The sequence below is a fragment of the Heterocephalus glaber genome, unplaced genomic scaffold (assembly GCF_053883595.1).
Source record: "Heterocephalus glaber isolate CG9 unplaced genomic scaffold, H.glaber_assembly_v1.0 deba00000122, whole genome shotgun sequence".
Classification (NCBI taxonomy): Eukaryota; Metazoa; Chordata; class Mammalia; order Rodentia; family Bathyergidae; genus Heterocephalus; species Heterocephalus glaber.
The window spans coordinates 10,580,610-10,652,698 of record NW_028258138.1 but is presented as its reverse complement, the minus strand read 5'-3'; the positions used below and the strand labels follow the sequence as shown (position 1 = coordinate 10,652,698).

Genomic DNA, 72,089 nt, shown 5'->3' with positions numbered 1-72,089 from the left:
TATTTTTAGTGTTGAAAATTTGGAAACAGGCTAATAATAAGTACCACTTGTGCAGACTTTGCAATTCAGAAACAGCTGTCACACACATCAGCTTCTTTGATTTTATGGTAACCCTGGGAGGTAGGTGCTGGTGTCACCTTCTCTTTGTAGATGAAGAGCCTTCTGTTCAGAGTGGTTAACGGACACAGGCCACACTGTTTAGAGGTGTGGCTTTTTGATCCCAAAGGCTGGGCTGTGCCAGTTATAGTATGACTTCCCTTTCCACCTTTGTCCAGTGGCAGGGTAAAAGTTAACTATATGAACTTGATGATATGATTTCTAGCCACAAAAACAATCATTACAAAAGCAACAGAGCAATATTTTAAAGTACTTGGCCAAAAAAACCCAATGTATAAAAAAATCACAAATTGGATGAGATTATTATAGAAAGATAGCTCTAGGAAAGACTGGAAGGAAAAGGAAAAAATGAAAGCCATTGAGGAGATTTCTTTTCTTTTAGTACCATGCTGTGTTTATATTTTCATATTGCTGTCAACTATCTGGGCCCTTTTAGCTCTTGAATGGATCATAACGTTCTTAGGAAAAATAATGCATACAGAAAATAGTTCTACTGGATTGCACTCACTTTGAGAGCACTAAACTGAAAATTCTGTAGACATGAAAGATGGCTTTTCCTGAACTTAGGAATCATTGTCTACAAAGGATGGGCCAGTGCTGATGGCAGAGGCTGGCTGGGCCCATAGTCTCCAGCCCCGAATCTGGCTATTTCATCTTGGTGACACTTGGGAAGCCAACCTTGTGTGCAGCCCCAGGATCTGGGGCCTCCTTGGGAGTCTGACAAAGAGAACAGGGCTTGCCAAGTGGAATCAGGGTTGGCAGGCAGGAGGAGTGGCCATTGTCCTCAGAGCCAGCGATTAAATGCTGGATTAAAGGGGAAACATTCCTTCCTCCCTCCCCAGGCCCCTTAACCTGGCTCATCAGGCCCATTCATAATGCTCCTTCCAAAAATATTGACAGGGGTAGCTTCTATTCATTGCTCTCTCAGCTAACACTGCAAACCACACAAAGGGAGGTTAATGAAAGTCAGGTAGTAGAAGGAACCAAGGAGCAACATTTGAAAAATGCCACAGGGGCTCTGGGGCAGGGGAAAAGACATATGGTGTGAAATCTGCTTCCTCACCACTGCTCCCGTTTCGCCTCTGCCTGTAGTTGGCATGTGGCTATTTTCTTGTGTCTTTAATTCACCAAGCACACTGTGTCTTGCTGTGCATCTTAGTCCAACTAGATTCTGTTTCCCAGACTGGACATTTTGTGTCTGGTAGTGTCATTTACAGCTCTGCTATCAAACCAATATGAATATTTAGTTCTCTTTTGCTAGAAAGGATGTGGCTTCCCGGGAGCATTCACATAGAATCTGCCTGGATGTGTCAGATTAAGCTGGTGTCACAGGCTCAACTTAACAGTCCCTCAGTGTTACATACTGGATCATGGCAGGTTGCACAGAAATATTGGAAGGGTGGGGAGAAAGCTGTATGGAAATAGTACCTGGAAAGTGAATATAAACTTTTCAGACTCATTGCTTAGACCCAGATGTTCTTCAAAGTATTCATGTGCTTCTTAAAGGAAAAATACCATGAAATGCCTTCAAAATAGGAGGCAATCAGTGGATATATGTTGCAGATTGAGTATATGAGCGACTTGGGGATAAGAACATAAACTTCCAGGCCAGATTACCTGGAGTTTGTGGCTTACTGCCTTTGTGACCTTGAACCCTTTATTTAAGCTCAGTTTCCTCATCTGAAAAATGAGGCTGATAATGAAGATAATAATAATACTTGTCTCCTCCTGGGTGTTTTCTGAAGACTAGAAGCATTAACATACACAAAGTTGTTAGATTAACATGTGTCACAGGATACCTTTTATGTAAGTGTGAGCTGCACACTTGCTTCCAGGAACTACATCCTGGAAGTATATTAATAGCATTTCCCTTCCTATAGTGCCAAAGACAATGGAAATGCCAATGTGGAGAGGTATAATTTTGATTATTTCTTCATAGTATATATGCTTAAGTATGATTCTAAAACAAAATGTTAGTGTATAGAGTTTAGGAGTTTATTAAAATGCAAAAAAAACATAGGAAAGCAAGGATGGTTTAATATTATGAAATCTGTTACCATAACTCACTATATTAATGGAATATAGGAGAAAAAACTCATGATTATATTTTTAGTAGACCAAAGAGCTGGCTTTTTTAAATCAAAATTCAACAGCCTTGCTCTTTGTTCATCGACACCACCTAGGAAGCATCATTAGTCTCTCTTCTGACTGCTGTTGTGTCTAAATCAAAGTCTCCTAAGGAGCCCAAACAGCTGCGGGAGCTCTTCATCAGAAGGCTGAGCTTTGAAACAATACATGAGAGTCTGAGAAGCCATTTTGAGCAATGGGGAATGCTCCTGGACTGTGTGTGTGGTAATGAGAGATCCAAACTCCAAGGGTTCCAGGGGCTTTAGTTTGTCACTTAAGCCACTGTGGAAGAGGTAGATGCAGCCATGAATGCAAGACCACACAAGGTGGATGGAAGAGTTGTGGAATCAAAGAGAGCTGTCTCAAGAGAAGATTCTCAAAGACCAGATCCCCACTTAACTGTGAAGAAGATCTTTGTTGGTGGCATTAAAGAAGATACTGAAGAATATCACCTACAAGATTATTTTTAAACAGTATGGAAAAATTGAAGTGATTGAAATCATGAATGGCTGAGGCAGTGGAAAGAAGAGGAGCTTTGCTTTTGTAACCTTTGATAACCATGATTTTGTGGATAAGATTGTCATTCAGAAATACCATGCCATGAATGGCCACAACTATGAAGTGAGGAAAGCCCTGTCGAAGCAGGAGGTGGCTAGTGCTTCATGTAGCCAAAGAGGTCAAAGTGGTTCTGGAAATTTTGGTGGTGGTCATGGAGGTGGTTTTGGTGGCAATGACAATTTTGGGTGCAGAGGAAACTTCAGTGGTTGAGGTGGCTTTTGTGGCAGCCGTGGCAGAGGTGGATATGGTGCCAGTGGGGATGGCTACAATGGATTTGGTAATGATGGAAACAGTTCTGGTGGTGGTGAAGGCTATGATGATTTTGGCAATTACGACAATTAGTCTTCAAATTTTGGGCCCATGAAGGGAGAAAACTTTGGAGGCAGAAGCTCTGGGCCCTATGGTGGTGGAGGCCAATACTTTGCCAAACCACAAAATCAAGGTGGCTATGGCAGTTCCAGCAGCAGCAGTAGCTATGGCAGTGGCAGAAGGTTTTAATACTGAAAGGAAATAAAGCTTAGTGGGAGAGGAGAGCCAGAGAAGTAACAGGGAAACTACAGGTTACAACAGATTTGTGAACTCAGCCAAGCACAGTGGTGGCAGGGCCTCACTGCTACAAAGAAGACATGCTTTAGACAATACTCCTGTGTACGGGCCAAAAAACTCGAGGACTATATTTGTGACTAATTGTATAACAGGCTGTTTTAGTTAACAAAGGGTTTTAATGTAGACTTTTTTTTGAGGAGTAATTATGATAAACATTTTGTCCACATTTTTTCTTTTTGGTACCAGGGATTGAATTTGGGACCTTGTGCTTGCAGGGCAGGTGGCAGAACCACTGAGCTAAATCCCCAGCCCCTAGGCTTTTTTTTGTACCCATGCTGTTGATTGCTAAATGTAATAGTTTGATCATGACACTGAATGTGTCTTTTCAAAAAAATTCAACAACCTTTTATTTTATTTAAAAATTTTAAATTAGGAATAGATACTAGACACAATAAAGTCTCATGTAAACACATACACATCGAAAAACTCTCCTGATGCTTCATGGTAAAATACCAGAAGCATTTTCCCAGTATCAATGATAGAAGGCTACTAACCACCATAGAAAATACTATTTAATATTGTTGTGAGAGTACTATCTATTGCAATTAGACAAGAGAAAAATCTATAAACATAGGAAGAGAATTATTTGCAGATGATACTCATATATATCTCTGAAATTCATAAAAATCAATTGAAAAGCTGTTAGAAACAAAATACCCCAATAAAGAACATGGATACAAGGTTAGTTATGCAAAAATCAATAGCTTTTCTATACATAAACATAATGGGATGGAACTGATCCTTTCTAAGTCTGATAGAGTGGATGCAATTTTTTTTTTTTTTTTTTTTGGCTTCGGCAAGCCAGTCGTCCTCTGCCCCTGATCAGTGGGCTGTGACAGGATGAATTTCTGTTGAGTCAACTGGAGTGGTGGCTTCACACGAGGCAATTCTTCACCAAGACATACCTTTTTGTTGCTTCTGATTACCTGCTGGCAGGAACTAAGCGTGTGTCTGCTCTATGTGTGCCAGGGGTGTCAAGTCAGGGTCTTTGAAGTTGTTCACATCAAGGGGATTAGTCATAGTTCTAGGGACTGCGAAAGACTAAGCCCAGCAGAGCAGAGATCATATGGCTCCGTGCATCTGTTAACCTGGCTTGGACGCATTTCCTTGTCACAGTGTGGGTATTTTACGCACCGCTTACCTTGAAATAGCCACATATTTAATCAGTTCTTTATGGCACCAGATTTCTTGTACCAATAAAGAAATTAGATATTTTATCATTATCTTAATAGCCCATTTAATACAGAGTGGCAGGACAATCCAATCAGAAAGTTATTCCTCAGACCATTAAATTCGTATGTAAACCGCAAACATAGCTTTTATGCTTACTTTCTGATCTTTTGTTATCACATCTGACAAATGTTACTTAAGTATGATTATACAATAGTTTTTTTCTGTACAATGTGTTTTAGGGCAGAAGGCTATATTTGATAGCACTTTGGAAGCAATGTTCATAACAGATATGCTGACAAAACAGGGATGGATGCATACATTTGTAGAAATTTTTAACAAAATGCCAATCATTTAGAAAAGACTTATAAAAATCAGCTTCAAGATTTCTGAGTTATTTACTATTGCTTTTGCAATAGATACTTGATAATTATATAAGAGGCAAGAACAACTATACAACAGCAAATCATTCACTTTTGTGCTCCCAATGTGTGAGCCACCACACACGCACAAAGAAGTGATGCTCAGTTTTACCAGTAAAAATGTCCTTTACTGGAAACAAATCCAACATAAACCCTAAACATTTCAGAAAAATGAATTTGTGGTCATTAGTATCTTTCTAAAAAAAATTCTTTATTTTGTTACTGGAAACACAAAAATGATCCTATTAACTAGTAAAATCTTAGTGTAACTAAAAGCATTTAATTTACAAAAATTAAAATGCATAGATCTATTTAGGAATCTATCCTTTAATTATTTTTCTTAAAAATTTTGAAGTAGATACATCTGTGTTTCCTTTCTACCTTGTTCCCTGTGGGGTTTGGATCCACTTTTAAATAGATTATAAGACAAAAATGTAAAATTATTTACCATTCCTATGTTGAATTTTTAATTCTTCCTAATAAATTTGTATTGAAAACCTACTATGTGTTGATATATGCTCCGGACTTATGATAGTGGACAGCCCTCATAGAGGATTCTGGTAGATAAGGTAAGAAACTGGTGACTTAAAATATTATAAAGTCAGGCTGGGGGTTTAGCTCAGTGGTTCTGCTGCCTGCCTCACAAGCGGAAGGTCCCCAGTACCAAAACACCAAAAAAAACACAACACAAACCCCAAATATTATCAAGTCAATCAGATGTTCTGTTTGCCATGAAAGAAAAGAGGACTCTGGTTCTTGCTAATCTAAATCCTCCTGGTACTAAGCTGGATGCTAATCCCACAATTACCAATCACTTGGGCACTCTTCGAGGATGGTGTTATCTCCTCAATTGCACTGCACCAATGGAAAAAGTAATCTTTTTCCAGTTGCAGATGAGTCATTCGGTGGACTTGGTGGGCACCTGGACTTTACTGGCTGCTTTGTGTCTGAGTAAGGGACATTTAGGGAAGAACATTTGCTTTGGTGTCAGAAGAACCCGGCTTCAAACCTCATTTTTCACTATGGCATTTAGCCACTCACTTGATTTCTCTGAGCCCACTTTCCTATTTATTAAATGGACCCATTAATTCTTCCTTAAAGGAATGTCACTCAGATCAATAAATAGTTGGTTATAGTAACTGGTGGGTGGGGTTACCTTGTCCTAGGTCCCCATCTGGTGGCAGAGGCACTCATGTCACCACGCTCTAGAGTCAGTCCTTTGTCTTGTACTGGGTTAGAGTTTGGTGATCCTTGGTGATGTTACCCACTTGCAATGGGCAACTCATTAAGAAGACAGTGAGCCCTGTATTGTGCTTCCTCTCTGATCCCCTGGGACTCAGTTTCTCCTGCTGTCACATGAGGGATTTGGACAGGAGTCCAGGGTCTCTTTCAATCATGCACTTCTGTGACTCCAGGTAGGGCTACCAAATACCCTGGGATGCAGGGCTTTCATTGCATGTGGGCCTTCCAGTGCTCAAATTGGGAGAGTTGTAGCAATTGGGTTGGCTCTTCACCCCGACTCCTGGCTTCCTGTACGGGCTCCCACTGCCACCTTCCTGATATACCCCCGAGTACAAAGATCAAACACAATCCTGAAAAAAAATCCAAGCATAAGTTAGTAAGCAAAGGAAGCCACAGCCATGTGGTCCACCACCTGTCCCTTCCTCCTGGCTAGAGAGGCAATGACCAGCCAGCTCAGCAGACCAAGGGACAAGACCATCCTCTCTGTAGCTCTCAGTCTCCGTTCACCTCTGTGGGAAGACACCAGTAAAATTTCCATAATCCCACAAGTGGGTGAATATAAATGCAAGTTTCTTCTTCTCCTGCTTCTGTGTGTGTGTGTGTGTGTGTGTGTGTGTGTCTGTGTGTGTCTGTGTGTTACTGGAGGTGGATTAAACCCAGGGCCTTTGTGCTAAGCTACATCCCCGGCACCTTTTAAAATTTTTATTTTTTTATTTTGAGACGGGGTCTTGCTAAGTTGATAAATTGCACAGGCTGGTCTGGAACTTCTCATCCTCCTGCCTTGGCTTCCCAGAGTGCTGCGATTACAGGTGTGTACCACCATGCCCAGTCCTCCTCCTACTCTTTATCTGTTTTTCCCTTCTCACTATTGTTATCATCACTACCAAAAGGCAGTCCTCTCTGTGGGCACAACGACAAAAAGAGGTGCTCGGGGAGTACGATGCTTTGACCCTGAACTGAGGCTTCATGTTTCCCAGCTGCTCCCTGGTGGGGACCTGGCCCTGCCAGCCCCAGCTGAGTTATCACTTACCAGCGCTGGCTCTTCAGGGGCAGGCCCCGTGCAACATGTTTACAAGATGTGTAGCTATTAGCAACATCTTACAGCTTGTGCTAATTAATGCGGAGAGCAGTTGATGAAGCCCGGCCCTAAAGAGGCCCAAATTGCATCAGTGTTTGGGCCTTAAATTGATACCAAAAAATAGCTCACCCCAGGTGTGTTTTGAGTAGCACCTTCCCCCAGCAGGTTGGTTGTTTGCTGTGCTTCAGCTGCCGCGGATCCCAAAGTGGCCCAAATGCCAGGGTTACAAGTTTATTAAGGTCATTTAAATTGGTTAAGCAGGGCCATTATTTTAGCTGCGTGGTAAAGACAGCTCATGTGCACCAGTCTCTAAATCCTACACCAGGAATGACCTGGGCTATGTGGATTTGTACTGTGCTTTAGGCTTGTGCTGGACAAGTTCATTCCCACACTAATACACATAACTTTTCCTTTAAAATACTCCTCTTTTCCAAGCAAGACCTGTGTTTCTCTCTGTTTTCAAATGAAGTCTTTCCATGCTGATATTTCTAGAGCAGTAGATGAATTCCACTGCATTGCTTATAAAATCACCTTTTTATTTTATTCATAGTTTCTCCAGAAAATAACGGTCTTAGCAATTATTTACTCAACTTCAGTTACCTGAAGCCTTAAAGGTTTCATTTGATTGAAGAAAATTGCTTGGAATGTTGAGAGGTCACTTAAACTGCTACTGTCATGGATTTTATTGTCCTGGTTACCTAGTTATGTCTTGCTTTTGCTCCTCAGCAGGAAGATGGTGAGTTTGACCAGGGATTTTTTTCCGAAGGATAAAATGACCTCTGTATGATACCCCATAATCCTAGCAGAGTAAAGGCAGGATTAAAAACCCTCTCTCCCAGCTCTCAGGGGAAAAGGCTGTATTGTTTGTGAGGTGTTCTGACCAGGAGGAAGGTTCAGGGGAGTTTCAGTCTCAGGATTGTCAAAGAGATTCCAGCACCCCCTGGAAGTTGACCAGACACCATTTAAGGCCCCTTTCCTGCAGGATGCATGACTTGCTGGCGAGGGTGGCTATTCCCACTCAGGTAGAAGAGGCAGAGTTGATTGGGGGATGGGGAAGTCAATGCACAAGACTTTCCTTTTGATTTTTATCCCCTTCCATCCATTTTTTAAAAAATGCTAAAAGACCATTTATTCAGGCTGCCATTTATAGGTGCCCTGCTCCCTTGGGTGCATTTGCTCCTGAGCAGAGATAGAAGGGGGACATAGGGCTGCCCCTCTTGGAGTGGTGACAACCATGTGGTCACAGGTCGCAAAGGCCCACTTACAAGCCAGAAGGGGAAAGGCCCCCAAGGCTGATCAAGCCCTGTTATTTTGGGGGGCACTTTGAAGAGAGGTTGAGAGTTGCAGTTGGACAACAGGAAGAGGCTAAGGGGATCTGCCGCTTGGGACACCGCTGCACACGGAGCTTGAGCTGGCTGTGAGGGCTGCTCTTTGCTAATTACCTGCTGGCGAGCCTCATATTCCTTGGAGGAAAGGCCAGCCACATCAATGCAAAACAGCAACCAAACACCGCTCCTCATACTGCCTAATGACTTCTCTTGAAATTCAATCTTGGGCCAGTCTTGCCTTCCAAGGGCACAGACACTAGGCATCATCAACCAGGAAGCTGACCAAGTTGCCCTTAGCCTAGTTCCTTCACAAAGGGTTCACTTCTTTCTCTCCTGACTGTCAGAGAAAACACTTCTTTGCAGCAGATCTTTTAATCACGTGTAATTTTTCCTGCCTGATCCCTAAACCTGTCCTCAGTCTGCTTTTGCCTAGTCGAGAGGAGAAAAATCATTTTCTCAGTGTTCAGTGTCTTTCCAGGTGGGAGGAGGGAAGGCAGGTATCCATCCCTCCACCACGACTGCTGCCCCCAGGAAGAAGATCAGGCAAAGGGGACTCAGATTTCCTCCCTCCCATCACGGTTCTATCCATTCTCCTTCACATCACACGTCCTGTCTTGCTTCTGACAAGCCTGAAATGAAAAGAAACCACTTTATGAGACATTGTTTTGCAAAAGCAAATACCCTCAATGCATTGATTTCGAAGGTTTCAAGGGAGCCCCAAGGAGGCCGGTTGGGCAATGCCAGGCTAACTACTCCTGAAAGAGGACCATATGCTGCCTTTACAACATCCCTTTGGTGTTTAATTTGATGAAACAATGTGCCATAATCAGCCGTGAGGACAGCAGCCTTAATTGATGGAGGGGAACTCACGTGGTAGAGCTCTGATTTCAATATCACCACACTAATCCCATTATTCACTTGAGTTGGCTTGTTTTGGGCTACCTTAAAAAAGTTATTTCTTTATTGGTCAAATTGTCGTGAGGGCTGGAAGATTTAATGTATCATAAAACTCGTTAAATAACCAGCCTGGCAACCCACACTGCTGGGTAGTGTGCTGGCTTATGGGGGATCCTAGCTGAAGATGCCAAAGTTCATTCAGTCGCCACCCAGCCAGGGCCTCAAGGGACAAATCCAGAGTGTAGAGGGAAGTGTGTTGAAAGCCAGCATCCTTAAAATTTAATGGGCACATGAATCATTGGGAGGCCTTATTAAAATGTGGCTTCTGGTTCAGCAGGGCTGGGGAGGGGCCTGAGACTGACAAGGTGATGCTGATGTCGCTGGTCCCAGTGCTGCATGTGGAATAGCCAGGTGCTAGAGGATCCTGAGAGTCCCTAATAACAGCAGCTAACATTTATCAACCACAGGACTCTGTTATTTGTACTGTACATGTGTGATATATGTGTTCATCTATTTCATCTTTATTTCCGACCTCATGGAGGACGTATTGTGACTGTTCATCTCCATCTTATAGATGAAGATAGCTACCATTGCAAAAGCTAAATAAATAACAACCAAGGCCAGACAGCTTCTGAGTAGTCAATAGCTGGGCATAGTGTCACATACCCATAATCCCAGCACTGTAAGGCTGAGGCAGGAGGATCACAAGTTTAAGATCAGTCTGGGCTACGTCATGAGTTTAAGACTGGCTTGGACTACATAGTGAGATCTTGCCTCAAAAAAAATGTAGCCAAAATAAAATTCAAAGTGATGTCACCTGACTGTTTAGCTATTTGTTTTGTTGTTTTCAGCTCTTCTACTCTACTCCTTTCTGCATAGGCTAAAGCCTTGGCTCATCTTAAAGAGGGATGGCTCATACAGATCTGCCATGGGTTTGTACTGGACAGAAGTTTGCAGTCCCTCTAAAGGGATTTAGCCTTCTCTTCCAGAGTCATTTGTCTAAAAGATAACCTCTGGCAAACTGGGTTTGAAAGGAGTTTGAAGGAGTCAGTAGAAAAAGCAAGATGTGGCCTAAGCAGTGAGTTACCTCAGCCTAACCTAAGCCCAGCGTAGTGGTATCTTAGCCCTTTTGGTCCTTCATGTTGAATAGTGCTTGGGATAAAACTTCCCTGGCCATCTTCCCAGAAAAGGGAATGGCACAGAGGAAAACAAATACCTTCTAGAGGTTTCTGGGGGACCTTAAAATGTCCTGTTTCCAAGATGAGCAAAGGCAAGGGCATCTTGCTTCCTGGGAAGGCAAAACATGTGCATTTCTCCTAAAACCTATTTGAGCTGGCCTTTCTGCTCCCTGCTCCTTTTACTCTCAGGCATACTTTTTTGGGCATACTTTTCTCAAATTGATACTTTCTTTGGGTGAAAGATGTATTTTTTGAGAGACGTGTTTTGATGTAATATTTTGAAAAGATTTAAAATAGCAACCATGTTGTTTTGCTTTTGCTTATCTGACTTCACAAGTAACAAAACAACAATAACCACCACATCAGCATCTAACTGGGAAAAAGTGGACAGTGTAACTCATTTCCAAGTAAAGTTCATAGATCCATAAACATACCAAAAAGGCAAAAAGTGTCTCATGATGTCAACTCAGGAAATTCATTCGGTGTCAACTCATCCAAATATCTCATTCTATACAACGAAATGAGAATTATATATTATTAAAATGATAAACCTGGTTTAACAGCATTAATGTTACTGTGTTAAAAAGTTTTCCTTTAAAATGTGTTGAAGAGAAAGAGCATATTAGGCTGGAGATCAGGAGGCCTGAGTTGTGATTCCATGTGAATTGAACCACAGTTTCTCCATGTTATAAGAGGGAGAAAACCTAGCCCTGGATATACCAAGTCCTTCCTGGAGTAGTTAGACCACAGTGAGGTTATTTATTAAGCTACGACCATTAGCCTTGGCTTTCCATTGGGCCGTTTGGATGCCTCATAAAACTCCACTAGTTTTCTGTTTGGGCCAGCTGAGATTTCTCAGAAATTTCCTATGACTATATACAGTTGTCCCCAGTACCTGCTAGGGATTGGTTCCAGGATCCCTTATGGGTACCAAACCCCACAGACGCCCAAGTCCCTTTTATGAAATGAGGTAGTGTTTCATATCACCGACACATATCCTCCTGTAACTTACACATATCCTCCTGTAACTTGCAGTCATCACTAGATTACTTGTAATACCTAATACAATGCAAATCTTTGTTCTGTTGTATTGTGTGAGGAATAATGACAAGAAAATATGTGTACATGTTGAGTACCCATGAAATTTTTTTCTGACTATTTCCCATCTGAAGTTGGTTGAATTCTGCAGATGCAAAACTCACAGATATGGAAAGTTGTTTGTATCTATCTGTCTATATGCATGTATTTGCATCTATATGCATATATATGTACATGGACATATAAATATATACAGACATACTCTTTTTATAAGAAACATGTATACTGATATTTGATTGCTGGACCAGGACTATGCTATATATAAATTAATTATTCATCATAACAGTAAGAGATTCTATCCTCCCCATTTTACAGATGTGTTGGGGAGCTTTTAGAGAGGCTGAGACCTACCCAAGGTTGCTGAGGCTTCAGGACCACAGAGGACAATGTATGTAAGAGAATGGCTTTTCAGTCCACAGTGACCTGCAGGCCACGCCTGTCCTTCCTGTTACAGATGTGGTTTGCATTCCTTAGCCTCACCTCCTCTTTGGGGCAGGAAGGCTTTGCGTTTTAGCCTACAGCTTGCTGTGAAATAATGCTTTCCATCAGCAGCTTGTTTCTCACAGGAATAGCCAATAAGCGGCACTCAGTACCATCCATTCCTCTTCACCTGAATTGCATCCGATTCAGTCTTCACTCACTCCTGTGCTCTTTGTCATCTTAGTGGACTGTAAGGAGAAGTGTGCTCTGGACAGGTGACTAATTACTGAAGACTGCATCTTTGATGGGCATCCATGGTAAGGGAGCCATTGCATTTATAGAGAAATGCCCTTACTCTAAACATATTTCTCTAACAATATTTCAGGAAACATGCATTTCTTCTCTTCACCTACAGTTCTCATAAGTCACGATCTCTGTCTTTAAAATGCCTGAAATATTGGGATGAGGTAGGGAAAAAAGATCTTAGGTTTGATGTAAAAGGATTGGCTATTACAAGAAAATGTCTGGAAAGTTCTGGGAGCAGAGGAGAAAGATGGGAAATGGAGAGAGACCACTCAGGTCTGTTCTCTGTGAGGTCACAGTGTTTAGTTTGCTGCCGAGTTGTTTGTGACTCTCTCCCACTCCCGTCCCCAGATTTAAATGACTGATTTGGGCACAAGGGCTCACAGGTGCAGTTCATTCTATAGGCCTGGATGGCCTCGTCAAAAACAATTCAGCTATATCTGGGGCAAAGGCTGTCCCACTTTTTCTCTCCAGCAGTCTAATGCTCTTGCTTTATTCAGATTTCCAATAGCTAATTGTCATTGGCTTTGTACATTTAGGAGTTAAGATTGTACTTATTTTTGACACTGTCAATACTGCAGAATACCAGTACAAGATGTAGACATGGGTAAGGGAAAATGAAGGCATGCTTGAGTTAATTCGTAGCTGCTGCTTGAAAAGTTCCCCAAAAGCCTGATTTTAAAAAATTGTCTTTGGAGTACAGGCAAGATGTGAGAAAGCACTTAGGAAGATATAAAAGAGTAGCTCCTAGCCACTGTATCTGATAAGAAAGAAAGTTCTTAATTCAAAACCTTTAGATCAAGCTTGAAATAGAAAAAATTCTTAGTCTGTTATGTTTGTTCCTCTATAAAATAGTAATATATATATAACTCAGGATTTATCAAATCCAATCCAGGTCAAAATTTATCACCACACTGAGAAATCACATACTAAAAATATTCACCTCATTTCTCACAAAGCATTCTCCAGCAACGATTTTGTTTTAGTTCAATTCATTCATGAAACAAACCAACCTAAAAACATAAAATGAGTTCTACCTTACACATAATTGCCTATGTAAGAGTTTTAGAAATCTAAAGAGCCCGTTTTAAATGGCCAAAGCAGTTAAAAGGGAGGGAGGGATTGTAACCAGTTTTAAGCAACAGGTACTGAAGTGAATAGAAATGAAGGTTTTTGGTCTCCCTCCCTCTCTGCTCTCAGTATTCTAAAATCACACATCTTCAATTAATTCCATTAGATTTTTCAGCTGCTTTCTGAGAAGCAGGGTGCTGGAGCAGAACAAAATGTTTCCTGCCAAACAATGGTCCTGCTTAATTTGACGCCTTTAAGCAAAAACCCAACAGTATTCCATGAGACCATTATACACTATTTTATCCTTTTCTTTTCTTTTTTTCATGTTTCACTTGTGGGAGCAGAGAGGGGAGGGGAAAAAGCTAAAACAAACTAATTTTTGGTCATTTTCTTCCTTTCGCAAACAGTTTGAAGACTAACCAATTTGTACTTACAAATCTGGGGCATTATCAGACGGGGACCCTAAATCCGCCTGCACACAAGCAGTAACTGTTTGTATGCCAAGCTGTTTGTAAGCCTGATTTGACAGGAGAGGGCTATTCATTCTTTTGTCAACTGTCAGTCTAAAAACGTTAACCTGCCTGAGTCCTGGGGTATGGGAGCGCTAAATCTTCCGTCCTACAACTGTATAATGAACAGACCGTTTCATTAGTGGGACAATTCACTCGACAAATCCAGCCCAAACAACTTATTTCACAATTTGTGAGCAGAATTAAATTTCAGGGGAGTCGTGCAAGGGGGGTGGGCGGGGAGGAGGGGGAGTAGGTGAGCTGCACACAATATACAGAGGGATCAGTGGTTCGGGATAAGTGTTCCAGGCAATTTTGCCGGCAGTTGTGGGCTGCGACTTGCAGGCCACCGCATGCAGATCAGCGGATTAGGGGGGGCGCAGCATTAGGTCAAGTGTCTCGAGGGGAGCTGATAAACACCCCAAACCTGACAACAGATTTTCCTTTCTCCCTGCACCACTTGTTAAGTGTCAGAGCAAATCTTTTGAATGGCAGTCGAGTTTACTTAGAGGCCCTTTCTTCCGGAAGACACTCTATCCATTTTCTGAAGCCCATTCCAGGCTGCCTCGGGAATAAATTTGCCCTGCGTCTCGCACACACACACAAAAAACCGCCTTTTTCCTCCACATCTTGACTATAAGCCTTTGTCTCAAGGTGTGTGAACCAGTACAAAAATCCACATCGAGAGCCCCTGAGGTTTCAGAGCCTCTGGATTTAGCTTTAATACAAATTAAACACTTTGAAGATTATACAATCAATGACTTTTTTTCTTTCAGGGGTTGCAGAATACTCTCATTTTAAACATTACCAATGTATGGATTCTGTTAAATGGGAAATTTTTAAGCAGCAAATGGCCACAGAATAACTTGGTCTTTGAACAATAGCCTATATATCTGCTGCTATTAATTCAAAGCAAGTAAATAGGCAGCATGCTATATTTCTTCTGATTTAAGAATCCCAACCAGGAGAAGCCATGCTTATTGTATTAGGTTGTATCTCTGTGTTAACTCAAAGTGCATGATAGAAAATCTGTGTTGTAACATCAAACATTCTCTAACTAGGTTCGACTGAGGACACTTGCTTTTCATTTTGAGAGGTCCTAAAATGTGTAAATAGCCTCAAATGTTCGAGGATTCTTTTGTTGCAGCTTGATTTGGGGTTATGGTTTTGCCTTATGACTTCTTCCGGCAGCTTAATATTTAATTTAATAGGGTTTACAAATCTAATGAGAAGTTTTTGAAGGACCACTACTAAATTTATCCAATGGGAAAGTCTTTGGAGAATTAGGATGTCACTTTCACCATCACTTAAATTGAAACTCTTTTTGAACACATTGTTTATTTAGTCAGTATTTTGACTATATGTTTATAATACCTTTTTAAAAAGTTTAGTAATGGAAAATATGTTATTGAAGTTCTGAGCAATGCTTCTTTAACAAGTGAATAGTTTTGATTTCTGCTGTTCTTTCCACCTGTTCTACAAAGAATATTTAATCAGCAAAGCTAGTGATTAGGCCCCAAATGTTCTCATTTCTTTCTCTACCCATGAACATCTTTTGTAGCATTAATACTGTTATACTTCCTAGTAGAGGGTTACTCACGTCTTTGGTTTATGAGAATTTCAAAGCTAAATATCATCCTTCAGTCTACTACTGCTAGGATCCTCTTACAGTGAGAGATGAATCCTTTTGCTGCCCTTTTTATCTTTTTAAAGGAAAGAAACATTTACAGTATCACAGAGTGCTGAATACAGCACCAGTCAAGATGGGTTGCAGCCTGCCCCCCTATGGATCCCCTTAGTTTAGAATGTTCTGTGGAACAGTGGTTCCCCCGCCTCTAAACACCAGCGTTTCTTGAGAAAGTGTGCTTGATGTTTGCTTTCCCCAAACAGGCAGCAAGCTAACCAACAAAACAAAACAAAAAACAAAACAAAACAAAACAAAAACCTGGTTAGCCAGGCTGTTGCAATGGCCCCTGCGTGTGTCTATGATGCCAGGAATTCCCAGAATGACAATGGGAAAGCTGGATCCCCGGCAGCCTTACAGAGCACTCTGCCTAATCGTCTGGAAATTCTGCTTCGTCACAGTCTTTTCTCTTGCCCTAAAACTGCTTTGGCTCTCTCTTTGCTTCCACATCATTTACGCTTTTCTCTCACCCTTCAGCCTATCTCGGTTGCTTGTTATCCTGGGATTTCCCAGGACTCCTTGAAGGCACCATGGGCTCTGCCGTCTAGGGCCAATTGATGCAGCTCACCTCCTCTCATAGATGTCCCAGTTACTCGGGACAGAACAAGCAATGAAGTGAAAGTTGGCTACCCACTGCCTATGCTCTGGAGACCACCCTTCTCGATGTCTCCCTGTGCTTCATCCATCTTGTCAAACACAACTGGTGCCACACAGTTTTTTTAATGCACAAACAGCTTGTTTTTGTCCAACAATATGTTATGAAGAACCTTCCCCACATCATTGGAAAGCAACATCAGAGACCTCCCAATGGAATTAATCCTTTTTAATGCACCATATGGGGGGCGTTCACCTTTTTCATATTAGAGCAAATGCTGCAATGAGCAGCTTTATGTATACACCTTTGGGCCTTACTCTGGTTCGCTCTTCTCAGATAAAGACTTTCAAAAGGAACAATTGGCTCAAAAGATGTATGTGTCCTGTGGAAATTTACCCCACAAAGCTGATCCTGCCAGCTACCTTTGAGGGCAGGAAACATAGGGAGCCAGAAGGGGCACTGATTAGTTTGAGTTGCATCACAGCCTGCTGCTCTCTCAGTTTGTCTTGGGCTCACTCAAGTTCTCATCCGAGCGCTTTCCAGTGTGGCTCTACTGTCCTTGCCTTTTTGTCTCTTTCCTAAGCTAAGAAGCACATGACATTTTCAGGAGCAATTTCCTAATGCTTACAAAGGTCTTGTGGATTATTCCAATACGTTGGTAACGTCAGAGGCAATTTTAACTTGTATGCTCCACGTGCTCTGTGGTTTCACTGGCCTGTGGATCATCTCTCCACTGCTTTTCTGGGCGCTGTCACCTCCCTTTGTCATTTTCTATGAAAGGACCGAGTCCTGGTGCATGCCTCTCACCTGTTGGCATAGCAGAGGTTCTGTCCATATTATTTTTAGTAAACATTTATTGACATTGTAACATGAACATGGCCCAGTTCCATAAAGAGTGAAAATTAGAAAAAAGAAGATACCACCAACACTTCGAGTTATGACAGCATCTTTACAACCATCAGTTACAGACCACACAGATGTTCACCCCAATCCAATAAGTCATCCTCTTGTGGCTAGAACATGGTGTTTCCACTTGAACCAGAGAAATGTGGGACTTATGAAACGGCAAAGAAACATGAGGATTTATATACTTTCAGGGCATTGGCTTCTCAAAATACACAATGTCTTTTATTTATACAACAGGAATTTTTAGGCTTATAAAAAAAAATCACTATTTCTACTGGTGCAATAAATACAAGATTTGGTTTTCTAAAAAAAAAAAAAAAAGAAGAAGAAAAAAGCCAAATGGGAACTCCTGATTTCCTCTTCATGATTTCACTTGTGAGAAAAAACCCGAGGGAAAAAACAGTATTTCAACAAAACATGCAGACACAATGGCTACATCTCCCTAAACACAGGACAAGACTGAAGTAAGACAAAAGATGACTAAAGGGTTTTTCAAGGCTTTACCTATGGGAAAAGAGAGCACCAGGTACTGCCCTGTGTGAAGAATGAGGCAACTGCAGCTAGCTTACATTTCCGGATGTCAGAGATAATTTTCCATACTGGTACAGCAGGCAGGAGACACAGGCCAGAGCCACAGGTGGGATGCTTGGTCTTCCACAGGGGACAAGATCTCCTTCCTCAGCTCCCCAGCTCCAGCGACCACTGTAGCCTGACTTCCATCCACCCTTGGGTTCCCTGTGGAGCTTCACATCTTTGATGTGTGCATGCTGATTCTTACATTTGTGTATTTTGACATTCTTCATTTCCAACAGCTGTGGGCTAAACACTTGCAGGCAGTGAGTGGTTTCACTCTCCAAGCTGCTAGGATGCTTGCCAAGAGTTTAGCATTTTCTTATTCTGTACGTAAAGCCTTTAAAAATGGTTTAAGTTGTCTTTTGTCTGACTTCGGAGAGTTTTCCCTGTTTCAAGAGACATGGCCACTGAATTTGACGTTATGTTGAAATGTTCATGAGGTTTAATTTCTCTCTGTCTTTTAAAACTTGACCATCCAGTGCTCCCACTTTTCTTGGTAGTCAATAGGATCGACTAGTGCAATTCCTACCCTCACCAAATTATGTCAGTAGAGTCAGTAGTGTCTTTCCTTTTAACAGTTCCTGCGAAAGCAACAACCTTGAATGAAAATTAAAGAATTTAAATTAAACTGTATTCCTAGAACACGTGCCCCAAGACAGTAGTGACATTTGTCTGTTGTTCACTGCTGTCTTCTCTCACGACCCCGTATTTACTGGGTACTCAGAACATATTTATGGAAAGAATGAATGAGGAAATCCCAATAGGAAAAATGATAAATTTGATTAGTTCAATGTAGGAAGGATGTAAATCCCTTGTCTTGCTTCCTTATTGCTTAAGTGGATGAAAGCTGGGTGACTTTGTCCAGTGTCTTAAAAAAATCAGCTGAATCACAGTTTCTTTATTCATGAAATAAACCCTTGGTAATCTCTACGGTCCACTGAGGCCTGCCTCATGGGATGTGACAAGGAATCACCTGTCCTGCACACCTGCTGCTGGGCAGGACCACAGTGGAAAAGACAGCCCAGGTGGAAACTTCTCAACACTATCTGGTGCCTGGTGGTACTGAAGGATACATGTATAATCTCTAGTCAATACCACTGAATGGTAATATTAATTTAGAAGCATAATTTCTCCTCCCTCTATCCCTCCTTCTCTTTCTTCATTTCTTTCATCATTTTCATTGCCACATCTCGAATCCTATGATTCATTCATGGGTCCTATGAATAAAACACACTTGAGGAGAAACAAAGAAGAAATAAGGCATTTACTGGGCTTTCCAGACTTAAAGTACAGTACTTTCTTTGTGCTTTCTAGCCTGGGGAAACTTGAGTATAATAGCTTAATGGTGTGACTATAATTTTGTTAGTTGTCACTTTAGTTATAATTACTAATGTGACATTCTACAGAGGGAATTCTAAGACAATTTATTGAGTATCATCACACATTCTAAGTAGCTGAACATGTTCTGGGGTAAATTTTATTTTGTGTATTCTATTTTTTTTTTTTTTGGCACCGGGGATCGAACTCGGGTCCTTGTGCTTGCGAGGCAGGCTGCAAAACCACTGAGCTAAATCCCTGACCTGATTTTTTGATATTTTAATGATTCTCACTGTTAATGGTCTTCTGGTTCCTTGGCTAGTTCCAAGTCATGTCCTTCTCACTGGTTCTTTCTTAATTTGCTTAAAGGAAACTGTGTGAGCAGTGGATCTCTTGATCCCATGACGCAATTTGTTTATAGCCACTTAACCCTAGATGAAATGTCTTAATTTGTCTAGTTAATTTTCTAAAAGTTCTATGCCTCGCTGCAGTGTGTTGGTTGGGTTGGAATCCCTGCTCCTGGATGCAGGGGAGATCGAAAAGAACCAGCCACACAACAGAAATGGACGCATTTTTGAGCCAGGAAAGAGAATGTGGGAAGGGAAAGGCCCGTGGCCTACCATCAAACAATGATGAAAGTATCTTGTCAGCCTGGCCTTGCGCTTGTGTTTGAGTTGAACATGTAAAGATAATTTGAGTTTTAAAGGCTGGCTTTATTTAATAATGTGCTCTATTTTAGGGAGATTAAAAAGGAATAAAGGCATAGGATGAAGGGTATGGTAAAAGAAAGAGAGAAACTGCCAGCAAAGAAACAAGCCATTCTCGTGGAGTGGTGGATGCGCCTGGACCGTCTTGGTGGAAAAGATGCCTTGCAAAATGTTCAGATGCAGGGCCCCTCGATGACCTCCCTCCTTTTCTGCCTTCTTCCCTTTCTCCTTTGTTCTCCCAATTTTGCCCCCTCCCTTCCTTCCTTTTTCTTTCCCTCTCAACTGCCTTTTCCCTTCCCTTCCATGACTATTTCTCCATTCTGGCCTATGGTGCATCTGTCCCTCTGGATACACAGATATAATAACACACACAGAGCTGTTCCTCTCTTTAAGAGGACAGAGATGGAGCAAATAATTACACAGACCAATGGGTGACACATTCTGATAAACGCAGCAATAGAGGTGATGATGGGTGAGTCTAATGGGGGCAACAATATAGTATTTAAGTAGATAGTTGAAGCACTAGGAGAAGTTATCTACGAGTAGGGAGTGTGTGTGTGTGTGTGTGTACGTGTGTGTGTGTGTGTGTGTGTGTGTGTGTGTATTTCTGGATAGGTGGAGAAGGTGCTGAGTCCGGGCAGAATGAACTACCTGGTGCAGTTCAGATGCAAAGGCCCTGAGATGAGAAATTTGAATGTGTTAGACAAGCCGAAAGAAGGCCAGAGTGGCTGAGCATCCAGGGAGCAGGGTTATAATAACAGTGGGCGGAGGGCAGCATAGGTAGCGCCTTATGCCATGCGCTATGCTGGTCATTTGAAGACCATCTAGAGCATCACTGGAGTCCACTGAAGGGCACAGAGTAACAGAATTAAGTCAGAAAGAGAGTTTTAGTTTTAAGAAGACTTTTCTAGCCAGATGTGGTGGGAGGCTGAGGCAGGAGAATTGTAAGTTCCAGCCTAGCCTGGACAACTTAGTGACTTAGTAAGACCCAGTCTCAAAATAAAAAATGGCTGGGAATACAACTTAGTGCAAAGGCCCTGGGTTCAGTTCTTAGAGGAGGAAGAAGAAAGGGAGGAGGAAGGAAGAAGGAAAGAAAAGGAGGAGAAAGAGGAGAAGAAGAAGAAGAAGAGGAGGAGGAGGAGGAAGAGGAGGAGGAGAAAAAGGAGGAGGAGGAGGAGGAGGAGGAGGAGGAGGAGGAGGAGGAAGGGGCGGGGAGAAAAAGGAGACTTTTCTGCCACCCCTCAGCAAATAGATTACAGTTACCTGAACTGAGGAATTTTGCCATGCAACCTGCCAAAGCATAATGGTAGGAGTGAGCTGTTAAGGTTTGAATCTCAGCCCTACATGATACAAGCTGCAGAAAAAATATATTAAATTCTCCATGACTTCATTTCTTCACTGTAAAAGGAGGGTGATAATAGCATCAATGTAGCAAAGCCTGCATGAGGACCGGCTTAGGGTGTCTGCCATATAAGTGTTCAGTAAGCATCAGCCATTATTACGACTCATTCTTCACCATTGCTCTTGTAAGACCCAAGCTTGTAAAAGGGAAAACGAAATACAACTTTGTAAATGGTATGGCATTTTAAATGATTCCTAGGAAAAGGTGCCCTTGGAAAGTTCTTTAATAAAGCCAATTAACAAACAAAAGCACCCTGTTATTTTTCTAGTTCATTTATGAAATGACCTAACGCGCGTCATGCCAACGAAAGAGTCCTTTAAGCACAGGGAAATGGCTTGGTCTTTCTACTTGAATTTAACCCCAGAAATTCTCAGAATATCTCCTACCCATAAAGTTCTGGTATCAGTTAAGGTGGTTTTGACTGCAAGAAACAGAAAACCATTCAATCCACTGACCCCTTGAAGCACTTGATTATTTTACATGACAAGAGATCCAGCTTTGCTTTCAGGCTTCCTTGGGCTCTTCCCTGCTCTGGTGCCAGCTTAATCCTCAGGCTAGTGTCAAAAGGGCTGCTTTCATTCCTCGTGTCTCATCTGGATACACAACATCTCTTGTAAGCAAGCAGACACCACTTCCTTCTGTCTCTTTGTAAGAGCAAGGGAACTTTTCCCAGAAGCTCCTCGGCAAAACTCCTTGATGTCTCATGGACTATAAAGTTGACTCATTATGGACCTGTTCATCGACAATGCTGGAAGTAGGAAAATGGCATCACGTTGACAGACACCTTGGGCTTGCAGCTGCCTCTGAGACACACCGCTCACTGGGGAAGAAGAGGCTCTGGAACACAGTCAGGACTGTGTAAGGAAAAAGGAGAGAAGAAGCACCCAAGGGAAAGGCAGCAAGAGCATCTGTAGGGAGGGCATCCAACCACTGACTTCAAACCCACGCTCCAGGGAGGGGTAGAGAGACACCCATAGAGAATTAGCCCATCAACCTGAATGTAATGACTAAAATAGAGTTTTGATCAATGGATGTGAGATGTGAAGAAAATGATTATTTTTCTGTCAGTTATAAAAAATTACATTAAAACATACATAACATAAAACTTACCATGTTAACTATTTTAACATGTACAGTTCAGTAACGTTAAGTATATTTATGCTGTAGTGTATTTATCTTCGGAAACTTTGTATTGTGTAAAACTGAAACCCTGTACCCGTTAGGCACCTTTACTTCTTGCTCTCTTAAGTCTCTGGCAAATAGCATTCTACTTTCTGTCCCTATGAATTTGACTACTCTAGACATATCATAGAAGTAGAATCATGCAGTATTTGCCCTTCTATGATTGGCTTATTTTACTCAGCACACTGTTCTCAAGTTTCATCCATGTTGTATCACGTATCAGAATTGCATTCTTTTTTCCAGCTGAATAATATTCCAGCCTATACACACAGCTGGCCCTCCATATGTGTGGGTTCCACATCTTGTGGATTTAACCAACCACAGAATCATAAATATTCAGAAAAATATTGTGTCTGTACTGAGCATGTACAGATGTTTTGCTTGTCATTATTCCCTAAACAATAGCAACTATTTACATAGCTTTGACATTGAATTGGGTATAATAGTCAACCTGGAGATGATTTAGTGTATGGAAAATGCACATGGGTTATAAGCAAACACTGGACTGTTTTATGAGACTGGAGCATCATTTGATTTTGATATCCTGGGGACCATTCCCCCTCTGATACTAAGGGGCAGCTGTGTATTCTGGGGTTTTTTTAAAATCCATTCATCCACCCATGACAATTTGGGCTGCTCTCACCTCTTGGCTGCTGTGAATAATGATGCAATGAACACAATGTGTAAATCTCTTTGAAAGCCTGCATTTGGTTCTTTTGGATATATACCCCAGAGTGGAACTGTCAAATTTGATTTTAAAATCTTTCATGGAAAATTGTGCTATTGTAAAAATAGTAGCTGAAGATGCTTTATTACATATGTTTAGACTTTTGCTGCCCAATTGTGGTACCTGGACCAGTGGCTAGATTAGTAGCACCTGAGGAAGGTTAGACCTGTATCCTCTCAGGCCCTGGTCCTGGCCCCTGGATTTAAATGCACAGGAAGATTCGAGAAGCCCTGCACATTGCTCTTCATCTGGGAGTTTGCCACCTGGTGTATCCTGCTGTCTTAGGTTTTACCTTCATTCAAAACTTCCATTTTCTTTCCCTTTGTGCTTGTCATTTGTTTTCAGAGACTTGGATTGGAGTTTTAACATCACGGCTGCAGAGAGAAGTTTTTCTTTCTTTCCTCCACTTACTGTTAAATCTTTAAGAGGCTGGAATTAAACCAGCAGGAATTAGAAAAGAAGACCCATGTTGAGGTGACTGCTAATTAAGTCCCATCTTGAAGATGATTAGTTTAATGCAGCACCAAAACAAACAAACAAAAAGAGCATATTTCCATTTTGGTTGAGAAAGGTTGGCAGAGTAAAACAGAAGTATGTGAAAAGAATTGCTAAGTGACAAATAAATAGGCTTAAGTTATTTAAACTGGCACCCAGCACAACTTAAACAGTATGTTTTGCATCATCTAAATTTCTAAATACCTGGAGTATATTTGTAAACATGGCAATCTAACATGTTATTGAACAGCACATTCACATTCAAATTAGCATAAACCAGGATTTACCAGCTGATTGCACAGTGTGAATGATAGTAACTAATTGTCAAGTCCGAAAGTTGCACAGATAATGGTTGCTAATGCGATTGGCGTGCTGCGATACGACTTACAGTAGCAAATCTGCGACTTTTCAGCTTTCTGCCTTTCCTTGCACAGAAAAGAATGAGTCTGGGATAAGGCAGTGTGGGCCGAATGGGCCACTAGAAAGGAAAAGAAGGGTGAGAAGGAAGAATCGAGCTGGAGCTAGGTTTGAGGGGGGTATGAAACTTTTCTTTCCCCCCCTGCAAGCCTGCACCTCTTTCAGAACAGCCGTCAATGGGGCTCCCTGGCCATTCAGCGCCGTACCTCTTATGGGACGCAATTGTTCGGAGGTGTGGCTCATTTCAGTCATTAATCTCCCCTGAATGGCGGCTTGTTACCCATTCTGTCTTTGCCCGGAGCCTGCAGGCAGCTGGTCAGTGAAAAGTAACAATGACTGCAGGAGGACAACGGGGCGAAGGCTTTGCTGCAGATGCTGCGTCCCCAACATTGACCTTGGTCATTTCCCTCCCAGGGCGGCTCACAGCAGGAGCCTGGCTTTCCCAGTGACTGCCATTGTGGGCGAGGTGGCAGCTACCTGTGAGATGTGTTCCTTCTTGGTAACATTTAGACCCAAAAGGCAATCACGGTGAGGGGTGGAAACTGAGGTCAGTGGCTAAGACAGCAGAAGGCAAACCATGAGCAAACAAACCCCTGGTTTTCAGGGCGGGATTGTAGGAGGCGACTAGGGGCTGCTCCTAGCGGGTTGCGCTGTGATCTTGGTAATCCCTCTGGGGACACAGATTTTCTGTCAGCCTCAGCTTTGCCTCCTTCATTTCCTCCATACCCTGGTCACTGGCCTGAGATAGGTTAGTGAGGACCACCAGGGACACTTTGGCCTAAGGCTTCTCTATATAGTGCTAGCTAGCCATCAACCTATTCATCTGTCTTCTGTATTTATCTCTATCACCTATTTCTTTTTTTCCCATTAAGTTTATTGGTACATTTTAGGTATAAAATACAGTTACATTCATCATTGGGACCTTGTACTATTACATGAGTATCTTGGTTCTTATTTTTTTCCCCTTCCCCTGCCCTCCCTTCACCCCCTCCACCCTTCCCTATTTGCAAAGACTTTGTTTCCATTTTTTTCCTTTTCTCACATTTTTTCCCTTTTTTCCTTTCCCCTACCCCTCCCAATTCCCTTGCTCTTTTAGACCTTTTCTTCCTGTTACACAATATCAATTATACATTTTAAAAATTACAGTATCAAGACCTAGGAGATATTACCACAGATTTTACAGAATTTAAAAGGATATAAAAAGCATATTGCAAAAATCTTTTTTGAAATAAATTTGACAACTTCTAAGAAGTACCTTGGAAGACAAATTAATGAAACTAACTCTGGAGGAAATATAAAATTTGAATAGCACCTATTAAAGAAAGTATATTCCTAGCTATATGACAACAGCAAGCTCATATACATTTTAACTGATAAATTATATCAAACATTTAAAGCAGAAAAAAGAAGGAACACTTCTCACCTCATTTTAGGAAATCAACATTGTGCTAATCCTAAAACTGGATAAAGATAATAGAAGAAAAAAGTATGAACATAGATAGAAATTTGTTTAACAAAACAAACTCTTAGAAGTCAGATCTGGCAGGATGTAGAAAGTGGTTTTGTTAGGGGGATGGCAGTGTTGGTTCAGCATTGGAAGATCCACCCCCAAAAGTCATCATTTTAACAGAGGAAAGGAAAAAGCCATATGATCCTGTCACTAGTTGGAGAAAAAGTATTGGACTAAATTCTACAGCTGTTCATGGTAAAAGCTATCAGGAGACTAGAAGTAGAACAGAACCTTCTCAACAGATTAAAGACATGTACTCCATACTTCCAGTGAGAATGCCTTATATGAATGGAGAAGATTCAATGCTTTCTCCTTAAGGTGAGGAACAAGGGCAGATATGCTTACTCTTTATCTGTCCATTAAACTTTGAGACCTAAGCCCCACCAAAATAGTCTGGCAATAAAATGACACAATTAGGATAGGATTGGCAAGGTAGAAGCAAAAATCTTTATATGTAGATGAAATGATCATCTACAGAGAAAATACTAAGAAATCTCTAGGAGCCCCTAGAACTTGTATTTGAATGTAGCAGGATTAGAAAACACAAGATATATATAAAAATTCAGGTCTGTGTATACTTGCTATAAATGAAGAATTGGATATTGAAATTTAAAAGTTATGTAGGAGTACAAAGGACCTAGAAAAGTTAAAAAAAAGTGTTGGAAGACGTTTAGAACCTAATTTTAAGACTTCTTCTAAAGCTACAGTAATCAAGGCAGTGTTGGTATAAGGAAAGACATATAGATCATTGGAATAAAACAGAGAATCTAGAAATGGAACCACACATATATGGTGCACTGAGTTTTGAAAGATTATTTAACATTAGCATTTTATAGAATACAAACTCAATTCAAGAGCTGAGGAAGAGATAGTGTTTTCAGCAAACGGCACTAGAACACCTGGTATCCATATATAAAAAATTAACCTCAACCCTTTATTTCCATACATGAAAATAACTTGAAGGGATCTATGAACCTAAATATGAAAGACTAAAACTATAAAACTTTAAGAAGTAATTATAAGGGAAAATGTTTATGAATTCAGGGTAGGCAAGAACTACCTGGGATACAAAAAACATGATGTATAAAAGAAAAAAATTGATAAATGAGATTCCATCAAAATTTAGAACTTTAAATGACATCATTAAAATGAAAAGTAGTCCTTAAACAGACCATATTTACAATGTATATAACCTATGACCAGAATATATAAAGAACTCTTACAGCTCATTAATAGGCAACCCAATTACAAAGGAGACATAAGAAGATGATAAATAGCCACTATAGCACAAGGAAAGGTGTGCAACTCTAGAATCAGAAAAATACTAATCAGTCCAGTAACAAGACTGAATTATACACTCATTAGGGAGATGAACTTAAAAGTTTTAAAAGCCTTGTCATGGCTTTTTCTGTTTGTTGGATTCTCCCCCTTTGCATTTAATTTGTCACCCCCAATGGATTCATTCTGCTGGGTTTCCTGGGGTTGTGATCCTCATTGTCTTTTCCTAGGGTATTGTCTAAAATTTTTTGGAGTGCCAGTTTGGTATTCATGAGGTTCCTGAGGTGCTCTTTATCATGAAAGTATCTTATTTCTCCATCCATTTTGAAAGATAGTTTTGCAGGATACATCAGTCTGGGTTGGAGGCTGTTTTCCTTTAGGGCTTGAAATACATCACTCCAAGCTCTTCTTGCCTTGAGGGTTTGCATTGAGAAGTCTGCTGTGATTCTGATGGGTTTTCCTTTGTATGTGATTTGTTTCTTTTCTCTCACTGCCTGTAGAATTTTGTTCTTCTATTGGATTTCTGGAATCCTAACTATTATATGCCTATGTGTAGATTTTTTTTTGATCAAGGCTAGCTGGAGTCCTATATGCCTCACTTATCTGTATGTCAAGTTCTTTCCCCCTCCTTGGGAAGTTTTCTGCCATCACTTCTGTGAACAGTTTTTTTATGTCATCTGCACTCTCTCCTATTTCTTCATTGACTCCAATCAGTCTTATGTTATTCTTCTTTGCATTGTCTAGCAGCTGCTGGATTGATTTCTCATGGTCCCTTACAATTTTAAAGCAATTTTTCTTTTCCTGGTCACTAATTGCAATCTTATCTTCTATATCTGAAATTCTATTCTCACATTGGTTCATTCTGCTGTGCAGACTTTCGATGGAGTTTTTAATCTCTTGGAAATCTGTTTGCATCTGTTTTATGGATTCCATTTGTTTCCTATGTTGGGATTCCATCATGTTCCTCAGATCCTCTATTTTTTTAATCTGTGTCCTCTCTTGATTTATTAATCATGTCTTGCACTATGAGCACAATCTTTGCTGTTATCTGAGAAATTATTTCTGATTTCATTTTTCCCAGATCCTCTTTTGTTGCCAGTTCAGAGAGTCCAGGTGATTGAGTATCAGATTGTTCCATCTCGATTCCCTTTGGGGTTGCTATAGGTGATCTGGAAGTCTGTTTTTGAGGCTTGTTTACGTGTCTTCTCATTTCCATGGTGTGGGGGTGTGTGCTTCTGGTGCCTGCATGGCTCAGCTTCTCTGCCCTAGGAGCGTGGGATGGTGGTGGGAGAGCTTCCTTCTGGGTGCTGGGACTGGCTAACCTTCTCTGCCCTAGGAGCATGGGATGGTGGTGGGAGAGCGTCCTTCCTATATCACCTATTTCTATCTGTTACTATTACCTATTTTTCTATCATCCATATCTATATCAATGTATATCACCTGTATTTATATACCACTGTAATTTATATCTAACTATACTATCTGTATTGTATGTTTTCCTATCTTCTATACTATCTGTATCATCTTTATCTATAAATATCTTTATCTGTCATCTATATTTTTAGCTCTGTTGTCTACCTCTATCATCTACATCTTAGATATCACCTAATAGATACTATTTAACATAGAAACACAGATTGGAGCATATACCACTGATCGCATCCCTGAAAGAGTGGATAGTCACAGAGAATAATGACTGAATTAAAAAGTATGGTCCTAGGCTGGGGATTTAGCTCAGTGGTTTCACCGCCTGCTGGGCAAGCGCAAGGACCCGAGTTTGATCCCCGGCACAAAAAATAAAAAATAAAAATAAAAATAAAAAGTATGGCCCAATGGTAGTAAATTGGAGGGGACTTGTCAAGGCCTGCATGTTCAGATTCTTCTCTGAACCCATTGTCACCAGCAATATGAATATTCGTTTCCTCTGGGATCAGAAGGGCACGTCTCACATGAAGGTCTTGTAGTAAGCTGCTTCAGGGGAGAAGGAAAGGAGGAACATGATAGGGACCTCGCTGCATCTGCTATTTTCTCAAACACCAAAGTGTCATTTTTGGGATGATACAACAGGTTTCATCACAATCATATTGAATGTGTCTTTTTCTTTTTGTTTTTAAGGAAGGACTACTTGTGGTTGACCCTGTAGTAATTATGATTATCAATAATAGTTGCTGCTGCTCTCGCTGCAAGGAGAAGCAAATGAGCTGGGTAATGTCTTTGGAGGATTTAGCAGCAGATTTGAGTAAAAGTGTTGGGTGATTCTAAGCAATGTACTGATCGACATCTCTTCTGATCAGTCCAGAAAGCATGATATTAATAACATGCCTTTAAGAAAAAGGAAAAAAAGGAAATGTGCAGTTCCCAGAAGCTCTTTGTGTCCACCAAGGTAGAGGCAAGTCAGTGTTAATTCATCTGGACAAAAATCAGTGTTTCTGAGGATTTCAAGCCAGGGGGAACAGACACACATATTCCTGCAGTGCATCGGGCACCTTACGACCTAAGGGTGAAGGCCGCATGCTGGTAATGGTGGATCAGGATGAAGAAAGAGCCGGAATCCTTGAGGACACTATCAGTTTGCCTGCCTCAGATCTCCCGTTCCACAAGAAGAATTAACATATTTTTAATTTAAATCATAGTCAAGATTTCTGCCACTCACTACCAAATTCATTTTATTCCAAAATCAACATTAAAGAGGGAAGATGATGGTTTATTTCTAAGTTTTCACCCCATCTGTATCCGTGCCTTTTGCTAAAGCATCAGTATTTTCCTGACTCACTGATGTGAGGCTGGACTTTGTGACTTGTGGGAGTCAATGGAAAGCTGGTGGGTATAGCCGACAGAGGCTTTCTGGATGGTTGTGGTTTGGGCTTCTTCCACTCTGAGATTGTGTCTCGTGCTCAATGTGTGATTGAAAAATATGGTGAATGTTTAAATTTTTAAAATCTATTACACTAAAAGACACATTGTTATTAATACCCCTTGCTTCAAACATGGTTATCGCATCATTCTTGCCTCTTATGGAAGCATTTCTGGAAGTCCTCTTTCCTGAGTGTCTAGTTGTGTTGTTGTGGATGTCTGATGTCCTGAGTTGATGCAAAGTGTTTACCTTTCACGGTCCATGTGGCCTAAGGGAAGAGTCAGAAGTCATATGATGCCAGATGCAGTGAATAAGGTGAATGATGACACATCATAATGCTCTTAACAAGCCTGCCTTGCTATTGAATGGCACTCAGCAGTGACATTCACTGTATTTTTGACCATAACTTCTAAAGATTTCCAGAAATACTGCATCAAAAAGTGCCAAGAACAATGGGATAAGTGTGTTTGAAGCCAAGGTGAGAATTTTGAGGGGGATTAATGGCAATGTGTCTTTTACTGTGATAAATTTTTTAAATTTAGGCATTCACCACATTTTTACTTATCCTGTGTAGCTGCTGGACCTGGACTAATGAGAGACAAAGAGAATGGCCCAAATAGTCAAAGGGAATGAGAGACAAAGTTGAACATTCTGCATTTTAGAACTTTGCTTAGCTGCCCCCAACCTGAAGAACCACCCAGCTGAGCCCAGCATAGGTCAGCTGGACTGCAGGCTGCTGGTCACTGAGCAGGTCAGTAACTGCTGTGGAAGCTGTTGTGACTGAGGGATGCTTTGTTTTGAAGTAATACTGTGGCTGATCAATTAATACTAACCAGTTTTATGGCCTAATTTTTTAGTTAGCAATGTGTTGTAAACATAAAGTTGCCTCTGCAGCTTGAGTTTTAAAGCCTGCACAGTATTCCAATGTATGCATTTTCCTAATTCTTTTAATTAATTTCTATAATTGGGCACCCAGGCATTTCTAGTGTCTTGCTAATAAGAATAAAACTCCATGAACATCTTTATATATGTCTTCACTCATGTCCCTGATGATTTCCCTAGGATAAATTCCTAGAATTGGAATTGCTAAGTCAAAACACACGCACATTTTAAACCTTTTAATACATATTAAAAATGGCCCTTCAGAAAGGTTGGAACAATTTCTTCTTCTACCAGAAAGAAATGAATGCTCATTTCCCTGAATCTTTCTGAATTACATAGTATCATGCTTATTGTTATTATTTTTGCCAGGTCTTGATAGTTGGTTGACAGTGATGCTGTATTTTTTAGTGTGTTACATATTTTGTTAATTATTTAAAAAGTTTCCTTCTCCTCCATCTCTCTCTCAATGTGAGGGTACAGCAGGAAGGTGGCCATCTACAAGCCAAGAGAAGAGGTCTTAGGGCACAACCTATCTTGCCAGGACTCTGATCTTACTTAGATTTTCCAGTCTCCAGAACTGTGAGAAATGAATGTCTGTTGTTTAAGCTACATAAGCTATGGTATTTTGTGACAGCAGCTCAAAGAGACTCAGATACCACTTAAATCCTCACTGAGTAATTTTAAGTGTTTTATTGTTGCTGTCGCTGCTGCTGTTGTTGTTTCATAGTCCTGGGAATCAAATCCAGGGCCTGAAGCATGCTATAGAGGTCAGGCGCTTACCCTTCCTCCAGTCTATGCTCCTGGCCTTCTCCGGATCCTGTGTCATCCCTCCTGCTCATGGGCATCTCTGCTGTGCCTGAAGAGGAGCATCTGCTGCCATCACAGGTGCCATGATGCCTGGCTCTTTGCTGAAGTCCAGGGTCCCTGGTTCCCAGATTCCTGCAGTCTGTCACTCCTGGTTGCAGCTCTCTTCTTGCCCTGAGACCCTTAGCAAGTCCGCAGGCCCATGGGGTCACATGGTGGGTACTGGGTGTCTCCCTTACTCCCCACACCCAGGCACAGGCACCAAAGGCATCCTCACAGGTCCTCATGTTAGCACCTCTTCCTCAGACCCTACCAGTCTCTTTCTTAGGCATCACACTGCCCAAGGTAACCCAGGTACCACTGAATCTGCAAAGCACTCTGGGCTCCAGTGTGGCTGCCTGACTCTTCCTGACACTTACCCTGTCCCTCAGCTGCTCAGGACTCAGTGGGGTACTGGAGAAAAGTGGCCACTTGAGGATCCTTCTCTCTGTCCAGTTCCTCTCCAGGACCCTGGGAGGGCTTTTCTTCTTTCTGTGAGCTGGGACTCCCTTTACCTCACGCACTGCATTCCATGATGAACTCTGTTGGCCAGTCCTAACTAAAGTTCTTGATCCATAAAATGTAGCTTTGGGAATTCAAGAAATCCATGTTCTTTATCTTTTGAATAAGTGGCTTTCAAGACGATTGTCTTTCCTTTTCCCAAGCTACTCACTATGGACCTTAAAAAGTTTACCCACCCTCTTCCTAATACATCCCTCAGCTTTAACAGGTGCAGAGACATCCAGAAATTAGGGAAAAAATTGCTTTACAATTTCCAAAATTACGATCCCCATCACTTACACACGCTGTATACATCTGTACAACACACACACATTTTATGACTATATTTTCTTCAGAAAGTTCAACATTCTAGAATAGATTCAAAGAAACTTGGTTTTCTTCATTACTTTTCTTTTGCTCAATTTCTGAGTTCATGCCCTGTCCTGCCTGCATGATCACTATCGCCCCTAAAGTCGGAGATCCTAAGTCAGGGTTGATTTGGGGGTGTTATACAAAAGATTGTCCAGGAAGGCAGATTTGAAAGTGGCAGATTGGAGCACAGGTACTGTGTTAGTTTATAACAAATACTGACTGAGATAATTAAATTACAATGAGGAAAGGGTAATTTTGGTTCATGGTTTTGGAAAGAGTTAGGACTTCAATACATCTTGTTGGGGACGACACAATTCAACCAAGTGGCACAACAGTGGCACGGTAACAGAAGCTTCCAGACCACAGAGACCAGGGTGGGAGGGACTGTGGCCTCAAAATATGGGGGTGTCCATCCTTCCCTCATACCCCTGAGATGTGCAGCACTCGCTCACCTGTCCTGGGAAGCTGCTTTCTCTGTGGGACAGGACAAGGCCAGATCTCAAAGTGCCACTGAAATTCAGGGACTCGCACTCCTCCCCCTCTGCAGAAGCCCTGTGGACACGGTGCTGAATGATTGCTTTGAAAGAAGTGTCATCTTCGAGCACATTGAGTTTCTAGGGAGCAGGATGTAGACCTGAAGCCTGTGGACAAAGACTATTTTTTCCTGCCAGAGAGAAATCCAGAAGGATAAAATTAACAATATAGAGGATTTTCCAAAAACCAGGCCAGCAAACCCTAAGCAAGGGTGTCCTGTACAGCTTCTTAGAAATGCTTCATGTTGTTAATCCCAGTTTTAATTTCTAGCCTTATTAAAGACTTAAGGCGTTATCTCCATTTCTCCCCACTGAAAAACCAGATGCCCGTAACGGTCTTTATTTCTGTCATTTTCCCACTGGTCACAGTGTCTGTGTTGCTTAATCTTTTTTATTTCCACGTGGATTAATGAGGGCTGTGTGGCTCTGTCTTTGTCCCTCCAATGAGTCCTGGGGACAGGCATCTGGGGGATTCAGCATCATTTCCCAGAGCTAGATTTTTGCTGTGTAGATAAACGCCACAGTGGAGGAGTAAACACTGGGCAGCCACCTTGCTGTAATGGGCCAGAATAGAATCAGCAGAACCCGCTGGATGGCTCCCAACAACTGCTTTTATGTGCCACCCATGGAACTTGTCTGGGAGCCTTTGGCAGCTACAAGCACCACGAATAACATCAAAGAACAGGGAAAGAAGAGCAATCAAGTCTTAGAGCCAAAAATGACCTTAGAGATCTTGTAACCAAACAAAGCAGAACAAAACAAAATAGAACAAAACAAAACCCCAGAGAGGTTATGTGAGTCTCTAAAGAACACAAAGTGGGTTAGTGAAAGAGATCTATTCTTAGGTATGCACCTTTGACTGTAGCTTTGCGAAGCTTTTGCAACCAAGTGTGAATATATGGTGTTCTGTTTTGGTTTGCCTGCTTTAAGGACAAATGCATAGTTAAGGAAGAAAAATTTCAGATTTCTGCCACAGGCTTGATTAAATGCTATGAAGATTAGCGATCTTGGTGAATATACACTTGGGGATGCCAAAATTATTTTTTTCTTACCAAACATTTATTTAAGGACATCTCAAAAGCATAAATAATCTATAACCTATTTTTAAAAAATTAACGTTAAGCATTTGAACAGAGAAGTGGAAAAAAGAATAACTATTAAAGGATATCATTTATAAGGGACAAAGTCTATGCGTGGTTTTAGAATGAAAAGAAATGGGAACGTTTTAAGAGCTTTGCTCTGGTTAATCATAATGTATTGGCCACAATAAAAGTACCCAGAGCTTGGTGTGGTGGCCCATGCCTGCAACGACAACATTCTGAGAGGCTGAGACAGGAGAAGCCCAAGTTTCAGCCCACATGGGCAAGACAGCAAGACCCTGTCTTAAGAAGGGAGTGGGGTGCTCGCTTTGGCAGCACATATACTAAAAAAAAAAGGGAGAGGGGCAGCCTGGAGATACGGCTCAGTGCAAAGGTCCTTGGTTCAATCCCCAGTACCAAAAACCAACCCATCAAATAAACAAACATCCACCAGCCAAACAAAAAAATCCTATCTGGAATTTAGAAGACTCCCCACACCTCGTGTTTTCTGCCTAGTGAAGATGGGGTGTGGTCACAGTTCTGCGGTACAGTGGATCTTGTAGGAGAAAGTAGGGGTTTGCCTGTGGGTGGAGCTGGTGTCAATGACTCAAAATTTCTCTGAGGCCAAAAAGGATGGTGGTGATATGGAAGTCAGGCTTTACCATAGGCAGTGTGCCACAGGAATACAGATTACCAGAGAAGATTGTAAGTAGAAGCCGTTAGAAGTAGGAAAACTGCTTGGTTCATAGAGGCCAGGCCTTTGTTGGTTGGTTTGTCTTTCTTGAGTCAGACTCAGAGTAATTAGAGGCCCAGAAATGCATGGTGGAGGGGACCTTGGTGGGCAATGAGCAATGACAGCAGTGCTGAAGCCCTAGAAGGTGTTGTGGAACCTGCATTTTGAAGTGTGACACTCCCATATCCCAAACCTTCATTTTGGGTTGTCAGCTTTCCAAGATGAGAGTTTCATTGTCAAGAACTTGACCTTCAGGGCCGGGGATTTAGCTCAGCGGTTTCACCGCCTGCTGCGCAAGTGCAAGAACCCGAGTTCGATCCCCGGTACCAAAAAAAAAAAAAAAAAGAACTTGACCTTCAGCTTCAGATAAACATAGTTCAAAATCGCACCCTGCTCTTTGCTACACATGTAGCTGAGGCCAAGTCACTCAACTTCTGTATGTGTCAGTTTCCTCTACTGTAAAATTGGGCTAATCAGACACATATGGTGCAATTGATGATAATTATTGCTAATTATGAGCATAAGAGCAAATATTCTTTAAAGTTGTTTTACAGTGAATGCAATCATTTTCATATCATTGTTTTGTTTGTTTTTTTAAAGATTACGATTGCAGATTTTACTAGTTGACTATTTTCCTTCCCTAGAGAATTAGGGACATCTTCCCTCCCTCTTTGCAGTTAGTTGGGGTGGAGGCCTGGAGCCCCGGTCTTGGTCTCCCTGCACCCCAAGGGAATTTCCACTCCGTGCAGCTTTCACTCTCAATTGGAGTCACAACCATGGCAGTCCACTTCCTGGATCTATCTGGAGTCTTAGCATCACTCTGTTCCAGTGGACAGCGCAGACTACTGTGGTTTCTTAAGTCAAATAAACCATGACTCAGAAGAAATGGTGGAAGTCAGCAGATAGTATCCAGAAAAAGGGCAGCTGTGGTCTAACCCTTGAGTAGGTCAGACAGTGACTGGAGTGTGCACCCAGCCCCCGGGGTGCAAATGAAAGGGAATATGTTCTAATGGAGCTGGCCAAGGTGTTCAAAGGAAGAAAATCTGTGTTATGAGAGACATTGCCGACATGGCCAGGTGGAAATGGAGAGAAGAAAGGTGTCCGAACACATGACAGTATCTTTTAATATACGGAAAGCTATCGCCAGGAAAGTAGATTTGATGTGAATGACTTCAACAAAAGCAAAAGATTCACTAGATAAAAGCTCTAAGGACAGAGATTTGGGCTTTATTATAAAGAAGAATCATTCAAGGATGGAATCAGTTGTTTTGGAGGTTGTAGAGTGAGTTTCCCATACCTGGAAGAGTGTAAATTTTGACTGCATGGTTTCTTGACTGCACTGAGGAGAAGGAAATCAGAGGTCTAGATGGCCCATGTGTCCCCCTAGCTCTTGGGGGAATGATGGCCCGTGTCCCTGCTTCTTAAACAAGCCCACGCCGTATTCCAGTGGAGACACAGTCCCCCTCCAGTTGAGTTTCTTTGGGCTGCCCTGGCTAAGAACACAAACTCAAGGGCTTAAAACAACACATATTTCTCCCTCAGCATTCTGAAGGCCAGAAGTCTGCAATCAGTTGTCAGCAGGGCTCTGCACCCTGCTCAGGGTCTGAGGGAGGAGCCTTCCTGCCTCTCCCAGCTCTTGGCAATTCTTGGCACATCTTGGCATGTGGCTGCATCAGGCCAATCCTTGTCCGCATCTTCATAAAGCCATCTTCTCCTCCTATAAGGACAGCATTTGTTGGGCCTGAGGCCCACTGTAAGTTCCAGCTCTTAGCATTCGAGGTCCTTCATGAGTTGCCTCTTCATGCTATTTGGTGACCCTATTTTCAAATAAGATCACATTCTGAGGTTCTGAGTAGAAGTGAATTTGAAGTAGGGGAGATGATCCAACATGCTCCACAATTCTAGTTTCGATTCTTCCCTATGCCTTTATTTTTAAAATTTTATTTATTTTTTATTAGTACATGTTTGCAGTACATAATGCTTACATTTATTGTGGGAGTTGGTATATGTACATAATACATCTTAATTCTTTTTTTTTTTTTTTGGTACCAGGGATCAAACTCGGAAACTTGCACTTTCGAGGTAGGCGCCAGAACCACTGAGCTAAATCCCCACCCCTACATCTTAATTCTTAATTCCCTCCCAACTTGGAAAATTTGCAAAAAAGCTCTATTTACATTTTTTCAGTTTTCTTCCATTTCATTGCCTCCCCTCCCTCTTCCTCCCTCTGTCTCTTGTTCCCTCATCCATCTGAAAAAGATCTCTTTATTTCCTATTTATCTGTCCTCTACTTTATTTTCTCGCTATATATGTATATAATCAAAATCAATGGTTAGGTTCAATGTTGACTTTATGAGGAAATTTGATTCAGTTCTTGACCAATTTGGTTTGTGATCAGAATCATGGAAAGAATTAAGTTCGTGAAGAAAAATATATAAATGTTGATATTTAAGCTGGTGTGTCTGACTTATTTCACTTAACTTTATGGTCTCTAGGTGTATCCATTTACCTATGACTAGCTCAAGTTTATCTTTCTTTATGGTAGAGAAGTACTCCATTGTGTGTAAATATATCATTTTCTTTATTCATTCATCCGTTGATTCCCTTTTCTTTTAGTCAGAATAGTCTGATATGAGATGTTGCTCCTCTTTCTTTTCCTGGAAATTTTCCAGGAGCTCATTGCCAACTGTTAGAACCCCTAGATTCTGAAGATTCTGCCTAGGGCTGGGGATGTGGCTCAGTGGTAGACGAGGGGAATCCAGCAATTCCAGGGGAAAAAAGCCATGAGCTGTCATGGCTTCTTAAAAGATCCCACATTGTTTGTGACTCTGTAGGCCTCTTGCGTTCTGGGGTATGTGGGGTCTCTGTTATCTACTCAGTTCCGACATTGTAGTATGACTGCAACCACAGCAATGCATAAACAAAAGAGTGTGACTGTCCCGATAAAACTAAAATTTCATATAATTTTTACATGTTATAAAATGTTTCATTCATTTGATGTTTTCAACCATTGGAAAAAGTGTAAATTCGTAGCCAGTGGACCACCCTATTTCTTTTTTTTTGGTAGCGGGGATCAAAGTTGGAACCTTCTGCTTGTGAGGCAGACCACCCTATTTCTTACAGCCAGCAATGACTTAGGAGACCTAAACCCTAAGGTACGGTTGCCAGCCAAGGTGCAGAAGGCAAGGATAGAAGTTGGCCTCAGGTGCAGCTGTACCCAGGAACCCCAGAAATACCAAGACCTCTCTTGTCTCTGCTTCTTTCTTCTTTTTAGCTGCAAGCTACAGTTTACCTCAGGTAGGAAGTGTGGTGGTCACTACATCTCATGTCTCACAGCTACAGCCATGGAGACTTAAGGGCCTGTTCTCTGTGTCTCAGATCTAACCAACCTGGGAACAAACCTCTGAGGCTGGTGAGTACTGAGGAGATAGGAGCATGGCAGACCCCGTGGGAATTCTAAGGGTGTGGAGGCATTTTCCAGAGAAGTGGAAATTTGAAGTGAACCAACAATAGCTGTCTCTCAGTGGTTCATAAAATTGTGGGGGGGGGCACCTTTTTTGAGGGGTTGGGTGGGAGATGGAAGGAAGCAGCTATACATTACAACCAGTTCCCAGGTGTGCTCTCATAGGATCTTTAGAGTATGTGCTGGCCTAGTTACTGCAGGGGTTACCTTTTGAGGACCTCCATCTTTGTTTACTAACACTAGCCCCCAGAGGTGTTTGTGGCCTGCTGGGAAGTGCTATGGCTTGGATCTAAAATGCCCCTCCGCCAAAGTCTCATGTGTTTGGAAGGTGATTGGACCCACTGATAAATTCATAGCTGGATGTGCTGTTAGGGGCTAGGGCCTGGTTTGAGGAGGTGGGTCACTGGGGATGTGGCCTGGAAGGGTGTATTCTCGCTCTCCTCTCCTTCCTCACAGTCTGCTTCCTGGTTGCCATGGAGTGAGCAGCTGTCCTCTGCCAGGCCCTTCCACCATGCCATTTCTGCCTCGAACAGACTTTGGACTGAAGCCACTGGAAACTGAGCCAAATAAACCTCTCCTCCTTTAAATAGTGGGTGTGGGGTAGTTTGTCCCAGTCATGGGAAAGCTGGCTAATAATGTGGTGACACTAAATAGTTTTCATTTGTGACTTCTATCATTCCTCCTCTTTGGGGCCCACAAGGGGATGAGCATCTTTCACTGAGACCCTAGCACTGCTCCTCTCTTCTTCTGGGGAAGTAGCTGCTCTTTGAGTGGAAGTTTAACCAGTGGTTTTCCCGTGAGATCCCAGCTGGAGGTCCTGCTCCTGCTTCTCTCATCAGGAGTGACAGCAAGGGGAGAAGGAGTCTGGACTCTGGAAAGTGCCAACTGCACAGCCTGATCCCAGGAGGAACCGGCATGGACCAAACACTGCATGGAAAAGCACCCGTGCAGAACCATGGAGCAGCTATGCTAATCACACTTTCTTCTCTCCATCTTTAACAGCAGGATGCTGCTTTGATTCCTTATTGAATGGAATGAGAAAAATGAGACTGCTGGGTGCTTGCTGGCAGGACTCATGGCAGGATAGTCTTTCTACAAAGAGTATCCACAGCCCCTTGGGCAGAGGCAATTTGCTAAAGAGGAAAACTAAAATATTAGCCAGATTAACTCATCCTAGAGCTGTCAGGTGCCAAGAAGAGAGCTGAGACTTGTGTGAAGATGGAACAAATGGCCTTCGTGGCCATGCAGTGCCAGGGCAAATGCAACCCACATTTTCAAAGTAGGCAACATTTGTCCCTTCCTTCTTTCTGTCCTTCCTTCCTCCTTTCCTTTGGAATCTCTTCCTGATATTAGCATCATCATTCATTCAGCAAACATTAATTGAAGGTCTAATCTGTGCCAACCATTCTGTCAGGGAACTGATTTGTGTAAGAAGAGTACAATGATTAAAGGGGAAACAGGGTCTAGGGAGATAATCGAGCCTATGAACCAATAATTAGGATACAGTAAATACTAGAAGAAGGGAAACCAATCAGGGTGGGCTTGAGAGAGGACATGACATTTGCTAGAGGCCCTGAGAAATGAATAGGCTTTGCCAAATTCAGAAAACAAAAGGCTTCTCTGGGCAGAGGGAGCAAAACTAGATGAGAAGGTGCAATGCTACCGGGAAGGTAGAGAACTGGTGAATAATTCCATGAGGTGAGACCCAGGGGAACTTGAAAGATGATGCACCAGGCAAGTCTGAAAGGCTGGATTGGAATCAGGCTGTCCAGGTTCTTGACACATATGAGGTGAACAGCTAATATTTGCTTAAGATTAGCAAGCACCTAATAGTAAAAGTGATAATGACAATAAAATAATAGCCATTTACTGAGGGCCTACTCATTTTTGTACACATTTACAAAGTATCAGAGAAGAAATAAAGAATTATGTAAATTTATCGATATATATCACATTGTATTACATCCCATCCAGCCATCCAGCCAGCCATCTATGCATGCATCCCTCTTCTCTATCTGTCATCAGTCTTCTTCTTATCTATGCACCTATGGAGGATGCACTAAGAGAGTAAAAGGCATAAAAAGAGAACCTCAGGCTTCTGTGACCTTGGGTCCTTCTGTAGCAGGACACCAAGGTCGGGCCATCTGCCCTGCCTGTACCAGCATCTGCTCTGGGGGGTTGCCACTCTGAAGACAGGACCAGGTCCCTGTGGGGTGCTGAGGTCAGCATCCTAGGGGGAAGTTTCCCTCCCAGGGGTCCACAAATGCCATTCACAGGAGCCCTCCTGCAGGGCAAGGGCGTGACCTCAGTCAGAGTTCACCATGCTCCGGTCTGAGTCTCGATCCTGGGATGGAGACAGCATCAAGTTACCTGGCAAAGCACGAGTCCTCTTTCAGAACAAGGGCTGAGTTGAAAGTGCTGACACTAACGCAGAGAACTTTACAGGTTTTGGAGGATGAGCAACAGCAGTAGGCATCTCTATGGATTTCCTGAGATGATCTTTTCACCTGTTCAGAAGGTCAGGTCACTGCCCGGGGCACAGCATCTGGCAGGTCGGAGAGGACAATACAAGGGAAAGTGTGTAACGGATCCTGTGTGCGGGGAGGGGGGAAGCTCTCTCTAGGGGCTAACTGGAGAGAAGGGCTCAGCACTCGGAAGGAGGTCCGAGTCACTCACATGCCTGAGCGTGAAGCAGACACACCGGTGTCCTGACCCTGCGCTGTCTGTCACCACCTGGGAAGAACAGCAGGTACAAGCCACGAGCACCACTGCCCATCTTGGAAGCCTTTTATTCGTCCTCCGATCTCCCTTCAGAGCTCCTTTATGAGCTGTAGAAAAATTTCGTCTCATTCTAGTCATGACTTCTTTTGGATTCAAAATTGCCCCAATTGATCCCTACCAGAGTGAGCTCAACCACAACAGTGACAGCTAACTTTTGAACACCGATGTATATATATATATATATATATATATATATATATATATATATATATATATATCTCCCAGGCACTATGTTGGGTACTGTACATCTGGTAATACTCTTCACAACACTGAAGTAGAAATGATTATTATTCCCCCTTTGCAGATGAGGAAACTGAGACACAGATTTGCAATCACAGATTACAACGAAAAGAACGTGCTTCTGGCTCTGAAGAGAATTTGGAAAAAAAGAGGCACACTGCTTTGAGTGAATTTGATGGCAGCTAGTTGAGATAGTCACACGATAAACCTCTAGGTTCATCAGTTTGAAAGGAGCAGCACCCGCTCTACACTTGGATTTGCCGTGGCAGGGGCATGCAAGTGCATTAAATGTGATGAGTGACCATGGGCAGAGGGCAGACGGGCAAAGTCTATAAGAATAGCAAGTGTGTGTGTGTGTGTGTGTGTGTGTGTTCTCTGACCCAGTCATCCCATTTCCTGGAACATCTCCTGCAAATCAACATCCTCAAGTGAAATGACATGCCTGAGGCTACACTGTAGCACTGTTTATAAGTAAAGGGTTGCAAACTACCCATTAATCTTGCTAGGGGACTGGTAAGTAGATCAGGGCATCTCCACAGTGGCATGGTGAAGGGCAGTCGTGCCCTAGGGACCCCTGAGGAACCCTAGGTTATGTTATCACATGCAAGAGAGCAGAAGAAACCACAATGTGTACGGTGTGCTGACTCTTGGGTTAAAAAATAATAGGTACATATTTACTTCTCTATGTATGAAGATACTCTGAAATATACATAAGAAGCTGGGGATTTAGCTCAGTGGTTTTGTCGCCTGCTGCACAAGCGCAAGGACCCAAGTTCGATCCCCGGTATCCCCCCCCACCAAAAAAGAAATATCCATCAGAAGTTTGCTTACCTTTGTGTGAGTACGTGCGTGGTGGGGGCAGGCAGTGAGAAAACGGGGACAGGGGTAGGGGACATGTGACACCTGTCTATCTATCTAGCTAGCTACCCACCTACATAGGGGTATTCAGGTTAATCCTCCCTTTCTGGAATACTTGAGACCAGAAGGTTCAGACTTTGGGCTTTCTTCAGATTGTAGAATATTTCCATTGACACAATTTCCACATCTAAACACAACCTTCATTTAGTTGCACGTACACTGCCTTATACACATAACTGGAAGGGAATTTTATTATTTTATTTTTTGGTACCGGTGATAGACCTTGAGACCTTGTGTTTGCAAGGCAGGCAGCAGAACCACCGAGCTAAATCCCGGCCCCCACGGAAGGTAATTTTAAACACTTATAGGGCACCTACAGTTCTACTGTGACCCATCCCATGAAGTCAGGTGTGAAATTCTTCACTTGCTGATCTATTCTTATCTACAGTTTTCACTAATTTCCCAGACCTTTTGTGTTTGGGTTAGACAGATAATTTGTTCTAGCAAATGACATAAGGCAGAAGGGGTGTGTACCTTGACCAAGCTTAGACAATTGAGTATCTGCTTTCTGCATACTTTTTGTTCCTGTTTCATGGCAACATTAAAGGCTACGTGTTTAAGAGAACTATAAGAAGGGGGAAGTCTAGGTTCCTGAGTTACTGCTTGGAAGAGTTTCCCAGTCTAACACGGATTGTGGCACAACACGTACAGGGAGGGATGTTTGTTACTGTAACTGGTATAACTTTGCCTAACTAATACACTTTGATACCATCCTGGCCAGGTCATATCTGGCTTTCCGTCCTTAGTGCTACTTTTGGATTTTGTGAGAAACACATGTTCTTGTGTATGAAAATTGACATGTCTTCTGCTTGTACAGATGAACCTTGGAAGGATTGTTTGTTTAGAAAAGTCTGCACAAATCCTTTGTCAGAAAAGTTTTAGGGAAAGGTGACCATGAACTTGTGTTAAGGTGATGTTTTTATATTCCAATTAAATAACCTGATTTAATGATCGCAGGGCATGAAGACAACCAGAAACAGCCTTGGGTCTTCTGATCTCAGCAGCTCATCAGTGCTAATAGCTCCTTTGCTACATATGGATGCAAATCACCAAATCTTATGCTTTATATTTAACCTCCATGGGCTGGATTTTCTTCCTCCAAGATAATGTGACAATGTCACTGGTCACTGTCTCTAATTCCTGTAAGTTTATGTCTCTATTTTATGTTCTGGAGGGAAGAACAAAACCTTCACAGTTAGAGAGGAAAGTAATGTTTCCTGTTGCTAATAATCTATGCATTCATGAAATATGTGAGTTTCTGAATTTCTTTCAAAGATACTGTGATTCAAAGTAAAGGATTTGGTAAACTATAATGGGTAATTGTGAGAAACAAGAAATTAAAAGGGAGTTGGAGGCTTTTTCTGTATTTCAAGTTTAAAAACAATTTGGTAACTACATCATTATAACTAAACTTTCACCTGCTACACATTTTCTTCTTTGTTCCAAAGGCTATTGTTTGTTTGAACAGAGAGGAAAGGAAGCTGTCAGAGGCCTTTTAGATGGTGCAAATGAGAGCGAGAATCGCAGGGGCCATGAGTGTTAATGAGAGAAAGAAATGCTGCTGATCAGGGAGAGGACTTGGTGGTAGCAACTTTACCTTGGATTTAAAAAGTGCTTCAGTTGCTCACTGGTGGTCATAAGAAAATGAATTACTTTAAAAAAATAAATATTGAGTGATTATTTAGATAACTACCACACTTTAGAATCTTGTGTTATGACTTAAACTTCACATTTAAACACTCAGACTATACTTAGAATTTCTAGATTTTAATATATTTTGAAATTCATATACATTTTGAAAAATATGTAGCACGTATACCAATAGATATAACTTTCTTTTTTTTCCATTAAGTTTATTGGTGCCTTTTAGGTGTACAATACAGTTACATTCATCATTGGAAACTTTTACCTTTACATGGGTATCTTGGTTCTTATTTTTTCCCCCTTCCCCTGCCCTCCCTTCAACCCCTCCCCCTTTCCTATTTACAAACACTTTGTTTCCATTTTCTCCCATTCTCATATTTTTTCCTTTCCCTTCTTTCCTTTCCCCTACCCCTCCCACTTCCCCTAGCCCTTTAGATCTTTTCTTCCTATTTCACTTTATCAGTTATACAATTTGATCCTTATTTACACTTTTAGTTTCTCTCACTAGAGAAACTTCGGTATTTGCACATGTGTGTCCTATTTATTTCACTTAAGAGGATGGCCTCAATGTGCATCCATGTAGCTATAAATGTCTCTAGTTTCTTGTTCTTTATGCCTGAGTAGTACTCCATTTTACAAAAAAAAAAATACATCTTCTTTATCCAGTCTCCAGTTGATGTGCACTTGGGCTGTTTCTAAGTTTTAGCTATCACGAATTGTGCTGCTATGAACATGGGTGCACATATATCACTGTGGTATGATTCTTTTAATTCTTTTGGGAAGATCCCCAGCAGAGGAATAGCTGGGTCAAATGGGACCTCTAATCCTAGTTCTTTGAAGTATCTCCATACTGATTTCCACAGTGGTCGCACTAGTCTGCACTCCCACCAACAGTGGAGAAGGGTTCCTCTTTCCCCACAGCCTCGCCAGCATTTGTTATTGTTTAGTTTCTTGATAGCAGTCATTCTTTCTGGGGTGAGGTGGAATCTCAGTGTTGTTTGCATCAATAGATATAAATTTCTTGCAAAAATAGGTAAGTGTGGTCATTTTTTCATCTATCAACTCACTGGAGTAATTAATGCTTATTAATCAATTTGCACAACACTTAATTTTCATAAATCAATCTACCATATAGTTTTCTCAATTAATAGCTCACTTTATTTTCAGGACAACAGTGCAGGCCAGGGATTATCATCCCCATTTTATAGAGAACTGAAGCTCAGAGAATGGCCCTGGCTACTGAGAGAACTGTTCAAGCCAGGAAACATGGGAAGCTGATGAGCCCCCAGGAACTATCTCAGGAAGCCCCCTCTCTTCTAGCTGTCCACCCCTCTCATGTAAGGTCATTACTTTTACTCTTGTGGTCAAGTTATTTGTCAAATTTTGTGCAAAGACTGCAAGTTCTTTGAGGACAAGGACAGTATCCTACTTACCTTCGTTCCCTGACCATATCTACTTTTTATGTTTCTGATAACTTAACATTGATGTTATTGACAAATGAATAAATAAATGCATAAATGACCTAAAACGAATCCCATGCAAACTTTTTTGGCAGTACTGGGAATTGAACCCAGGCCTCTTGCATGCTAGTAGGTGCTCTACCCCTGAGCTACATCCCCAGCCCCGCCCCCCTTTTTTCCTGGTACCGGGGATTGAACTCAGGACCTTGCACTCAGGAGGCAGTTGTAGTGCCACTGAGCTAAATCCCCGGCCCTCCTTTTTCTTATTTTATTTTGAGACAGGGTCTTGCAAGTTGCCCTTGAACTCATGATCCTGCTTCAGCCTCTGGAGTAGCTTAGATTACAGGCTGGCACCACTGTACCACTGAGTGAAAAGGTAACTAACTGTTCAATTTTTAAGAACCAGGACTTAATCTAACCGTGTTTCCAGAGTTAGTTTATGATGCTAACCACTGTTACCAATGGGGTGACTTTCACCTCAATTGTCTGATTAGCCAAGGGGCACGAGAGAGCAAGGGGTGGGATGTAAGGGAGCCCTCCTGGAGCTCCACAAAGGCTTTGGTAGCTAGACATGATTGCATTGCACTTGAGAGCTGTGATTGCTTTTTTAAAAACAGCTTTATTGAGATATAATTCACATATCCTTCAATGGTCCCACTGAAAGAGTATCATTGAACGATTTGGGTATATTATTAATTTTTTAAATGATGATTGTGCAACATAAAATTCGTCATCATAACTGTATATAAATGTTCAACTTGGGGGCACTAATCACATGTACAGTGCTGTGCAACAGTCACCATTATCTCTTTGCAAAGACTTTGCACCATCCCAAGCACAAACTCTGCAGCCATCGATCAATAATTCCCCCCGTCTGTCTACTCTAGGCTCTCATAACTTCTAATCTGCTTTCTGTTGTCTTTCCAGAGAGATCATATAGGTGGAATGATACAATCATACAATATTTGCATCTGGTTTATCTCACTTGCTGTAATACTTTTAAGGTTATTTCCATGTGATTGCCTTTTGTTAAGACCTGCACAGTTCTCAGGTCTACCTAACTCCCTCCTTTCCCTGAGCTACTCAACCTCCTGAGGGCAATACTTGACCTCATATATCTTATCCTGGTCTCCACTCAGGATGGACGGGAATCCATTATCTAGGATGATTGCATAGAAAACCCAACTATAATCATTCTAAGCATCTGTCTTTCTTGCCATATGGGGTCCACTTTACATCCATATGTGTTACATTCTTTTGATGGGCATCATCACTTTAAATTTGTAGATGTTCCAGTTATCACTGCCTTTCAGCTCCAAATTCACTCTTCTAAATTTTGCTCCATAATGTTGGGACTGAGGTTTTGCAAACCACATTATCCACATTCCTTGCAGGCTCCACGTGAACCAATCCCAATAGGCTGAAGTGGAAACAAAATAAAAAGCTAAGGTGGAAACAAAGAACTTGCTCTTTCCTGTCCAGTCCCCTTGCACAACACCCAAGCTTGCCTCTTCATTCTGGCAGCAGCAGTTCCCTCCCACAGCAGAAGCTACGTCAGGCACCCAGGCTCCCCACGGTTGCAGATCAGCTCCTCACCCTTCTCCTTCTGTGGGAAGCAGCTGGCGGGGTCACCCTCGGCACAGCCAAGCTCCAGCCCATGCAGTCTCCTTACAAGCCAAAGACACCAGCACCAGGTGGGCAGGCCCCTTCCTCTGAGTTGTGCGCGTTGGCTCTTCAGAGTCCCTGAATTCTAGGTTTAAAAAATCTCTTTCTGTTATGCCCACCAGCCTTCAGAGCGGCAGCGGCTTCTTGCAGTTGCTACTTCTCTCTTTGACTTTTCAGTTACTTTTTTTTTTGGTACCAGGGATCGAACTCAGGACCTTGTGCTTGCGAGGTGGGCGCGGTGCCACTGAGCTAAATCCCTGGCCTAATAAAAAGAAATGTTAAGTGAAATCATTCAGACACAGAAGCTTAAATATTGCATGGTTTCTCTTATATGAGAAACCCAAAGTATAAATGAATTAGAGGCAGAAAAAAATACAGATATTAGGAAACAGAGAGATAGAGCTTTCACAAATAGGAAAGGGACCAAGAGGTGGAGGGAGAGGAGAGGGGGCATCAAAGATTTAAGATGTGGGCTGCGTCTTGCGCCCCTCGTCGCGCGCAGGCGCGGACGAGCCATACGCATTCTACGCATTCTACGTAACAGACGGTGAAGGCTACGTGAAGAGTGGGGCAGCTGGGTTCTGCAGGCATCACGACCGACCGACCGACCGGAAGACCGCCGCGAGACCGCCGCGAAGGTGAAAGCAGCAGCCAGGCTGAGAGGCAGGCGGGCTGAAGTATCCATTGTAGGAGCGTCGGGCTGGATTTTGACCTCGGGTACAGATGTCGTGGAAGAATCTCACTGAATTCTTCAACGGTTGATAACACTGAAGATGATGAAGATGAGGCCACTGTGGAGTTGGAAGGGCAGGATGAAAACCAAGAAGGAGATTTTGAAGAGGCAGATACCCAGGAGGGAGATACTGAGAGGGAGGCATATGATGATGAAGACTTTGAAGGTTATGAAGACATACCAGATACTTTGTCTAGCAAAAATAAGGACCCAATAACAATTGCTGATGTTTCTGCACACCTCCAGAACAGTTGGGAGAGGTATTATCTAGAAATTTTGATGGTGACTGGTCTGCTTACCTATATCATTAACTATATCGTTGGGAAGAATAAAAATAGTCGCCATGCTCAGCCCTGGTTTAACACTCAGAGAGAGCTTTTGGAGAACAACTTTTCCTTAGTAGGGGATGATGGAACTAATGAAGCCACAAGCACAGGAAAATTGAACCTAGAGAATGAGCACATCTATAACCTGTGGCATTCTGGTCGAGTGTGCTGTGAGGGCATGCTTATCCAGCTGAGATTCCTCAAGAGACAAGACTTACTGAATGTCCTGGCTCGGATGATGAGGCCAGTGAGCGATCAAGTGCAAATAAAAGTAACCATGAATGATGAAGACATGGATACATATGTATTTGCTGTAGGCACATGAAAGGCTTTGGTGGGACTGCAGAAGGAGATGCGAGATATGAATGAATTTTGTAGTGATACCTAAGTGTGGAGCAAAATATGGGCTGCCAGACTCTTTGGCCATCCTATCAGAGACGGGAGAAGTCACAGAGGGAATGATGGATACAAAGATGGTTCACTTTCTTACACACTATGCTGACAAGATTGAATCTGTTCATTTTTCAGACCAGCTCTCTGGTCCAAAAATTGTGCAAGAGGAAGGTCAGCCTTTAAAGCTACCTTACAGAAGCAGACATTATTGTTTACATTTAATGTGCCTGGCTCAGGTAACACTTATCCAAAGGATATGGAGGCTTTGCTACCCCTGGTGAACATGGTGATTTATTCAACTGACAAAGCCAAAAAGTTCCAACTCAACAGAGAAGGCAAACAAAAGGCAGATAAGGACCATGCACAAGTAGAAGAGAACTTCTTGAAACTGACACATGTGCAGAGATAGGAAGGTGCACAACCTCATCGTGAGGAGAAGAAAAGAGCAGAGAAGGAGCGAATTATGAATGAGGAAGATCCTGAGAAACAACGCAGGCTGGAGGAAGCTGCTTTGAGACGTGAGCAAGAGAAGATGGAGTAGAAGCAAATGAAAATGAAACAAATCAAAGTGAAAGCCATGTAAAGAAATCCCTGCGATCTGAGTCCTAATGCCACCTGTAAGCTCTGAGTTTGTGGAAAACAAAAAACCTGAGTCCATCTCATCTTAAATTTCAAACACTCTTGGCAATTGGGAAATTGTATTTCATCATCTATTCTGCTGTTGGTTTGAAGATTTATAGAGATTGTAGACACATTGAAAGGGCTCTATTTCTGTATTTTTCTTCTAGATAAGCAAATTATTTTGATTATTTTATAAAAGTGATATATAAAATGGGTAGTTTTAAAATATTTTAAATTATAACATGAGTCAACAGTGCTTTTAGTACTTCAGTGTTTGAAAACTATGAGATTTATGGATAGATAATTAGGTAGTTGCTTTTTGTTTAAACTAGGCAGTTGGAACAGCTATGGAAATTGACTCTTAAACCAAGATTCCACAAATAATTATTGGATTTGCACAATAAACATTGCTTGGTGTTTTCTTCTGTGTCTACATTAAACTTGTGCAAAAGTAAAATTTAGAACACTGTGGTGATGAAATGTCAGGAACTCAATACTGTAAATGTTTTATAGGTGTGAGGGTCTGGTGACAGTATTATAGGAAGTCTGTAGGTGGTGGGACACCGATGTATACATGGAAAACTAGAGATAGGTAGAAGAGGAGTACAGTTTTCTTCCTACCTGATAGTATGAGTTAATGACAATGTGAATGCTATATGTTAAGTGGTTATATGTTTATTTTTCTTGAGCCACAAATGCATGGAAAATTAACTGCTTCACCCAGATCAGCAATCAGATCATTGGTCTGTGCGCAGTCACATTTTTCTTCTCAGTCACTGCAACCTATTGGATGCTCATGGAGAAGCTGTATTCTCTGTATTATGGCTGTACCTTTGCTTCTCCCTGTACATTGCTCTCTTCCACTGTTGAGGCTGGTTATGGTCTTTCAATGAAATGGCCAAAAGTATGCATAAATATACTTTTTAAAATGATCTTTCCTAAACTACAGAGAGCTCTTTCTGCCTCTTGAGGAAGAAACTCTCAGGAGAGAGGCCCATCTATCTGCACGAGCATTTGTCTTGTTCAGATCTCTGCATCTTATGAATGCTTCTTACTAGGAAAGCATTTTTTAAATTACTGCTTGCACCAGGTAATTTTTGCTGGGGATTGGAAAGCGTTGGGCTTTGTAGTGGGTATGGCGGGTGGTGGGATTTTCTTTGTTGATGCTTTATGTGCAAGTCTGTTCTGAAGCAATAACAATGAGTTGCTGTGAAAACAGCATGTGCTGATGTCTCTGCAGTTGCATGGGAACTTTCCATATGGTTTTCTCCAGGTTAAGACAAATATGTAAACTGGGAGATGTGAATGCAATAATTTTTAATAGTTCATAAATTTAAGTTATTATAGTGACAAATATAACACAAAATTTGATTACTTTAAAACCATATAATTCTAGAATTAGAATTGTTTTACAAACCTTTAAAATACATTTTAGAAATCAAAGTTGATATGCTTAGCTATCTCTTGAGTAGCATAAGCTTTCTTAAAATCCCACACATTTGAACCATGGCAGCTAATTTTGTATTTAAGCATTCATATGAACTACCTATGGATATATATTAAATTGATTGACAAAAAAACGAAAGAATTAAGATGTGTCACATGTACCAGCTCCCCACAATGAGTGGAATTCCTATGTATTGAAAACATGTACTAATAAAAATCAAAACAAAGAGTTCTCATTTTAAATCCTTGGTTATGACATAGCTTCTCCCTTGTTATAGCTCAGATGTGGTTTGTCCCCTCCAAAATTCATGCTGAACTTTGATCACCGGTGTGGCTGCATTGAGAGGTTGTATTAAGAGACACCACTGCCTTTCTCATGGGAGAGGTTCATCCCCGAGGGAAAGAATTCTTTATTTAGAACATGGGCTGTAATAAAGTGTGTCTGGCCCTTCGCCCCTCCTCTTGCCCTAGTGTACTTGCACCCTTCACCATGCTATGACAGTATGTTCTAATGCAACAGGAGGCCCCCATCAGAAGCCAAGTAGATATTAGCACCATGCTCTTGGACTTTCCAGTCTCCAGCATGGTGAGCCAATAAACCTTTCTACTCTATAAATCATCTAGTCTCGAGTATTTTCTTATAGCAATAGAAAACAGACTAAGACAGCGTTATTTTCTCCTGACTTACATACAACACATAAACACCACACACATACCACAAGTGTGTGTAGGGTTAGGGATATCAATCTTTCAAGTACTTCATGGTTGTCTCTAGAGTGAGGTAGACACTTAGAACCTGAAACCTCACTAGGGTCACTGCAGAACAGACCTCTGGTGGGAATAGGAAGTAGAAGTTCCTCCAGGTCAGGAACATTTTCTTTGTTGAGAATATAATTTTGAAGAGGCCAGAGAGAGTGGTCCAGGAGAGACAGTCCTGGGCAATAGGGGAAATTGATTTCCGATGAAGAATCTCATCATTTATCACTCTCTTCTTCTATGATGCCCATGAATAAAGACTGGCTTAAACACCCCAACTGAGTTCTGCTGGGGGGTTGGGGGATGGGTCCTGTATCTACACCCAGTGCAATACTGGACGGAAGCAGGGACTCACCACCTCCTGTCCCAGGCCTGGATGACAGCTCTAGTTCATAAAAACCCCTCATTGGACAAGATGAATCTTCCACAGCCTGACATGGAGATGAGACTTGGGCCTGAAGAATCATTGACTGAAAACAGAGAAATGGATAAAGGAAATGTGGTGTTTATATGCAATGGAGTATCGCTCTGCCATAAAGAAAGATAAACGAGTAATTTGTAGGTGCAGCTTGACACCATAATGTTCAGTGAAATAAATGCAGCATATAAGCTTAAATATGGTGTGGTTTCTCTTACATGAGAACCCCAGTATAAATAAAGAGTAAAACAACAGGTAGATAATAGGAAATTGGGAGATAGATCTTTTGTAGAAGGCAAGGAGACCAAGAGATGGAGAAAAGAGAGGGGAAAGGGAGGGGAAAGATCAGGATGTGTTGTGGGCACGTACCAAGTCCCCACGAAGAAGGCACCGCAAACGTACTAATAAGAAAATGAGAACTGAAAAAAATTATTGACTGAAAATATATGAAGGAAATTATTATTAGGTAAATGAAAACTTTATTTGATGAATGTTTGAAGAACACCAAGGTATTAAATAGTCGGAAAGTATCCCCTCACAGATTAGTAAAAGGAAATCACAATAATTAGAGTTGAGAATCCCGGCAGTCCCTGCCCTAGCCCAAGATAAAAGCTAACATCACCAGTATGGGACAAGCTGGCTCTGGGACAATGTACTTGGAAGGATGCAGACCACTCCTGCAGTTCTCCTGCCAAATGCCCAGCCCACATCTGCTTAATCAGCCCCAGTGCACTGTGGGAGCGATCTACAAAGCCAGTGATCTGCGCTTGTCAGAAACACCACTGTTCTGAAAGCCCAGACGGGCCAAGGAAGTTCTCCAAGTCAACAGAGACTAACAGGACATGGCAACAAAAGGTAATGCATGATCATGTGGCCTGGATTGGGGGAAATTTTTGATAAAGAGCATTTTCAATATAATTAGCAAATTTTAATTATGGTCTATATTAGATAATAGTGTATCAATGTTCTGAATTTAGTTAGGTGGTTATCATTTTGCTGTAGTTAAATCTCAAATAGTTTAGAAAAAGGGGGAAGGTAAAACTCAGGTGAAGATGAGAAAGAGAGAGACACAGACAGAGACAGAAAGAAAGAGAAAACATGAATTATAAAGGAAATGTGGCAAAACACTAACAACTGGTCTATCTAAAAAGTTATTTTTATGGTAGAAATTTTTCTTTTTTTCTTTTTCCATTACGTTTATTGGTACATTTTAGGTATACAATACAGTTACATCCATCACTGGGATCTTGTACCATTACATGAATATCTTGGTTCTTATTTTTTCCCCTTCCCCTGCCCTCCCTTCACCTCCTCCACCCTTTCCTATTTGCAAAGATTTTGTTTCCATTTTTTTTCCTTTTCTCATATTTTTTCTTTTCCCTTCTTTCCTTTCCCCTACCCATCCCACTTCCCCTGCTCCTTTAGACCCTTTCTTCCTGTTATGCAATATCAATTATACATTGTTTAAATTACAATATCAAAATTTAGAGGACATTACCACAGATTTTACAGAATTTAAAAGGATATAGAAAGCATATTACAAAAATCTTTTTTGAAATAAATTTGACAACTTCTAAGAAGTACCTTGGAAGACAAATTAATGAAACTGACTCTGGAGGAAATATAAAATTTGAATAGCATACAGTGGGAATTTTTGTACTATTCTGCAACTCTTCTGGAAATTTGAAATTGTTTCAAAGTAAACAACATGAAAAAAAGAAAGAAATTTATACCTTTACATAATCTCTCTTGGTTCTTATTTTTCCCCCTTCCCCGTCCTCCCTTCAACCCCTCCATCCCTCCCTATTTACAAAGACTTTGTTTCCATTTTTTCATTTTCTCATATTAATTCCATTCCCTTCTTTCTTTTCCCCTACCCCTCCCACTTCCCCTTCCCCTTTGCCCCTTTTCTTCCTATTTCACATTATCTATTATACCTTTTAGTCCTTATTTACACTTTCAGTTTCTCACACTAGAGAAACTATTTGGCATTTGCACATGTGTCTTATTTATTTCACTTAAGAGTATCGTCTCAATGTGCATCCATTTAGCTATAAATGTCTCTAGTGTCTCATTCTTTATGGCTGAATAGTACTCCATTTTATAAAAAACCACATCTTCTTTATCCAGTCTCCAGTTGATGGGCACTTGGGCTGTTTCCAAGTTTTAGCTATTGCAAACTGTACCTCTATGAACATGGGTGCATGTACATCACTGTGGTATGATTCTTTTAATTCTTTTGGGAAGATACCCAGCAGGGGAATAGCTAGGTCAAATGGGACCTTTAATCCTAGTTCTTTGAGGTATCTCCATATGGATTTCCACAGTGGTTGCACCAATCTACACTCCCACCAACAGTGGAGAAGGGTTCCTTTTTCCCCACACCCCTGCCAGCATTTGTTATTGGTTGATTTCTTGATAGCAGCCATTCTTGCTGGGGTGGGGTGGAATCTCAGCACTTTCTGATCTCCTACCTGTGTCCTCAGTCAGCCATTCCCTTCCAAGCATGCACTTCTAGGACCCTGAAGTCAGCTGACTTTCAAACTTATAATCACCATGGCTCAGAGTCTCTCTCCACGTTGCCTTCAACTTATACTTTATCCTGTGCTACGCTGGTCATAATTTGAGTAATTGTCATGTTGCAGCATTCCATGGATGACCTGTGTGCCAGGTCCTCTGGATAAAATGGCATCCTCAAGCAGTCAAAATAGATGAGCAATCAATTTCTCAAGTGATAGGTAAGAAATGAAGGTGGAAGAAAGCAAGAGAAGGAAGAATAGAAAAAGGAAAAAAGGGCTGGAGGGAGGGAAGGACAAAGGGAGGAGGAAAAAGAAGCAAAGCAGAAATAAAAAGAAAGAAAGAAAGAAAGAAGAAAAAAGCCTGAACTCATTTCATTTACAAGTTTCTGTGGTACAAATTTCCCCACCATGACCAATTTCAAGCTATAGCATAATTTCACTGAACACATAGTTTGGAAAGTGATGTACAGAACTGGCTCTTATAAGCCAGTAATGGCAGGCTCCAGCACACACTCAGAGGAAACAAATCAAATTCCCTACTGAGGGGCTGCTTCCAGGGGCCGCTCCTAGAACCCATATGGTAACAGTCAGGGACCCGGCAAGAAGTGGATGGGCCACACAAGGGAGCAATTTGAGAGAATTTTAACAATTATTACAAACAGTAAACAAATAATGGGGTGGCAATATTGAAACTGCAAAGGACAGTGATATGGCAGCCCCTGGGCCTGCAGAAGGGAGGGAGGAGTCATCACTGGGACCGGGGGTAGAGGGGTGGCCACCTGGTGGGACCTGGTGCTTTGCTCAAGGAAAGAAGTGAGCTTAAACCAGCCCCTTTGGGAGGAGTCTTAATTTAATTCCTTCTAATTTCATTCCTCGGTCCTCTAAGCTATGGTTGTCCTCATTGGAAGGGTGACTTGGGTCGCCTGGGATTATCCTAGTTTCAGCACCGGAAGTCCTGCATCCTGGAAAATCAGTTTGATGATTGGTGTGGAAGGCTGGGGGATGAGTACAAAACCCATATGTGGTCCAAGCAACAGGGGCTGCATGTTCCTGTGTGTGTAGTGTATGGCAGAGATGACCCTCCTCCATAGCTACAGTATCCGTCTGTCTTCTGGCTGCTGAGATTAACAACCACAGCTTGCAGTTCACAGGAGTGGGTCACCCATTGTGGCACCATTCCGCGCAATGCCTCTCTGTGTGCACTGTGGTTGTGGTATTAACAGTCTGTCATTGACTTTGTGAAATAACTGTGGGTTTGATCAAGACAGTGCTTGTTTAATTTTTAACATACTGAATATCATGGCCATGTTTTCTAAGAGTTCAAATAATTTTTTAAAACCCATAGTTATTGCAATACCAATGCCAGTATGAGCCTAAATATCACTGAAAAAAAATTAAATTACTGTGTTATTCTAATGCCAGATTGAAGGACATATCAGCTTGATTAGAGAGGTAAATAACCTGGATATTGCACAGTACGCAGAAAAGAGTTTCAAATTGGTCAAGATGGAGAAAGGGTTGTGAAAGTACATGTAGAGACAAAACTCTCCCAATTTTATGATGAGACAGCTAAGTGTTTCCAGGTCAATCAAAAAGTTTTGGTTTCCAAAAGATGTTTCGTCAAAGTAGCTGCTGAGCAAAACTCAACAAATGACATCATTCACTTAATTGTTTGATAGACTGAGTAAAGTTACATTTTCAGATTCAGACATTGCAACTAAAATATCTTGGACATGAACCAAAAGGGAAAATTTTGATAAGAGATGTGCTGGTCATTACACAGTAAAACCAACTTTTAAAAAAAATCTCTCTTAAGCAACAATCATACTTTGCACACCACCAACATACATATGACAACAAAAATGTTCCCCTTAATCTTAGGTACTCCACTTGAAAAATGGAGTTTCTAGTCATCTTGGTTTCTATGAAGAGTTTAATAAGACTGTGGAAAACATAAACCAAAAGATTGTTGATACTTCGTTCCAATAAAAACTAGACTTTGTGAATCCACCTGCAGATTTGACTGGCTGTGCAAAACATAGATTCAGGCAAGTTCTTTTCAGTTACAAACTTCTTACTGAAGAAAATGAAGAGATCTTATTTGCTAATTCGTTTAGGAAGGGGGATTTTCTTATCTGGAATATTGGTGCTTTCATAATGGAAGTTTATGGTCAGCTCTGAATTTCTTCAAAATGTGCAGGAGCACTGAATAAGACTTTTTTTTTTGTAGTCCTGAGGGATTGAACCCAGGCCTTCATGCATACCAGGCAGGTATTCTACTACTGAGGTATGCCCTCAGACTCTTTATTTTATTTTGAGAAATGGTCTCCCTAAGTTGCTCAGGCTGGCTTTGAACTCAAGATCCTCCTGCCTCAGCTTCTCTGTAGCTGAGATTAGAGCACGCACCACCACACCTGTCTTAAATGAGACATTTGGCTCCATAGAAATGGAAGGAGATGGCTTCCTTCCTTGTGCCTATAAGACAGCTGTTACTATTGCCTGCCAGGGAGAAGATGCTAAAATGTTGACTGCAAAATTGCAAAAATCCTATTTTTAAAGTTTGAGTCTAGAAAAACACTAAGGACGGTAAGAGAACAGGGTTATAGCAGAGTGGAGCTGATATGTCTTTCTCCGAAAGTGTTCAGTGAACTTGGAGGACAAGGATCCTAAAAAGGGGGGAACCGACGGCACCCCAGCTGAGTGTTAGGTGGCAGAGGATTTAGCAGAGGAAAATAAACCTTAAGTTCACTCCAAAAGTGATTCTTTTGTTAAAAAAAGACTGGTTTTGGACTCTAAGAAAGAAAAAGGAAAGAAGAATAAGAGTGAGAGAAATCATCAGGGAGAAAGTTACAGGACTTTTGCAATTTATTTACTAATTTAGTAAATTGGGTTTTTTTGTGTTTTTTTTTATTTTTGGTACCGGGGATCGAACTTGGGTCTTTGCGTTTGTGTAGCAGGCGGCGAAACCACTGAGCTAAATCCCCGGCCCTAGTAAATTCTTTGTAATCCAATTTAAGATGTCACAACTTAAAATGATCTTTGTGGGGGTTTTGTTTTTTCTATTTTGCGATACTGGGCCTTCACACCGAGCTACATTGCCAGCCCTTTTTAACTACTTTATTTTGAGACAATCTCACCAAGTCACCAAGTTACCCAGGCTGGACCAAACTTGCAATCCCCCTGCCTCAGCCTTTCAGATGCTTAGATCATGGGTGTGAGGCACCACACCTGGCAGGATCTCTGTGTCTCAAAATCATTTTCCCTGAGAAAGAGAAGTTTCACTTATACAGATGGCCCTTGACTTAGATGGCTTTTTGATTCTGAGATGGTGTGACTGTGTACAGATACATCCATTCTGTTCTTCATTTTCAGTACAATAGTCCATGAATTCCATGTGCTACTCAACACCGTATGGTAAATAGGCTTTGTGTCAGGTGATCTGCCCAACTGTATGAGTGAGTGTTCTGCCCATGTTTACAGTGGGCCAGGGGACTCAGTAGTTTAGATGTGTTAAATACATTTTTTATTTAGAATATTTTCAGTTTGCAATGGGTTTGTAGGGACATAATCCCCCTGTAAGTTGAGGCCCATCTGTGATTCTCTCAATGTGCTTCAGAGAGTACAAAGCAGTGGCCATTGTGAGCAACCACACAGCTACACTGACAATCCCACTGAAAATACACTGACAGCACCCGAGAAATGGAGAATGCTGATTTCCACGGTGGAATTAAAGTCTTCCTCTGCTTCCTAATCTCTGTTCAAGAAATGCTGACACTTTGGGCATCCCAAAAATGTCAGTTGTGATGTTTCATGTACCTGAGTCCAAAAATGTGTACACATTCTGGAGTTGAATTTTCTCATCTATAAAAGAAAAGCAAAGTGCTGATTCGTTGTGGGATTAAGCATATGAGATCTTGAAAGTGCCTTGATTGAAAAACTCTGTGATAAGGCTGGGGATTTAGCTCAGTGGTTTCGCCGCCTGCTGTGCAAGCTCAAGGAGCCGAGTTCGATCCCTGGTACCAAAAACAAAAAAACAAACAAAAAAACCCCACTCTGTGATAAGATCATTTCTTGGCATTTCTGTCTTCTGCCATTTAGGCCACTGGATCCTTTCAAAAATAATATCTTTTTAAAGTTGAGTATTTCATTCTAACCAAGCAGTAATAACCACTATGATAGTAGCAGATACATACTGAGGGCTGACTATGTGCCAGAATCGGTGGGAAGTGCTTTTGCACGGCTTATTTTATTTAATCTTCGGAACAACCTTAGGAAGTTAGACCGTTGATGTATTCTGAAGATATGAGGCTTAAAGCATTAAACAACTTGGCCCAATTTCCGTGACCAGTAAATCGTAGATCTGGAATTTGAACCCAGGCAGTCTGACTTAGTCCCTATTTTTGACTACTAAGCACTCTGACTTCCAAATCATAGCACTTTGCAAAGCCAAGATAACAACCAGGCAATTGTTCCCTCCAGGGAGATTTTTGACATAATACTGCAGGATAGTGATGAACAATGGGGACTGCAGGGAGTATTAAACTGCATTGAGAGTCATACACTGAGTCTCCCTTCTCTATCAACACAAAGAAATAATAGGTTTTTGAAAAAAATAACCACGCTCAAAAAAGGAACAAAAATGATAACATCTCTGTGGGCCCAAAACACAAACCCATAGGAGAAACTCAGGCTGTGGGGCAGGTAGGGGAGGCAGAGCCAATTTCCCACAGTGATCAGAACAGAGCCAGGGATGGATGCAGCTCCATCCCGTCAGACACTAGCTAGACTTTAACATACCCAGGAAGAGGACAGAAGCAGAGAGCCTCACAGCCAGGATCTAGAACTGCAGACACTCAGGAAGCTCACTGTAGAGTGTGGTTCTTGGCTGGGGTGAAGAAACAGGGCCGGGAAAGGGAACGGTGACTACAGGATTAACAAAACTGCAACCAACTGGAACAACAACAAAAAATGAACTCTTGTTGAACTCGCGCTTCATTTAAAGAAATCATTAAGAGATATTATCACTCAAGAGGAAATGAAAATAATGGTGCATTCTGAAAATGATTTTAAAAATCACTATGTGGAATATCCTCGAAGGGTTGAAGAAAAAATAACAGGAATTATTTTAAAAAAAGAAATTAAGGATTTGAATCAGGCAGAAATTTAAAAAAACAACAGATGGGTATGAAAAAGACCCATGTAGAAATCTTGGATAAAAATGATAAAGCAGCTAATCATTGGAATTTATATAGCTCAACAGATGGGATAAACTCTAGATTGGAAGTGGCTAAAGAGTGAATTGACGAACTGGAAAATCATCCTGGGAGAATTCACTCCCTCCAGCTCCGACAGAGTGGTAAGTTATCCAAAGTGATGGGAAAGTGTTCGACATTATTAGTCTCAGGTTGGATTTTCAAGCAACAGCTGGATATTGGTTACAATCTGGTCCTAAAGCAAAGTGGAATCGAGCTGTCAAAAATATGGGGCTCAGGGCCAGGGATTTAGCTCAGTGGTTCCGCCACCTGCCTCACAAGCAGAAGGACCCAAATTCGATCCCTGGTACCAAAAAAAAAAAAATATATATATATATATATATATATGTGTGTGTGTGTGTGTGTGTGTGTGTGTGTGTGTATGGGGCTAAAACAAGTTGTCATGTATGAAAGCTAACCAAAAAGCTGTCTTACTCAGGGTTCTGTAGAGAAACAGAATTAATATGATATATTTATATATATTTAATAATATATTATATACATATATATGTATATTTATATACATTCTATATTACACTATGTTTTTATACTTAATATATTTATAATACACAATATAATAAATTAAACATTTAATATTATAAATATAGTGGTGCCTTGGTTCATGAACCCTTTTGTTTGGAAACAATTTGGTTTGCAAACAGAAGTGTTTGGCAAAATTTTGTTTCTGTTTGCAAACTCTGTATTGGGTAAGAAACATGACCATGGCTGTCTTTCCCACACAAACGCAAACATGGCCATCTTTTCCAAAATCGTAGAACAAATTAAGTTTGTGAACTGAGGTGCCACTGTATTAGAAATAACATATTTATAATACATCCTATATAACATTATTTATATATTTCTTATTATTTATATTTTTATAAATAAAGAGATCATGTGGTTATGGAGGATGACAAGTCCCAAGATCTGCAGGAGGAGTCAGCAAGCTGGAGACACAGGAGAGTGAATTAAGTAGCTCAAGGCCAATGGGTGGCAGGTTCAAGACCCAGGAAGAGTGGATATTTCAATTCACATCTGAAGGGAAGAAAAAGCCAATGTCCCAGTTGGAAAGACATCAGGCAGGAGGAATCCTCTCTTACTTCAGGCCTTCAACTAATTGGACAAGGCCCACCTACCTACACTTGGGAGGGCAATCTGCTCTACTCAGTTCACTGCTTTAAATGTTGATCTCATCCTAAAACACTCTCACAGAAACATCCAGATAATACCTAGACCGAAACATCCAGATAATATCTGGACCAAATATCTAGGCACCCCATGCCTAGCCAAACTGACATAAGATTAACCATCCCACCTGGCCTTGGGAAATTTGATGGCACAGCACCTGGTCAGCCAGGGTAACAAAGGGAGGTGCCCTTTTTCTTCTTGGCAAGAGAGGAGAATGGATCTTAAGGATGGGTGTCTCCAGGTGCAGGTGGCTGGGATTCTGAATGCGATAGTAGAAAACGTGTCTTTTGAAGCCAGACCTAGGTGACACTCCCCAACTAGCTGTGTGACCATGGACATGTCCTTAATTCCTCTGAGTTTAGTGCCCTTATCTCTTAAGACAGAATTATCTTCTGTCTCAAAAGGATAATGGGAACATCTTAAAAGATGATACATACAGTCCTTGACAAAAGACCTGATGTACATTAGTTCTCTGAAGGCCAGCACTGGCGTGTGGACAGCTGGCCCACCGTTGCTAACACATAGGGTACCATCATCACCAAAACGATTGTGAAAAGCAATGAGCTGGGCCTGAGACCCCCACCCCCCAGGCTTGGGTTTAAGTCCTCCCCTGGCTCCCACATCTCAGCTGGGAGAGCTTGGGATTTTCTCACACTTACCAAGGTTTGCTTCTCATCTACAAACCGAGGGAGGTAGGTCAGGCTTAAGGGAGATTTTCAACAGGGGCAGACTTATTCTCCACCCGTGGTGACATCTGGCAGTGTCTGGAGACTTTTGGCTGTCATAGGTGGGCTGGGGCAGCTCTGGCTCCTGGTGTCTAATAGGTAGAGCCGAGTGATGCCCAGAACATCTCGGATTGCACAGGACAGTCCCCTACACAGAGCACAATGCAGCCCAACATGGCAATGGTGCTGAAGTCAAGAAACTGGAGAACAGAAAACCTCAAGGAGATCTGCTTGGCTTAAGAGATAAAAATGACTTTCATCATTGTTGTCACCATCCCATGAAAGCCATCAGGTATGCAGTGGATGGGTTTTGCCCTTCTTCTCCCCTTCTCCTCCTCTGCCATGGAGAGGAAGTGTGGCCACCCCTCTGGCACCATTCCCCCTGCTCAGAGCTGGGAGGGAGGGCACCCACTTGAGGCCTCACATGAGGAGCCTGCCAGCTGCAGATTCCCTATGCCAAGCTCTGGAAGGCAGCTTGCAGGTGGCGGCATCTGGAATGTCCTCTGGATCTCTCTGCAGACCTAGCCTCCTGTGGCTCCTTGGTCCTCTTGGAAGAAGCCTCAGGCCCAAGTGGTGCCACCAACCCCAGTGCCCTCTCAAGGCTCTTCCTCACCAGGCTCCTGCTCTACCTCCGGAGATGCTGGCTGGATTAGGCTCAGTCGTCAGTCACAACCCTGCTCAGATAGAACTTCTCTACAAAGCCTTTTCTTTGGGATTATGTATGTGCTGGTTCTGTGGGCATGCATCAGGGGAAGAGGAGGCATCTAGAAGAGCTAGAAGAAAAGATGAGTGGACAGCAAAGAAATGTCCAGTTCCCTGCATAAGTGGTTGCCCTGGACTGGCATCTTCTCCGCCCTGTTACTGATGCCATTTCCTGGACAGAGCTCTTCCTGCCTGCCTCTGCAGCGGCGGGGGGGGGGGGGTGGCAGCAAGGGGACGGACCCAATCACACATCCAGGAGGAAAACAAAGAGCGCCAGCATGCTCCCAGCGCACTTGTTAGCTCCAGCCTTTTCTCTAACCTTCCTTCCCTTCCTGTTCTGCCCGACGACGTTCACAATCCAGGCCCCAGCTGGATTTAAAAGGCGGACACAGACTGCACTCAAATCTCTCACTCGGAGTCATGCTGCTTTTCGTTTGTTTAGCTACAGTCAAGAAAAGTCTCCTTGCAGAACTTTCCCTGAGCGGCAAATTTCCCCTTTGAAGCAGTTCCCAACAATCCTACTGTAATGGAAACAAAGCCTGCTCCCGCTTACAAGGAGCATATTTTCTCCTGCAGAACCACGACTGGGTTTGCAAGGACACAGGCAGGCTTCCTTTCCAGAATACACTTTCCTGGCCCTCAAAGACTGACGGGTTGAACTTTTTTTTCCCTTCTTCAAGACAGCCATAAACACATAGATACCAAAGAGTTAATTTGCGTTTTTAAACCTCCTTCCCAATGCCCACTCTCATTCCTGCATAAAATCTCCATGTCCAGACATCAAATCAGTAAGCCCTGTTGCCTGTCAGAGAATACAATGTCAGGCCATTAGTATGTTAATAAGTCCGGAGGGCGACAGGTGGCCTACTAGACAGCTCAATTAAGCTGCTCATTAAACACACGCTAACGAACAGCCAAGGCAGGGCCTGAACAGCACCATTCTGTAATGACATGATGTCAGAGTGAACAAATGAGGAAAAATAACAAAAACATTACAGCCGGGACAGACGCCACTAATCAGGACCCCTCGCACTACATCAGCCCGCAAATCAATGAGTCACAGGGATCAAAAAACTCGACCCAACATTCTCAGGAGACTGAATACAGCAAGATTTTTTTGGTCACTACTTAAAAAAAAAGTCCAAATCTAAAATGATCACAAAATATCACAAAGTAACAGCTAAAAAATTTTTTCTTGAAAAAAAGCAAAGTTTATTTGACACAGAGCTAATGACAAGTCTGAGAAATCTGTATTGTTGGGTTTGAATGAAAATCATTATTTAATGGGATCATCATTTACATTTGATTGGCATTTTTTAAACCCACAGGTTTGAATCTTTTGCCTGCTCTGTTCCTCAGCCAGTTTAAGGGCACGGCGGAATGTAAAAAACCTGGGAAGAGTTTCTCAGGTGAACATTCTAATTATTTTAAGCCAGGGAAAGGGACTTCTCAAAGCTGCTAGGAGTTTCTCTCATTTTCCAGTAAGGGGCTTCCTGGATAATAAAGAACCAAGCCTCTACTGGGCATGGCCCTGGAGATGCAACACAGCTAAGCGAATAGGCTGGCTGGCTATTAGGTGGCTGTGACCTCATCTTCTATCTTTTGTCAAGTTGCCCGCTGACCTCCCTGTGTGTGTGGAGCTTCCTTCCAGGCTGTGCGCTCCCTCACTGGGATGGAGCTGAAGGTAGACAGGAGACCATCACAGACAGGTTTGCTCAGGAGGACCCGAAAGAGTCCCTTGGAAGCATAGCTCTTTCCTATGTCCAGATCTACGGTCCAGATCTATAACCAGAGCTGGTGAGGGTGTCGTCACCTGTGTGACCCTCAATAGGTCACTTAATCCCTGGCTCTGTTTCCTGATTTATAAAATGTGATTGGACAGGCTCTTGTCTCCGTCTTATCCATTATAAGGGGGCCTTCGGAACAAAATCAATGTAAGATGCTCGTGTAATTTGCCATGTGGTTGGAAAGATGAAACCTATAGCTAAAAACACTCTCCCAAATTCAAGAACAAAGTGCAGTGTGTTGCCTCGAAGAACGGTAAGAACTGAAGCTGGGGCTGGGGTGTAGCTCAGTGGTAGAGCACTTGCCTAGCATGCTCAAGGACCCAGGTTCCATTCCCAGCACCACAACATAAATAAATTGAAATGGAAGTGGAAGACATTAAGGATCTGGGAGGGCTATAGATCATTTCCCTAAAATCCACTGGCCAGAGTGGATGCAGAGGATGCAGACTGGGTTTCTGCTGGGTCCAGAAATGGGAGTAGGATGAAGAGGTGGGAGGGTAAGCCAGGGCAGCTACCTGTTCCAACCACGTACCCCAATCAGTGAAAATAAGTTAGCGTACACCCTAAATATGTACACTTAAATTATAAATAAGCACATACTACTATAATATTTTCAACATATTAAAACACACAGCAGGACAAGGCAATTTTAAGTGGTGAGGTTAAAAAGAAAATAAAAGAGCAAACATTTTTCTCTCTATCCCAGATGATCATATTGGGCAAGTCCCAGGGATGTACACAACCCAAAGCAGAGCGCGCTCTTCTAGCAGTGAGGAGGGAAGGAAGAGGGTGTCCAAGAAACAGAGGTAGGAGCAAGCACAGAGCGCACATGCGTATGGTGTGTGTGGAAGGGCGCGGCACTGGTGATCTCACCTGCCTAGAGGTGAGGGCTTGGGAGACTGAGTGAGATGTGGCAAAGCCAGAGGAGATGGCAGGTGCAGAGGCAGAGGTGAGAGGGAGCTTGGTGTGTCTGAGGAGCATGGCCAATGGGCTTTTTGCCTTCGTGGCACGAAGGTCCATCTTTAGGCTGGCAGATGTGTGAGCATGCAGCCATTCAGTGGACATTTGAGAAGGTTTCATCTTTGCTCAATGAACTGTGGGAAACACAAAAATGAAAACATTTTGTCCCTGCCCTCGGGGAGACTCTGTCCTGGGTGCTGAGGAAAACTGCAAATGACACAAGCTTGGTAATGGCACTCATGAGTTTATGGTCCAGTGGAAGAGACAGGCATATTATTTAACTCTATTTCAGGACAAATTGTGATGAGTGTTGTGGCAGAAGTAGGAAAAAAGACTTGTAGGAACACAGCTGAGGTGAGTCTCATTCTGTCCATGAGAATCGTGGACATTTTCTGGACACGAAACTTGAACACTTTAAGAGTTCTAGAGCAACATTGTCCCATAGGACTTTCTGGAATGACAGAAATGTTCTATATCTGTACTGTCCGATGTGATAAACACATGTGGCTATTGAGCCCTTGAAATGTGGCTAGAGTGAGAAACTGAGTTTTTAAATATACTTACTTGAAATTCAAAGAGTCATATATGGGTAGTGGCTGCCATGTGGGACAGCACAGCTGTAGAGGGTGGTGGAGATGAAATGACTGGTGGTGAGTCTCAACAACATTTCTTCCTTTAAACCTTTAAACTTTACCTCTGCCAAGGGTAACGTCAGCCCAGATGTCAGGATGTTCTCTGAGAAATGCCAGATCCCCAAGGATGCTTCTGAGACAGCACACAGTAGGTGTAGTGCTGATACTAGTAAATACACACTGATAAGAAATGAAAAAGAAGTTAAATGAGAACATCTGTTGCCCTCTTCTCTTCTGATCTGAGACCAAATCTCACCTCTTTCAGAAACAGCTTGATCTTCCCTTCACCATCTTGGAGAACAGAGAACTCGATATGCAGTACCAGCCCATCCACCAGGGGGCACCTGTTGCCAAAGCCCTCCCCATCAAGCCCTCACGCATCTGCGGGCTGTGCTGGTTTTCCAGGAAATGGGGAGAACCACTTAATAAATCCCACTTCCATTTGAGATAAAGTCTGGCTTACAGTTCTAACCTTACCCTCAGAGTTTGCCATGAACTATCTTGTTTTATTATTTTGGCATTACTCAAGTATATGGATAGGCTTTGGAAACCAAAGGCATCATTTGATCTATAGCATTCTGTTTTTAGTAGCAATGGTTCCATTTACAAAATATAGTAATTCTCTATCACTGAAAATTAAATAAACACTGGCAATGAACTGTACTTTTTTCTCTAAAGGGGAAATAGGTTCAGAACTCCACGCTCACCATTCTTTCCTTCTCTGTGTCAGATGTTCTACAGCAGATGGTAGGGAAGCAGGTTTCTCTTCATATTTTAAAGCAAAGTTAATCAAATGGCAATAGATTTTGGAAAAAATTTTGTTCTATTTTTGTTTATTTGATTGCTTTCATAATATAGGAACAAGGAAGCTCCAAAGCCAAGTTCACTGAGAGTTGATGAGAAGTACCTATTTAAAGATGGCAGGTTGGATTAAGAGATTGGTCTCCAGCCCTTCCTGAAACCCCACTAAAATAATAGAGGGGCTATTTTTGGAAAACATATCACCCTATCCATTAAAAAAAAGAGTTATGATAGTAATAAGTCAATTAGGAAGCTGGAAAGCAAGGGTATGCTTGGTGATTGATGCAATAGAGTTGAAAAAGCTGAACTATAAGCCACCAGAAAAGCTGAAAGCCACACAGCTACTCAGGAATCAGTGACACAAAGGATCTAGGATAGCGGAACTCAGGGTGGGGCTCCTGGCACAATGATGGATTTAAAGTGATTTTGAAAATTAGTCAGAGTCCCAGCCTTCCTCTCCTACTCTGCAAAGACAGGCCAGAAAAATGTCCCCATTCTGCATATTGCAACAAGGAGACAGTTAAGGATCATTTGACACGTGAGAACAACATCTAGCAGAAGAGGTAGGACCAGAGAAAAGGAAGGAAATAACTTGGAAGCAATAAAAACTATAGAAATTATAAGGAGAGAAGAAAGTTCTTTAGAGCCATCATCAATGTTCTTGCAGAGTAAGGGAGAGACATTGCATCCATGAAATAAGAATAAGATACTAATTTTACTTTGGTTTTGGGGTGGTTTTTTTTGGTACCGGGGATTGAACTCAGGACCTTGCGCTTGCGATGCAGGTGCCAGAACCACTGAGCTAAATCCCCGGCCCACGAATCTTACTTTGAGTTGAAAATAATTATATGTTTTATGGGTACAATATGATCTTACAAAACATGTAAACATGGTGCAATGGTTAAATAAGGTAAACGTGCATCACTGTAAATTCCTATCATTTCTTGGTTAAAGGGGAGACAGAGAACCGAGAGACTGAAATTCCTATCATACTGTTACTCATCAAGAGTATAATCCCCTCTTTCAGCTATTTAGAGACAGGAAACACATTGTCATTGACTGTAGTTACCATTTTGTTTGGTAGATCACCAGACACTCGCCACCTGTCTAACTGAAACTTCATGCCCTTTGACCAACATTTACCCTTTCTCCATATCCTGAACCTGCTCTCTTTCCTCTCTCTCGGCCTCTGATAACCGCTATTTTCCTCTCTACTCTGTGAGATCAACTTTTCTTAGATTCTAGATAGAAGTGAGACCACAGGGGCTTTGTCTTTCTGGGGTTGGCTTGTTTCACTTTGCATAATGTCATGTTTGTCACAAATGACAGGAGTTCCTGCTTTGGAAAGGTTGAGTGGTTTTCACTGACGGCCTTATGATGGAAGGTGGAAGGTAACAGAGGAATGTTTCCAAATTTGAAGAAAAAGGATTTCCAAAGGTATTTTCCATACCCGGCAAAACTAGTAATCAAATGTGAGGTGAGGTAATAATAAATGTTTTTAGAATTTCAGGTCTTATAAGGAAGTTACTGGAGTTTTTCTTAATCAAGAAAGTCATAGATTTTAAAAAGAAGGATGTGGGGTCCATCATGAAAGCATAATGGAGAAAATCTGGACTGACACAGCAGCAGCATAGTAAGGTTACAGGGAAATAACCTAGAAGGTTCTGATAACGATTTCTTCCAAAAAGATGGAATCATTGTGTTTGAACCTATTGGGAAGAAAGAGTTTCAGAATAAATTAAATCATTAAAAATAAGGCAGGTGTTAACTTTGGGAAAACCATAAATTGTTCAGGAATGGAAAGGTCAACCTAGTGTTCATGGCTTAGTTATTAACAGTATCTGGAGAGTTATAATAGTGTAAACCCTAAATATTAATCTTCAAGATTTTAATGCGGCGGTAGAGCAAGAATGGAGGTAAATGTGTGTACATTCATGTCTGTATATGTTGTATGTTACGTAAAAGAGCAAAATCCTCTTCTGTTAACAAAGTCGATAATCAATGACTAAAATAGAAATGCTATAAATGGTAAAATCATGTCGTTACAGATATATGGATGTAAATATCAAAAGAACCCACTAAAATGAAAGTGATTGCCTCAGAATTAGGAAACGTTAAAGGAGAGATGGAGAACGGAGGGATTGCTTTTTATCACCCGCTTGCAAAATTCTCAGACCCTCCTAACAAAGTGGGTTTATAACAACTTAAACAAACAAACAAAATTGAAACAATTTTTAAATAACAGGAAGATAAATGGCCAAAAGTTACAAAGTGGAACTGGACAATGAGAATTGAATGAAAGCGTCCTCCAAGGACCAGCAGATTACACCTCACCAAGGGCCAGTTCGAAGACTGGGCCACACTGAAGTGTCTCCCCTCTTCAATGCTTGTCTGCCGTGTTGCTCTGCTTTGGAGCCAGCCAACTACGGATTGAAACCTCTACACACTGTGAGCTGAAATAAACCTTTCCTCCTTTAATTTGCGGGTGGTAGATATTGTGTCTCAGTGATAAGAAAGTAACCAAGACAGTGTGAAGGTAGTGGTGGGAGATGGTATGTGAGATAGAAACGTGAAAGTAGAAAAAGGCATTGGGAGGCAGGCATTCCAGTTGATAGGAAGTTATCATATAATAAATTTGAAATATTTTTCATGTAGTTCATGAAGCAACTTGTGGCTTCATGAAGCAGATTGTCCTGTGTTGAGGAGAGATCAGGCATAGAAACAACTGTTCACCTCCCAATATCACATTTAGCTGTAAACTCACCAGTGGACAAATCCACTGATGAATAAATATCATTCCCTATTATCCAATCACTTCCTCAAAGCCCCACTTATGAGCACTTGAGGTTTTGAGGGGACATCTAGATACAAACCATAACACACACATGACGTCTAAGTTGGGGCATTATGTGGATGTCAATACAAGTTTGACAAGTAGATGAATTAAAATAAATACAATCTTATACTGAAACAAGGTTCTGATCTTCATAGAGGTTGGCTTGGGAAGTCAAATGCATTGGGTTTTCCCTTTGATCTCAGATTATCCCTCTGTCCTTCTTGTATCCCCCCAAGTTTTGGTCCCAGGACATCACTCACCTGGTCCGTGAAGTCATTCTGAACAAGCCCTGGCTTCCCAGAGCGAGGCTTCATTGTCTTCTCTTGCCCTCTTACTGCAGGGCACCGAGGGCTCTTCTTAGCAATGCATTGAGCACCTGCTGGTTAGCATTACTTCTATATTGTTCCAAAGGCCTCATCTGAAGCATTTTCAGTATTCTCTGTATCTAACAAATGAGTCCATCAGTAACTTTTAGATCTGGCTCCTGAAACCACTAAAACCAAAACAAAATCCTAAACACACCTACACATATTGTACAAACACACTCAGTAGTATCATTGACTATTTAATGGAATCAAAAGCGTTTTCTCTGGCGGGAGGGGAAGGGGAAAGGAAAGAAGGGAAAGGGAAAATGATGAGAAAAGAAAAAAAATGGAAACTAAGTCTATATAAATAGGGAAGGGTGGAGGCAGTGAAGGGCACACAGGTAAAAAAAATATATATATATATAATTTATATTACCTGTTGCTGTTATACTTTTGCACAGTGGCTACTAATAAAATATGAAGTTGCAAAAAAAAATTGTTTTCTCTTTTTTCCAAGCTGTACAGTCATCTTGGTTAAATAACAAGTTTTTTATCTTTTAGAGATACGTACTACATGGTGACACTTGAAAGTGTATGGTGTTCAGGATTTGTTTCATCATAACCTGGTACTTACTAAAGAGAAGTGGCAGGATGAGTGAAACCAGAGGGTTGGCAATTATATTTTTTGTGTGTGACCCACTGATGAGTAAAAGAGGTAATTTGGACTATTTCCTCTTCTTTTAATTTGAATTTTTATAATACAATATTAAACAAATAAATATGTGTCTGTACATATGAATTCTATTAGGGAACAGTGTTTGACATTGATGATTTATTAGTTTCCGGCTCAACTTTACAGAGAAGTCCTAGGGAAGGGAAATGACTCCACCAATGTCACAGCATGGCTGATTAGTGATGATGCTGGGCCTAGATCCCAGATCTAAAAATTCCAGGTGTAATGGACTCAGATACCCGAGACAGCAGAGATGAAGAGGCAGGAGGCTGTTTCATTGGAAAACTTTTTGAGTTTTATTTAAAAAGTTTCACTTGCCTCTCCAAAGCAATATGCTCAATTATACCCTGGTGTGCATGGGTGTGACATCCTCTTTGAGAAACAATTCATTAAAAGGGAGGCAAACACAGAGACTGAGGGAAAGTGCAAGGTTTGAAGGACAAGATTTCTGACCATTGTGTTTATCTACTCTAAATGTTTGGGGCCAGAAAATATTGATAGTGGTTATCTCTAGGTGCTGGGATAATGTTGGGGGTTTTTTGTTTTGTTTAGCTTGGGGGGGTAGTTTTTCATATTTTCCAAGATTTTTATAAAGGACACATTCAAGGTTTATCATTCATTCATTCAGTTTGTTCGTGGTAATGGAGATTGAACCCAGGGCCCGCACACTGAAATATATCCCAGCCCTATTTTATTTTTTATTTTGAGGTAGGCTGTCCATGTTGGGCTTGAACTTGTGATCCTCTTGCCTTAGCCTCCTAGGGTGCCTGGATTACAGGTGTGTTCCACCAACCCTGGCCATTCATTCAGTTATTAAACACATAGTTATCGAATGCCTTCTGTGAGTCAGACTCCAATGTGCAGCTGGAATACAATGAACTAAGGCGGGTGCAATCTTTCCTTTTGTGGAGCTTGTAGAGAAGATGGCCTTGGGGGACACACTGGTCCTTTCTGGAGACCCCTGAGTCTGAATCAACATGCTGGAGCTGGGAAGGGACAAGGGCCTCCTCCATACCATGGTCCTGCTGGCAAGGGGGACAAGGGGACTCCTATGTACTACTTGGGTTTAAACCCCAGCCTGCAACATCCCACCTGTGTAACCCTAGGTGACTCACTTAACCTCTCTGTGCCTTGGCTTCTCCATTCAGAAAATAGGAATAATGGTAGTAGAACCAAGTTCTCAGGGCCATATTTGGAGGTATGCTTAGCTAATAAGTTAGTCATTGTTTGTCCAAATTTTCGAATTTAACTGGTTCTTCTGCATTTATCTGGCAACCCCAGCTCCCCAGAAGCCTCAGTTCAGAAGGATGCAGGTGAGGGACAATGCAGCTCAGGGACAATGTCCTGCCTGGCTGGCACCGTGTTTGTCCCAGTTGGCCTCTGTCCCATGTGGTTTCCTCCAGACTCTCGGCCCCCAGGGTTATCTCTCAGGTCCCCCAGCCTACAGTTCCAGGGGGACGTGGGCACACCAGCACTTGTGTCCTCGCCTTCAGCATACAGTAGCCCATGTCTCGGGACTCTGTAAGAGAGGAGCACAAGATGAGCTCATCTCTCCGGACTTTCAAAAAAAATAAAACTGAAAGAAATACTTATATGTATCTAAGGGTGTATCCTGTTCTCAGAGGACATTGACCTAAGACTCGATTTTAGAAACTGTCATGGAAAAAACAACTTTACCCAGAAATAGTTATACATGGTTCAATGTGTCAGGATATTAAATTGCAAAAAGAAACTCAGAAGAGACTCTGTTTAAATCAAATAGAATCCCCCACCTACCATGCCAAATCCACACCGAATTCTCCCAGGCAACAGAGGCCTTGGGATGATGGCAGGGTCTTCCTTGTTACTGTCTGTCATGGAGGTGAAGCCCAATCCTTGTCTTCATGCCTCAGTTTGCCCATTTGGATCTGTCACATCTCGAGAGGCAAAAAGAGCCTCTGCAGGGTTGGAGGCCAAAATTAGTTTGGAGAAAAGATTCGCAGGAGGCCCAGGAATCCCAGTGAGAAAGCTCTGCTGCCACTCTGCTGGGATTCAGAACATTCTCGGGGACACAACTTTAGTGGCTTCCTGG

The 72,089-nt window shown here is 41.8% G+C and overlaps 2 pseudogenes; both read left to right on the top strand.

Moving 5' to 3' along the window:
• The window catches only part of LOC101710762 (heterogeneous nuclear ribonucleoprotein A1-like), an 11,246-nt pseudogene extending 7,860 nt beyond the window's left edge, over positions 1–3,386 (top strand).
• A 20,919-nt stretch (positions 3,387–24,305) lies between these two features.
• Positions 24,306–49,199, top strand: LOC101711126 (PAT complex subunit CCDC47 pseudogene; annotated as a pseudogene).
• Positions 49,200–72,089: the final 22,890 nt, after the last annotated feature.